The sequence below is a fragment of a genome, unplaced genomic scaffold, assembly GCF_019419815.1.
Source record: "Pyrus x bretschneideri cultivar Hongxiangsu unplaced genomic scaffold, Pyrus_bretschneideri_v1 Contig44, whole genome shotgun sequence".
Taxonomy (NCBI): Eukaryota; Viridiplantae; Streptophyta; class Magnoliopsida; order Rosales; family Rosaceae; genus Pyrus; species Pyrus x bretschneideri.
Window position 1 is genome coordinate 1,394,884 of NW_025999768.1, and position 52,106 is coordinate 1,446,989.

At 38.5% G+C, this 52,106-nt stretch overlaps 8 protein-coding genes and 1 pseudogene across 12 annotated transcripts; 2 read left to right on the forward strand and 7 right to left on the reverse strand.

Moving 5' to 3' along the window:
- Window positions 1-3,290: 3,290 nt before the first annotated feature.
- Window positions 3,291-13,143, reverse strand: LOC103929441 (coatomer subunit beta'-3). The gene is made up of 26 exons (XM_048567267.1): window positions 12,941-13,143; window positions 12,747-12,767; window positions 12,579-12,640; window positions 12,424-12,478; window positions 11,877-11,913; window positions 11,471-11,796; window positions 11,251-11,382; window positions 10,990-11,138; window positions 10,497-10,565; window positions 10,162-10,312; window positions 9,989-10,054; window positions 9,197-9,385; window positions 8,613-8,753; window positions 8,436-8,510; window positions 8,156-8,332; window positions 7,928-8,019; window positions 7,717-7,833; window positions 7,287-7,401; window positions 7,050-7,121; window positions 6,578-6,774; window positions 6,400-6,493; window positions 6,090-6,196; window positions 5,793-5,922; window positions 5,235-5,404; window positions 4,417-4,480; window positions 3,291-3,654 (listed from the first exon to the last, which is right to left on the reverse strand). The coding sequence occupies exons 1-24, from the start codon at window positions 12,941-12,943 to the stop codon at window positions 5,243-5,245; spliced, it is 2,739 nt and encodes a 912-aa protein (XP_048423224.1). The 5' UTR covers window positions 12,944-13,143; the 3' UTR covers window positions 3,291-3,654; window positions 4,417-4,480; window positions 5,235-5,242.
- An 814-nt stretch (window positions 13,144-13,957) lies between these two features.
- On the reverse strand, window positions 13,958-21,793 carry LOC125469554 (annotated as a pseudogene).
- A 1,438-nt stretch (window positions 21,794-23,231) lies between these two features.
- On the reverse strand, window positions 23,232-24,650 carry LOC125469555 (glycine-rich cell wall structural protein-like). The gene has a single exon (XM_048566957.1). The coding sequence runs from the start codon at window positions 24,648-24,650 to the stop codon at window positions 23,232-23,234; it is 1,419 nt and encodes a 472-aa protein (XP_048422914.1).
- Window positions 24,651-26,740: 2,090 nt separating this feature from the next.
- Window positions 26,741-29,214, forward strand: LOC103929439 (trihelix transcription factor ASIL2). The gene is given in 3 exon segments (XM_009338647.3): window positions 26,741-27,604; window positions 27,607-27,875; window positions 28,982-29,214. Coding segments are annotated over 2 exon segments (1,089 nt in total). The 5' UTR covers window positions 26,741-26,779; the 3' UTR covers window positions 27,871-27,875; window positions 28,982-29,214.
- Window positions 29,215-29,334: 120 nt separating this feature from the next.
- Window positions 29,335-33,938, reverse strand: LOC103929457 (ARF guanine-nucleotide exchange factor GNL2-like). The gene is made up of 2 exons (XM_048567394.1): window positions 32,576-33,938; window positions 29,335-32,485 (listed from the first exon to the last, which is right to left on the reverse strand). The coding sequence occupies exons 1-2, from the start codon at window positions 33,640-33,642 to the stop codon at window positions 29,395-29,397; spliced, it is 4,158 nt and encodes a 1,385-aa protein (XP_048423351.1). The 5' UTR covers window positions 33,643-33,938; the 3' UTR covers window positions 29,335-29,394.
- A 1,161-nt stretch (window positions 33,939-35,099) lies between these two features.
- On the forward strand, window positions 35,100-35,934 carry LOC103929437 (multiprotein-bridging factor 1c-like). The gene has a single exon (XM_048567349.1). It carries the CDS (start codon window positions 35,279-35,281, stop codon window positions 35,711-35,713), a length of 435 nt encoding a protein of 144 aa, XP_048423306.1. The 5' UTR covers window positions 35,100-35,278; the 3' UTR covers window positions 35,714-35,934.
- A 305-nt stretch (window positions 35,935-36,239) lies between these two features.
- Window positions 36,240-39,308, reverse strand: LOC103929436 (aldehyde dehydrogenase family 2 member C4). Its single transcript, XM_009338645.3, has 9 exons — window positions 39,148-39,308; window positions 38,746-38,888; window positions 37,878-38,261; window positions 37,701-37,790; window positions 37,400-37,573; window positions 37,155-37,292; window positions 36,887-37,024; window positions 36,708-36,769; window positions 36,240-36,613 (listed from the first exon to the last, which is right to left on the reverse strand). The coding sequence occupies exons 1-9, from the start codon at window positions 39,248-39,250 to the stop codon at window positions 36,340-36,342; spliced, it is 1,506 nt and encodes a 501-aa protein (XP_009336920.2). The 5' UTR covers window positions 39,251-39,308; the 3' UTR covers window positions 36,240-36,339.
- Window positions 39,309-41,950: 2,642 nt separating this feature from the next.
- Window positions 41,951-44,919, reverse strand: LOC103929435 (aldehyde dehydrogenase family 2 member C4). 2 transcript variants are annotated; one of them, XM_018643040.2, is made up of 9 exons: window positions 44,719-44,919; window positions 44,313-44,455; window positions 43,702-44,085; window positions 43,525-43,614; window positions 43,227-43,355; window positions 42,944-43,081; window positions 42,677-42,814; window positions 42,496-42,557; window positions 41,951-42,410 (listed from the first exon to the last, which is right to left on the reverse strand). In XM_018643040.2, the coding sequence occupies exons 1-9, from the start codon at window positions 44,819-44,821 to the stop codon at window positions 42,137-42,139; spliced, it is 1,461 nt and encodes a 486-aa protein (XP_018498556.2). In that variant the 5' UTR covers window positions 44,822-44,919; the 3' UTR covers window positions 41,951-42,136. The 2 variants fall into 2 exon arrangements, with proteins under 2 accessions (XP_018498556.2, XP_018498555.2); XM_018643039.2 differs by having other exon boundaries at window positions 43,227-43,400.
- A 2,307-nt stretch (window positions 44,920-47,226) lies between these two features.
- Window positions 47,227-51,603, reverse strand: LOC103929434 (aldehyde dehydrogenase family 2 member C4-like). 4 transcript variants are annotated; one of them, XM_048567152.1, is made up of 9 exons: window positions 51,434-51,603; window positions 50,653-50,795; window positions 48,902-49,285; window positions 48,725-48,766; window positions 48,427-48,555; window positions 48,180-48,317; window positions 47,913-48,050; window positions 47,732-47,793; window positions 47,227-47,640 (listed from the first exon to the last, which is right to left on the reverse strand). In XM_048567152.1, exons 1-9 carry the CDS (start codon window positions 51,534-51,536, stop codon window positions 47,367-47,369), a joined length of 1,413 nt encoding a protein of 470 aa, XP_048423109.1. In that variant the 5' UTR covers window positions 51,537-51,603; the 3' UTR covers window positions 47,227-47,366. The 4 variants fall into 4 exon arrangements, with proteins under 4 accessions (XP_048423109.1, XP_048423107.1, XP_048423108.1 ...); XM_048567150.1 differs by having other exon boundaries at window positions 48,725-48,814; XM_048567151.1 differs by having other exon boundaries at window positions 48,427-48,600; window positions 51,434-51,602.
- Window positions 51,604-52,106: the final 503 nt, after the last annotated feature.

The window sequence follows — 52,106 nt, forward strand, 5'->3', positions numbered from 1 at the left end:
CGGCCTTGGGGACACGGTTATGATTTTGACGGGACTTTCAATCTGATCGAAGGAGATAGAATACCATGCGCACCAATTAGCTTACATATGTTGGTCTATGTATTTATATATCTAGTTTCCATCATATTTCTTACAATGGCTCGATTGGTGTTTAGAATTTAGATAGATTAAGTAACTCACAAAATTCAAGATACATTAAAGGTGAGAATGTGAATGACAAAGTTTTACATCAATGATCGACCAAATCTTCAAAGACTTATAAAGAGTTGGTTACTTTCTATATTACTAATTTATTTTATAATAAAACTTCAACCTTTTTTATAATATCAGAGCACATGTTAACCTACGTGTGAAGCGAAACGATCACACATACTCCACGTCAAACGTGTTATCTTATGACATGTAGAAATAGCGAACCTTAAAACGTATTAATAAGAACCTTGATATTACTGAGAATGGCAGTTAAACTTGGTTGAGCCAGTTTGCTTTCATTTCATGTGCCATGATGTATATGATAAACCAATATATACCATGGGTGATGCTATTCACACATTTTTTTTTTACTCTTCACATACTCTTTCTTAAAATTTATCATTTGATCGTCTTTGATTCAATAGACAAAAATTATGAAAAAGTGTAAAAGGTAAAGATGCTATACGCATTCCTTTCTTGTTCTAACTTCTTTTTAGTTGTACGCTACAAATCCACAAAAGTCAACAAACTCATTGGATTTTTGGATTTTTTTTCTTCAATATTTTGGGTTATATGGACAACAAGTCAGAAGGGTTTGGTCCGTTGCAGTACAAATGCATGGTTGAAACTGTCATGTAATTTATGATAGCTCCGGTTACACGGAGAACGTTTGCTTGAAACTGAATTCACATGCATTCTTTACCAAAAAATTTTAGGTGCAGCTGACGTATGCGGCAACACACCTTCGAGATTATTTACATTTGATCTCGGCTTGTAATTGTGTTTTTGCATGGGTTAGCCGCACAGCTTAATACTTGGCCCATTTGGTATTTTAAAACTTTTTGCTGTTAAATTTAAGTCAATGTTCAGGGATCTTATAGTAAACGGTTAGGTGTATTCGATAACTCTGGTTAGGGCATTTTTTTTTTCTTCTTCTGAAACTCAGTGTTTTGGGTTCAAACTCACATTCATCTCTTTTAGTGTGGTTTATATTAAGAATACCGCTAGTATTGAAAAAAATACCGTGTACTCTATACATTGGAGCATAATTCCATCAATTTTAAGTTTGTTTTTTGTTTTGTTAAAACCTTGTGCAGCTGTGCCTATTAAGATCAAAGAGTGACATGTAGGCTGTAGCTGCCAACAATTTTAATTTGGAGGTTAATGGACGACCTTGAAAAATAAGCATTACATAGCCCCCATGAGTCATGAGATAGTTTTTTATTTTATTTTTATTATTGTGGAAAAAAGGGATAAAGTTGGTGGTTTTGTTAGGACAGTCTACGATTTAGGTGGTTTGGAAGACTTACACAAGCATTTTAGTCTCTCACTTGTCATTGTCGTGTGTTTCATCAACGCCAAAAATCAAACCTATGATGTGCCACGTGGAATACGGATTTGAAATTCGTCCCCAATTAGTGGACCATTTGTGGTGGCTAGTCATGAGAGAGCTGAGACGAAGGAGAGAGAACGTGAAAGAAATAAAACGGAGTGGTCCTGCTGAGAAACACACAAGTGTCCCGTTCTGGTGCCAATGTGCCATGTGGTGGTCTTTCACCTTATCAACTACAAAGAACTTGGTACCCTTTTGAAAGATAAGATAGGGATAGGTATCCCTTTATGTATAGGACCCCCCCCACTCCCTACGGGGTTCTCTCTGTGGGACTGTGACACCATTCGCACTTTCCGTTCGGATGCAGCATATTTATTGTTACTTTATACAATGTGGGTTGGAGCCTATGGAGCTTTAGCCGTGCGTTTCGAGAAATTTTTCGTTTGTGAAGTAATACCATCACGTAATATTATTATTTTGTGTGTTTTATAATAAACAACCGACAAATTCATTTACTAGAGTCTAGTATTGGTTGCATATTCAAGATAACAATGCGATTGATGAAACTCGTGGTTGACTTGATCGGACACAGGAGAAGCGAGAGCTTTGCTTACTCGTTTAATCTAAGCCTATCTAACCTCAATCGCACCAACATATGCGAGCACAAGTAATGATTTTCACACTCCCATTTGTCGCACCAGCATTCTTCTTTTTCTTCCTCTTTTAAGCCTTCTGGTTGGATAAATCAAAAGACGGCCAACTATCAGAGACGGAAACAATGGCATAAATGTAGAGGAAAAAACCGGACGTGTGAAAATGACTACCCTAATTTTATGTACCTAAGAACCATGGAGAGAAATTAACAGGGGTTGTACTTGGCGTTGTAGGACGTGACCAGAAGCTATTTCCCACCACTAAAACCCTTCAAGAGGAAGTGACCAAAAATAAAGCAGAAAATGGTTGCATTTGCATTTCCATGCCATCAAGTACAATTTACAAGTCATCTTGCAAGAAAGCAACCTCCCAATCTCACTTTTGACTATTTTTATGATCCACCTGCCTCTCTTTTGTGAAATTTATGGAAAGGTCCTCCAATTATTTCCTTTTCACAAACCAGGAAAAATGTCGGCACATGAGAACAAACAATCCTATTGAGTTATATTATTCAAACCCTAGCCTGCGCTTCTATGACCAATTTCAGATAATTGTGTCATAATTTATGAAACTCCGCATATGTGTAAATTTAACTTACGCTGTCGATTCCAAATAAAGAAAAAGCGAACGTGCGTCAGGTAATCAATAGATAATGCTCCGTTTTTCACATCAAATTTCTATAATATGAATCCTAAACGAAACAACCGACCATATTTAGTAAGATAAGACTTGATGATTGTTGTTGTTGTTGTGTCATAATTTATGAAAAATAATTTAATTAAAAAACACTAATTATAATTTCAAGGGATTAATATATAATTAAACCCATATCTATGTTGTTGAACCTAATGCACTTATGTAGCACGAGCCACCCAACCAAATCACAATTAACGAAAATTTAAGATTCCAACAACTAATCAAAATTCAAAAACCATCTACGCATACTTTACCAAGCAAGTTTCTATTATTTTTCGGAATGAGCTTCCGACAAAGCTTTGTTCTTCGCAACTGACGACACGCTAATTAGAAGGTAAACCAAATGACTGGGAGGACCGAAAACAAATCAAGCTAACCAAATTTACAAAACAAATGATGAACATTGAACAGGTCATTAACAAACAAACATCGATTTCATTTTTCTAACGAAGAACAACACATAATCGTACATGTTTTACACATGATAGCGAGAGAGATTTCGTTTAGCTGCAAAATCACAGGTCACACAAAGGAAGCAAACCGGCCACCCGGGGTTTTCCCTTTCCGGCCTCTTTAAGCTCACCTAATAGAAGTTGTGTAATATAAAGCGACCGATTCGATCAAAATCTTTATAGGGTTCAATAATTATGAGAAGCTTTTTCCTTCTTTGCCATCCTTTGCATCTGTGAAAGTGTAAAGTGTCACAAGAATAACTAATCTTAACTGGAACTACAAGTGATGCTTTCCAGGTTGTACATGGGAGAATTTTACAAGTCACCCTGCAACGAAAAGAAAAGGTGAAACGCCTGTAAAAGGCTGCGAGTCTAAAGTTTGCAAGGAGGCATGTAAGAAATTAGCAAATAAATGGGTCCTAAAGATGCTACTAGACGAGTAGAGCTAACAATTGTTGAAGAGATAACATAAGATGGAACCCACGCGATGCTGGAACACCATAACGTTCTAGGGGACACAATTGAAGATGCATTAAAATGTTTAATGCTAGAGCGAACAAGATCTTTTGCACGAATGGCAGATCTTAAGTTGGATTATTAACGATTGAAAGGGCTCAACTAACTTGGGACAAAGTACAGATATGAAGTTTTTCATAGCACCAACCCTCGACCGACTGATAGTTAAATTAATGAAGATGGATAAAGATTGAGTACCCGCCAGTGATTCCCAGTATCCTACTTGATTCTAAATGTCTAAACATATAAACGATTATATATTGAACAATTTGTATACTTGAAGACAACCCAACATAGTATGTTCCAAGCCGTCGTTTATGAAAATTTGAAACTACGCTGATCTTTCAATATGCTAAATTTTCTCTAAGGATGTAGACGACGAGCAAGCTCTGACGAAAGAACTAGCAAGTCATAATTATTTATTTATGTTTAATAAGTAAATCAATTAAACCATTAAGTCTACGAAAACATGTCCCGATCTCGTACTGAAAATGAACTAACTGACCGAGTAAAATAGGCTTGTGACCAGAACATAATAAGAAAATATTTAATAGGGCAAAGACATTATCTTACCTGAAGATTGGTGTATAACAGCTGGAGCTAGCTGTTTAAGAGAGCTACTGGTGCGGCTTAAACACTGCATTTTTAACCAAGAAAAAAGAACCATCAACATCAATTGACTTCTAAATAAAATCAAATATTAGATTGTTACGATGTGCATCTGGAAACTAATAGTCTGCGATATTTGTAACACCACCAAATTCATTATTAGACACAATAATGATACAAAAGGAAGCATGCTTCTTCTTCTCCGCCTTCTTGGGCAGATGTAATTAGGTCAGGACCGAGTCTTGCATATCATTTAGGAACATTAAACCTTACTAATTAAAAACTAAAATATAATTTAGATTCAAACATGCTATTGCTGACCAGGTTTATAAGCAATACATGAGGAATCTTATAAGGTAAGTTTAGAGTCGTGTTTTTCGTTTTTATAAGGATGAACATATGCTCAAAGGATAAGAATTGGAAATGCAAAAAGTTATCTATAAGCAAAAGAAAAATATGTCAGAGACCAATGAGCTCACAGTATCATGGTAAAATGGACAAAACAGATTCATCTTCCTTCAGCTAGAGCTCATATAAGATGAGCAAAAGCATATTTACAAGGCCAAGGAAACTGACCATTCATGAGAGCTCACATAGAAGCTCAGCTGATTGTTACAGTATTCAAAAGAGTAACTAAGCAATTAATGGATACATGATGAAAAGCCAAAAACAAAAGATTGGACACAAAACAACGTCAATATTGAGAAGACAGCAGCAGCAACCATCATAGCAACAATATGATAAAAAACAAATTCAAAATTATAGTGTTTTGAATTAATCACCATAATATTCACACATCCTCCAATTGCCTTTCGGGGGATGAAGTTGCCTCATCATCTTTATCCAACTCTTCTTCCTGGTTTCCATTTACAAGAACAACACCGTTCGTGGAGTCAGCATCCTCCTCAACAGTCTCTCCTTCACCTTGATCTTCTCCATTCTCCTGCACCTCCTGAAACAAATACACGCAAAACCCAAAAAAACCCTTGAAATCATCCCTTCATGGAACAAACATTTAGGGAGATTTAAGTAAAGAAAATTAAGTCTTTATAGTTGACAATGCTTCATCTATAGAATAAAATTCCTTATGTACCCTCTACAGTTGGATCGAATCAATCATCAAGACTCTCGTAACAAAGTTTCAAAATGCAAGAGGCAAGAAACATAAACTTTTAGCCTGCAGTTTTTCAAGTTCAAGAACTTACATGAACTTCTGCACTCAAAAGGTGAGTTAAAAAGTGAACAAAATACATAATAACAACTCAGATGTGACTCCGCTTTTACCATCGATTCAAGAACCTTAGATGGTTTTAAACATCTTCATCAATTGGGCTATTTACCTCATGATCCAGATCTCCATTTTCAACTGGGGCTTCTTCATCAATCTGCATGCTTCTGAACCTTTCCACTAAGTTGGTGGCTGGCTTCTCAGCATAGACTGGGTATTGTTCAGCAGGAGGATGAATGCCTCTGCAAACGACAATAGAGCATTCAGGAGGAGGATGAATCCACAATAATCCAACAAAGCATAAGCGCAAGTTATTGCCAGTCAGTAATTATGGTGATATCTACTGCTGCGCTAAAAACTAGAGTTTTTCATGACCCTGATGTTGAACGGTGAAATGAAGGGTGGATACCTATTTTCTGCTTCTTTAGACTCAAGGGCAAGAGAAACCTGCCAGTCCTCAAACAAATTAGGATACTCTTGCGGATCGGCCAATGATTCTGCAGCTTTTTTATTGACCTGCCATATTGCAAATTAAAAGTACAAAATTAAGAATACTTGGAATAGCCAAATATATGCAAAAATCCCTTGCTTCAATTCAATTGGTGGATAAAGTAGAAGACACAGCAATTTTCCTTTAGTATGACCTCTACATCTCATATGTACATTTTACTTGAAAGAAATGCATTCATGAATTAACAAAAACACTGCAAAAGTCTAACCTTGTTCAGGTCATTTCTCCAAATTGAAACTATCTCTGAAACCTTGCTTGGTAGGTACGATCGTGCCATCAAAGCTGCTTCAGGTATCCGTCCACTGTAACGGAGGATAACGACGCTTTAACAAAGAGGACAACTTGAAGAAATTGAGTGATCATAATAAGGGTAAATAAAAATTAACCTTTCCAGCAACAGCTGTATGCATTCTTCCAATTTACCCAGCATAAATAAACACAGGAACGCAACATTATTCTTTCCTTGCTCTTTGGCAAGGGATGCAAGTTTTGATATTCCTTGAACATCTCCAAGGGAAGAATAGAGAAGCAACAAGCCAGAAAGGTCCATTCCATGTGATAGACAATCTTCAGCCAAATCAAGCTGCATCACCCATTCAAGCATATGAATCAAGATTTTGAATGTAAAAAATAAAATGTCAGACATCATAGATTCATAGATGTTATTCATCAACAAACTAATTACCACAATTGATAACATAGAATATCTAGTTCTTTCAGACAAGATAAGGGTACTTTATGAACTCTTTCAATCACAATGAGTAGATGAGCAACTCAATAATCTCTAGTGTGAGTGAATGTGAGGGTCTCCTGGTTTGTTTATTGGAGTTCGTACAGAAGATATCAGTAAGGAAATACCTTCCCAGTGGACATAGCTAATTCTCCCAGCCGCTTCCACTTGGATTCACTTTGGGCTCCTGTAGCAATTTCCTGTCAGAAAGAAGAAAACAAAATATCTTCAAGCAACCAATAAATAGGTATTAAAAAGAGTTCTCTATATAAAGGAACTACAAACCACAGTTTCTCTTCAAATTATCCAGAGCAAATCTTTTTGACAACTTAATAACAACAATTAACTAAAAAAACAAATCTCACCTTTGCAATCTCAAGTCTACCCAGCTGTATAGCAAGATCAAATTTGTAGTTAGCATCTGTAGCCACTTCCAGTGCATCCTCCAACATACCTCGAGATTCCAAAAATCGAGCCACACTGGATTTACATCAATATATCAGTCAATTTGCAAAGTAAGGATCACCAAAATAACATCTACAATACATATCAGGACAGAACAAAAGGACACACAGGTTATTGAGATAGTAAATCAGAAAAAAAAAAAAAAAAACATAATATACATGTAAATTAGATAATTATATTAGGATTCATTTTATTGAACTAATAATTGTACTTGTATGAGGACCAAAAAGCAACATGAAATGCAGTTAAGAAATGGAGCTGGGTTTTAGGCTATATCTAATATCACTAGATGAAGCACAACAGTTGCCAATACAAAATATGTTTTCCTACCTATTATGTTGCTCTGGAGGAATTGTTGGAAAGATTTGTTTCGCATGCTCCAAATCTCCACGTATAACAAGTGTTTTGTACTCGATCAAGCTGAGAAGCAAGGTGTATCCAATGACACTGCATAGGTAACAATATTAACAAGTTAAAACAAACACTCGAAAGGCATAAGTTGATTACCCTTCAGAACTGCAGCTTGCAAATAACCACTCACTTAAACTCTTTATCAATTAGAAAAAGACGACTTTGATTGGCAAGATATCCCAGCAAGTACATGGGCCGGTCCAGGTGAAACATTGTGGTTACCTGAAAAGTCACCGAGTCAAAACAGAGTCCTAACTCCAATTTTTTTTTAATGCTCGAATTAATGTTCTGAAAACAACAGTGACAATAAAACAGTCCGGTCAGAACATTGATATAAAAAGCCGCAAATTTTGTATACCTCACCACCAACGCAATAGTTAAGTCGCGAAGAAGAGTTATTGTAGACGAAACAGTCCCCGACCCACAATCCAGTTCTGACACGCTCATTTATTTCATAGAGGAGCTCAAAAGCATCCTCTACACCTAGTTCATCAACAGGCCTTCCACTGTCAAAATATGATGAGACTACATCCCTCTGCCAAATAAACCACACTAAGTTAATCATATGAATTATGTACAGAAAGAACTATGCAAATGAAAATGAAGACAGGATAGGAGAGCTTAAATGGGAAAATTACATCGTATTTTAGAATGTAGAATGATGAATCACTTGAGATTGCCACCAAATCGCCGCTATCAGCCCAATAAACATTCTTGAACAGTCAAAGCCACCAAAGGAACGTATAAAATTAGAACCCATGCGGCCAGAATAAAAAGTCTGATAATCAAAATTTCCTAATAATGTTATTGCACACCTTAACATTGACATCAATACGTCTAATCAATCTGCATTCCACCCAGTCATAGAAGCATATGAAGTCATTTGAACGCATTGCCAGTAAGACCCCTCCATAAATATGTTCTACAGAAAATGTTGGTCGAACATTCTTCTTTTCCTGAAATCAGTTATCAACTCAATCAGATTTTTCATACAAGGCAAAGTATCTGTTAAGGGAAATTTCCAGCTCTTTTCATAGACGGTGTATCTGCATGAATTAGCCATTGTTCTAATTCAAACAAAAAAAGCGATGGTTTTTATGCAAAGACTACATCTGCCATCTGACTGATAAGATGAATACAGAATTTCTGATAAGTATTCCACTTCCAAGTTCAAACTTTGCATCATTCACTGACTTTTGTCCAAATTGGTGTTTACAGTTTAACCAATGCATACATATAATGAGCAAGTTGTGAAAGCATTGCCTTGCTTGTGTAAAATTCTAGTGTATAAGTTGTGAAGGAAAATGGGGCTAAAGAGAAGTGTTCTTGCAAAAGTAACATTTGCAATCACTTAAAGGAATCCATTAATGGAAAACAAAGGATTCAAAAGGTTCAAAACCTGGAACGTTTTGCTATAAATTTTTATCCTTGATGTAGTTTCCCTAACAGCAAATTCTCCATCCACTGACCATACAAATTCCAATGCTGAGCCAAAGGATCTATTTCTCCAAGCTAAAGCTGTGTATATTATGTACTCGCCATCTCCACAAACAACGACAAACCTTCCATTGGGGTTGTGCTTCAAACTCTGAAATCAAACACAAAATAAAATCCATTTGTCAAAACAATGTAATTAAAAATAGGCACTTATAAGAATGTATAGTGCAAAGGATTCTGAGAAAAAATAATAATAATAATAAAGGATTAGGGACTTCAAGCAAATTGCTAAAGATATGGTATTGCTTCACAGAGTGATGCCTCGTTAGTCGTGACATGACCACAACTTGATCAATTCAAAATTCAGATAAATAATACTATAAAGGTTGGTTGGACACGAGCAGTCACACCCATACAGAACTTTGAACAAAAACTGAGACTGAGGAGAATGAGTTAGTAGGAACAAGAATCTTGTTTCAAATTGTTTCACATCTTCACCGCTCTCATCTAAATTTTGTTATTTTAAAATAAAATCTGTAATAGTATTGCATCATTGTTATAAGGTTAATGATCCACAGTAACTTGAACTGATGTATCATGTACATTCATGCAAAGAGAACTGTTCTGTCTACCATGGACAAGATAAACATCACAGCACAAAACTTTGAAACACCTTAACAAACGCTAACAAGGAAGGCAAACTAACACAAAAAAAAGATCACTGGGCTAATGTTCCTCAAACAGATAAACTTACTTGAGGATAAAGGTCACAGGTTCCCAACTCCTTCACGGCCAGAGGCAATCTTTCTCCATCTGTAGCCTGAATTTTACAATAATAAAGGTTCATCAATTCAAGCATAAGAACATCTAGTTCTAGGACCATGTCAGGCAGAATGATCAAAGTCTGAGCATGTAGGGAGATTGAACCTCAAAATCTGCTCCAACGCTTTTGATATTCACAGTTTGAATTTCGTTATGCTTTGCCCAAATAATTTTTCCACCGCTATCCATGCTAGCAACTGGTACTTCTCGACCAATTTTTACCATTATGGCTCCTTCATCATAACCAATTACAATCCTGTACGCATATAAGAGATCTTATGAAATCATCACATCAAACTATATTACAGTTCATGAAGCACCCACTCAGATTCCAGCATTCCGTAATAGTGAAGTTCTGGTCTTAATAATATATATTAAAAGCTAACTAATAATAGTCTGGATATATAGAAAACAAATAAAAATAAAGACAACGAGCTTACCGGCGTGAACCTTTCATGTACCCAAAGGCCCAAACACGTTCAAGTCCATAATTCAATGTGTTTTCAAGACTGCAAAGTAAATATGCATGTCAATTTTTTTCCCTTTCCTATGAGAGAACCATTACATCAATAGTTTAAAATATGGAGAGCTGTAAAAGGTAAGACAGAATTTAACAGCCTGCATATAAAAGGAAAAGAAACATAAAATGCAAATTCACCAAACAATCATGATGAAGAGTATGTTTTATTGATTACCTAAAAGAAAAACACCAAAATATATAAGTAGGCAAAGTCTTTCAAGAATGCAATATACTAACATGGTAAAATTCTCATCACACGGTGTAGATGCATTTAGGGCAAGTGAGCAAAACAACTGACCATAACAATCCCAAGGCAAACAAAATGATCCTCGGCAACTAAAATAAACAAATTGACACTAGGACATCCAAAATAGCTCAAACAAACACTTGTACAGTTGAAATTTAAATTTTACCGATAAGTGGTTGAGTGCCATATTCTAACAGTTCCATCCTCTGAACCAGTAATTATAACTGGAAGTTCCGGATGAAAGCAAACTGCAGATACATTGTGAGTATGCCCATCAAGTGTCTGAACACAACTTTTTGTCTGATAATCCCACACCTGTTTGCATAGATTCTGATTACAGTGTTTTCAAGAAAACTATGCATGCATGCACAAACAATGATGGTCAGGGCACACAAGAACACTGAATTTTCAGGAAAATGTTGCATACCTTTGCTGTATGATCATCTGAGCCTGTGATTAAGTATGGTTTATCACCGCCGGTGAAGTAGTCAACACAATTGACCCCTTTCGAGTGAGCATCCAATGTAAAATTTGGGTCAGGAGAGACAAGATTCCAGATCTGGAAACAAGACAATTACTAGTAAGCACAACTGATAATTTTCCAAAATAAACATACATGGATTACTGAGGAATATTTATAAACACACCTTTACAGTGTGATCCAAGGAAGCACTTGCAAAAGTGTTGGTGTCTTTAGGGTTAAAGGTCACTTGCATCACATAGTGTGTATGCCCTTCAAATATCTGAGTACAAATCCAACCTTTTTCCCAATCCCACAGTTTGATGAGCATGTCATCAGATGACGACAAAACATATGGAAGTGTTGGATGGACAGCCACACATCTAATGTAGTCCGAGTGTGCTTCAAAGACTTTAACTTTATCCATTGTATTATAATTGTATACACGAAGAAACATGTCATCAGCTCCAGCCACTACCCACTGCTTACGCACTATAAACTTTGCTGACCGAACTGCAAGCAGTAAATTTATAAATCAAACATGTTTGAATATCAAGAACATTGAGCTTATAGGAAAACTAACGTGCAATTACCTGGCAAATCAGAGACCTCAAAAGACTTTGCCGTGCTCTGTAAGTAAATTAGGAAAATTACAGTCAGCACTAACATAATTACACCCGCAAAAGATTTAATATCAGAGAAGCCAAACATATAAAGTCCCACAGGCAAAGAAACGATCTTTAATTATGGATTGTCCAAAGACATTCAATGATGACTAAGAGCAAATATTTAACAGAATAAGGTAATTTCTACTAAAGGAGGGACCACACGTATGAAACATCGTAACCTATGCCAGTACGAAAATATGACTTTTTCATTCACTAGAAGCTCAATTTGTAAGTTTTAGCAGTCACTCACTCATTGTGTTCTCGACTAATGCAGCCTACGGTTTGGTAGTCAATAAAGAAAAGCTTTCTATGACTATTCAGTAATCATACAAAGAGAAGTAGTTTCCAAGCGCGGCAAATACAGCAGAGAAGCGATAATTTCAAAATGCAACCATATACACGAGATCAAAACCCAGAAGCAAGTAATGAGCTTCCCCAACACGAAAACTAGAATCGGACAAGTGTGACATACCTGTGACTGGTAATTGAAGATGTACACAGTTCCCGAATACAGACTTGCAAGGATCCTGCCACAAAGGTAAACACAGTATAAGCAGAGGCCTCGCGGATTCAAACAAATTCACGATTACAGAAACAGTGAAAAGAGCTTAGTATTGGTAAAATTACCATGGCTCAGATGGATGTAGATCCAAAGACTTAACTCTCTCGGTTCTTTGCACAAATTTCCGCTGCGTAATTCGCAATCACAGTAAGTAGATTATCGAAAACTCCGGAACCAAAGAGCTCAAACTTGAAAGGAATAACACAAACTGAACGAAACTGAGAGAAATCTACCTTGATATCGAGCCTGAGAGGCTGCAAATCCACCATAGAAACAGCAGAAAATGGAGTAAATCAGTAAAAATTTCACCATGGAAAACAGTAAGAAATGCAGAGACGAAGTTAAACTAAGTAAAGTCTTGAAATTGAGAGTGAAATTTCGGTTCACATTTTCAGATCCGAGCTGAAACCAAAATCTGTAACGTTACCATTTTTTAGAGAGCTCGAGGAAGTCGGTGCGGAGCTCCGAAGAGGGAAGATGGAAAGACTCGGCGGTGGAGAGATCGAAACGAATTGAGTTCGGAAGCAGAGCTCGAATGGAGGTGTCAGTCTCTGTGGGCTCGCACGTTCAGTTCGCTCGCGAAGAATAACAGAGTGCGTGCGCGATTCTGTGAGAGAGGGAGAGGGTAAGAGACGGAGAGAGATCGGAAAACTTAATGTAGGCTATGGGCTCGGGCTCGAGTCCAAAAACATGTTTGTGTTTGAATTTGGGCCCAATGTTACGACCATGGTTTGGGTTTGGATTTGGGCCCAATGTTGCGACCATGGGCTTGAGACTGACTATAATATTTATATATATTTAATACAATCATAATCAGACAGTCAAATATAATTCATATAAATATATGTAGAGTAAATTGTAGCAATAATCCCTCAAATTTAATCAAATCAGAGCAATGGTCCCTCAACTAAAAATTCATTACCATTGGTCCCTCAACTCATCAAAATGTGTAGTTATGATCATTTTCTTCAACTTTGTCAGAATTTTGTCAAAATGAGTTATGTTGGAAATACCATTGCTACAATTGGGTTAAAATTGAGGGACTATTTCTCCAGTTAGATTAAAGTTGAAGGACCAATAGTAATGGATTTTTAATTGAGGGATCATAGTTGCACGTTTTGATAAGTTGAGGGACCAGTGGTAATGGATTTTTAGTTGAAAGACCATTACTCCAATTGAATTAAAATTAAGGAACTATTACTACAATTTACCCATATATGTATTTAATATAATCATAATCTCGTTGTCAAGATGTAACATGTCAGTGTAATAGGTGTGTTCTCGTTTTGCACTAAAGTCGTCCTAAACCCATATATGTCGTGTGTAGCTGATCAATCAATATCTATCACATTGCAAATCTTATTCAAATTGTACATCATGCCGTTTCAAATGTGCACTATATCATGGATACATTCACTAAAAGTAAATTTTTTTTACGATTCTATCAATCGTCTGCAAAACCAAGAAACTTGTTGATAACCTTGGCAACTGGTGTGGCATCACCTGGATGGTACGGAACAATGGAATCCAAATTCATATACGCTACGACGCGATGAAGCGTTTGAGGGCGAGCATAGTACGTACAAATGCTTCCTGTCTGCAAGTTCTTCTGCCAACTCACTCTGATGGTTGTCCATCAGATCTTCATTCACCGCCACGATTAAGGGCTTACCGAGCCGCAACATCTCAAATATGCTCCCGGACCCTGAACCCGCAGCAAATTATATGCGCATATAACATCGAGGCCAAGAAAAAATATCAAACATCAAAGAGAATAAAAATGGTTGCAATCAGCAAATTTTTCACTTCGTTTGTACTTTTACGTTATACTGTTTTGACAAAAATCATTTCGGAATTGATGAATTCAAAAACGTTAAGGGAAAAGTAACGAATTTCCTGCAGAATCAAAAGCTCTCGTCTACTAAAATTACAAATTATAGACGAGTGTCATATTTACGACAGGAAAAGAGATGAAACTTATGATGCATTATAGCTACTAAGTCCTCATGACGATGTCCTTCGCATGAAAAATTAGCGCTGCATATCTTTTAGCTGAAGATGGTAAAGCCAAATATGGTTTCAAAAAAACATCGGTATCTCAGCAAGTCTTTCACTATTCAGATGGTAAAATAATGCAGAAAGATAAAAAGATGCCATCGGAATTGTACCTGCGTGACTGATCACAAGAGATGCTGCTTTCAGATGGTCCGCATGTTAGATTGACATAGCCAAGATCCAGATTAAAGCCACAATAAACACAATCAAGAAAACACAAAACTGTTTAGACATGAACAATCATATTCACACTAACCTGATGAACCTCCATTGGAGAATGCCATTGCAGCAGATGTCCAGATTCTGTATGCTGCTACTCTTCTCCTCTCTGGTAGAACTCTTAATGCTCTAACTAAGAATAGGGCTTAGTTCTTTTCTGAGCGTGTGTTCCCGAGAGCAGAGATTACAGCATATATATATATATATATATATATACATATACCTCTCCTAATCCAATGAGGATTTCCTATTACAATCCACTTAGGAAACAACTCATGTTTCCTAGTTTATATCAGTTCTTCTCCATGACAGATTCCTCTATCAACAAGAACTTACATTCATCTTCCTATAAGGCTTTCTTATATTAATCGGACCAAATAGCTGATGCTAGTTCACCAAAATACTCATGTTCATATTCCTACGTTCTCCCACTTGAACATGAGACATTGAACGAGCACAGCCTTTACCAATTATAAGAAGTGATCACATAGCCTTATTCAAGATTTTATCATCATGACCAATGTCCCATTGCATTTCAAAACACAGAAGCCAAGAATCTCAGATTGCTATCCAAAACAATCATTGATTCAAGACTCACATGTATCCAATCTGCAATTATGACTCATGATTAACAATACCAATCCAGAATATGCTCCCACTTTTCAAAAGATTACAATATATATCAATCTTCAATGAAAACAGCATTTCAATAACTGAATAAAATTCATGAAACATACAACTTTTAAAAACAAACAAATTGTTCTTGCAAAGCATCATATGAATTTAACAAGTCTGTCATCAAAACCTCAGCACTCCAAAACGGAAGCCTTAAGTTTCCAAAACAAAGACTCTTATTAAAACATAAAACAATCTAACAAAATATCTCAGTATGCTAGATCATAACAAAATGTAAACACAGTCCCAAACTGAATTACTCACACAGCAGCAACCTTCAATGTTTCTGAAACAGATCAATTACTCCCACTGATCTAAAGTTTCCAACACTCCCATCCGAGATACATGTTTCTGAAATTCTCCAATGGGCAGCGCTTTAGTCAAATGGTCTGCAACCATTAAAACAATGCTGATGTGCTGAACTTCAATCATCTCATTCTTCACTTCCTCTCTTACTTTAAGGAATTTTACATCCATTAACCTTGAGGCAGAAGTTCTTCTATTATTCTTTGCAAAGAACACAGCAGAGTTATTATCACAAAACATCCTTACTGGTTTCTGAACTGATTTCACAATTTTTAAATCAGTCAGAAAATTCTTCAACCACACAGCTTGTTTCATTCCTTTAAAACAAGCTACGAACTCAGCCTCCATAGTGGATGTGGCTATCACAGTTTGCTTAGCACTCTTCCAAGAAACTGCACCATCATATAACATGAAGATGTAACCACCGGTTGATTTTCTATCATCTACATCACCAGCCAAATCAGAGTCGTGTATCCTTCAAGTTCCAAGGATTCGCCTTTTCCATAAACCAACATGAAATTCTTGGTTCTTTGTAAATATCTTAGAACCTTTTTGGCAGATATCCAATGTGCTTCTCCTGGATTTGATTGAAACCTTCCCAGCATTCCAGTTATAAAAGCAAGGTCAGGCCGTGTACATATGGTTGCATACATGAGACTCCCCACCAGAGAAGCATAAGGTTTACCCTGCATTTTCTCTGCCTCCAAGTCAGTCCTCGGACATTGACTCTTGGAGAACTTATCCCCTTTATGAACTGGAACTTGTCCACAACTACAATTCTCCATATTGAACTGTGTAATACTCTATCAATGTACCCTCTTTGTGATAAGCCAAGTAATCTTTTCTGTCTATTCCGTACAATCTCAATCCCTAATACATAGTGTGCCTCTCCTAGATCCTTCATATCAAAGCTTTCACTGAGCATCTTCTTAGTTTTCTGTAATAACTGTGGACAGGAACTTGCTAGAAGAATATCATCAACGTAGAGTACCAGAAAAATGAACTGAGAACCAGAAATTTTCAGATAAATGCAATCGTCCAATTTGTTTTCTTCAAATCCCTGAGAAGAGACGATCTGATCGAACTTTAAATACCATTGCCTAGAGGCCTGTTTTGACCCATAGATGGACTTATTGAGCTGGCAAACCATGTTTTCCTTCCCCCTTTCAACAAATCCAGGTGGTTGTTTCATATAGATGCATTCCTCTAAGTTGCCATTAAGAAAGGCTGTTTTGACATCCATTTGATGCAGCTCTAAGTCAAAATATGCAACCAATGCCATGACAACTCGCATTGAATCTTTAGAAGAAACTGGGGAAAAAGTATCGTTGTAATCAATACCTTCTCGTTGAGTGAAGCCTTTTGCAACTAATCTTGCTTTGTGTCTCTCAATTTTACCAAGAGCATCTCTTTTGGTCTTGTACACCCACTTACAACCTATAGGCTTGATTTGAGGGCTAGATTCCACAAGTGTCCACACATTATTTTTATACATTGAATCTAGTTCCTCTTTCATAGCATTCTGCCATAGAGTTGACTGTGAACTTTCAATGGCCTGAGAGTATGAAATGGGATCATCCAAATCACCAATGTTAAAATCTGCTTCTTGCAAGTAAACATAATCACTCATAGCAGTTGATTTCCTGACTCTTGTAGACTTTCTGGATTCAATTGACACGGGTTGTTCAGAATTTGAAGCAGTTGCAGGTGCAGGAAGTTGATTATCGATTTCCATAGTTTGGTCAGTGAGAGAATCCAAATCTGCAAGTGTTCTTTCTCTTTCATTACTTGACGGCTGACTGAATCAAGGGACCTGAGTGTAGTTGAGGGCTTCTTGGATGTCTTGTAACGGATCCACCTCTTCAAAAATGAAAGTTTCCCGTGATAAATCTGTAACATCTTGATCCTCCAAGAATACTGCATTGTGCGTTTCTTGGATCTGAGTATGATGTTGAGGAATATAGAATCTGTAGCCTTTTGACTTTTCAGGATATCCTATGAAGTAACAAGATTGAGTCCTTGAATCTAATTTTCTTTCATTTGGATTGTAGAACCTTGCTTCTGATTTGCAACCCCAAACGTGAAAGTATTCAAAGTTAGGCGTTCTACCATGCCATAACTCAAAAGGTGTTGAGATAACAGATTTGCTCGGCACTCTGTTCAAAATGTAATTTGCTGTCTTCAATGCTTCCCCCCACAAGAAACTAGGCAATTTGGATCTTGACATCATGCTCCTCACCATACCTATGAGAGTTCTATTCCTTCGTTCTGAGACTCCATTTTGTTGAGGTGTCCCAGGTGTTGTATACTGAGCTACAATGCCGTTTTGCTCTAAATAGATTGCAAATGGTCCCTTCTGTTGTCATGATTCAGTGTACCTGCCAAAGTATTCTCCTCCCCTATCCGATCTAACAATTTTAATAACTTTACCTAACTGTTTTTCAACCTCAGTTTTGTAAACAATAAAACATTTAAGGGCATCAGATTTTTCATTAATCAGAAAAGTATATCCCAGTCTAGAGAAATCATCGATAAAGTTAACAAAATACTTGTTTCCACATATGGTTTTGACTGGAAAAGGACCACAAATGTCAGTGTGTATGATTTCAAGCAATCCTTTGCTTCTTTTGGCATCTAGTTTTCTAAAGTTTGTCATTTTTCCTTTCAAACAATCAACACATTCTGTTACAGTGGCAGAATCTAGTTTGGGAATTAGTTCAGCTTTGCAAAGTTGAAGAATCCTTTCTTTTGAGATGTGCCCTAGCCTCTTATGCCAAAGAATATAAGAGGTGTCAGTTCCTAGCATTCTTTTGAAACCAACATTCAAAATCGAGTGATTACTTGACTCTATTGAACATTCTAAACTCCACAGATTGTCAAAAAGAAGGGCAGTACCTAAAACAGAATCCAGATAGTTCTTTTTAAAGATTTTCAAACACTCATCATCAGCAAAGAAAGCAAAACCGTCTTTGACAATTTTAGAGGCAGAAATTAAGTTTCTTCTCATCTTTGGCACATAGAGCACATCTTTTAATTTTAAAACAAAACCAGAAGTTAACTTTAAATTCACAATCCCTATCGAATGAACTGCAACCCTTGTCCCTTCCCCTACATAAACATTGTATAAAGTATCATCAACTTCCTTTTGTTTTTGAAAACCATTTAAAGAGTTAGTTATATGTACTGAGCATCCAGTGTCAAACCACCAAGAATCAACAGGTACTTCACAAAGGTTTGATTCAATACAGACAAGTACTTGTTCCTTTTCTTTACTCCTCACATAATCTTTGAAAATTTCACAGTTGACTTTTAAATGCCCTTTAGTCTTGCACCAAAAACATTTTAGTTTAGACACATCTTTAGGTCTAGGTTTAAAGTTGATAGATTTTCTAGGGGAGTTATTTACTTTAGCAGACATATTGAATTTGTTAGAATTCTTAGTGAATTTAGAATTCTTACCAGGACCTGAAGAGCTGCCATTATTGAATGTTCTCTTCTCTCGACCAGATTGCACATAATTTGCTTCTTCGATCTCCTTGCCTTTCTCTTGCTTCTGCCGAGTTTCCTCTTTCACACATTGTGCAATCAATTCATCTATGCCCAAGTTCTTGTCCTGAGTGTTGTAAGAGACCTTTAACTGATTATATTTGGTAGGGAGCGCTTGAAGGATCATGAATACAAGCTGCTTTTCACCAATGTTTATGTCCATAGAGTTCAGCTTCTCGGCAGCATCTGACATTTTCATTATATGGTCCCTTATTGAACCAGTACCTTCAATCTTGTATTGAGTCAACACAGACATATACTGGCTTACTTCTGCCTTCTCGGACTCCTTAAATTTCATTTCAATTGCAGCCAAATATTCCACAGCAAGCTCTGGTTTCTTAATTCCCCCTCTGATAGTGTCAGTCATTCCAGCTTCTATGATGGAATTAGCTCTTGACCATCTCTCAAAATCTGACTTCTCAGCTCTGGTGCTTTGATTACTCATAACAGGCTTGGGATTTTCAATTGCTATATCAAACTCATTGAGAGTCAATAGCAAGTTGATATCCCTCCTCCACTTCTTGTAATTACCACCACCAGTAAGGATCAGAATATTTGCTAAGTTTAAGGTCTTCATTGATATTGCAGACATCGATGAACCTGAAATCACCATATGAACTTCAAAGTTCTGATTTCGTTTCACAGTCTATTGCACATCAAAGCTTTATAACCAATATCCATATATACAATCTTAACAACAACCAGCTGATAGGCGCATATAGGATTATTGAATTCAGAATAGATCATAAACTGATCACCATATATTCAGAACCAACCATCACACTGATTTGTTCCATACATCTCAGTTTATCCAGATATAATCATCTTACGAATGACTTCTTTCATTATACATATCATTAAGATGCATTATCTTAAGAAACTAAATCATATGCTAAGAATGACTACTTTCTTGTTCATAAAAAATTATTATACAAATCTCTTATACAAGATTCTTAGATATTCATATTTCTGATCCGAGTTTTGAAGATTACATACCTTTTAAAGAGACAACCATCAACACATAGCAGCGGAAACAATTTTGTACAGGTATTGAACACTCAATAACAAGATTTGATTTACTCGGATTGCAAATAAATGGGTCAGAATGAGAGGGAAGAGTGAGAGTCCTCTTTGACAAAAGAACAAAACTCAGAAAATCCCAAACGGAAAATCGCATCGATTTCGAATACCAACAGTCATCTTAAACTAACCTAATTTTATTAAAACGCACTGTTTTAAGGAAAAGTTGTTTTGAGATTTAAAACCGGTTTCGAAACCTGATCATGGTGATTTTCATTGACCCGTGCTTGATTGATTTTAAGAACTTAAATCTAAGGCTCTGATACCACATGTTAGATTGACATAGCCAAGATCCAGATTAAAGCCACAATAAACACAATCAAGAAAACACAAAACTGTTTAGACATGAACAATCATATTCACACTAACCTGATGAACCTCCATTGGAGAATGCCATTGCAGTAGATGTCCAGATTTTGTATGCTGCTACTCTTCTCCTCTCTGGTAGAACTCTTAATGCTCTAACTAAGAATAGGGCTTAGTTCTTTTCTGAGCGTGTGTTCCCGAGAGCAGAGATTACAACATATATATATACATATACCTCTCCTAATCCAATGAGGATTTCCTATTACAATCCACTTAGGAAACAACTCATGTTTCCTAGTTTATATCAGTTCTTCTCCATGACAGATTCCTCTATCAACAAGAACTTACATTCATCTTCCTATAAGGCTTTCTTATATTAATCGGACCAAATAGCTGATGCTAGTTCACCAAAATACTCATGTTCATATTCCTACACCGCAATGCTCGAAGAAAACGTGAAGTAGTCAACAGCAAGGGGCTCATCTCCTCCATCAGCCTGCATCATAATAACAATGTTGAGGGGGAAAGAAAGAAACCGAAAAGAAGCATCAATCACTTCGAGTCATTTTTCAAAGAAAAAGAGATGCACAAAGTATGTCTAACATAAGAGATTTCTCCATTTCGTTACCACAACATTACTTGAACCAGGCTACGACATTAAGCACGGCATGAATCCTATACGACGAATATTAAGTAACTCCCTGAGTTCCTATAGCTTTGAAGACAAATATCTTCTTTTTCGCAATTGTTCTGAATTCATCGAAAGCACAGACAAACTAATTTCTTTTCTTTTAACCTCTATCTGCATGGGAATCGAATATCAACACTACCGCTTCCCATAAACCCTAATCGAAAATAGCAAACTGATAATGCGTTCTTTAACAACTGATCACATAATTCGATTCAGAATAACTTCCGTGGGAGTATAGAATCCGCGGCCCATTTGAATGAGAAGCCGAGTATACCCTCTCTTTGACAACTCTTGTTCAACCTCATGCGTATCCATCGTTCGAACAAGAGCATCAAAACTAGTAGTTCCAACAGTTACAAAAACTGTCTTCTTAGCATTCACATTAACCTCACTATCTCCCATCTAATTAATCACTCAAGTTTCCGAAAAGCACGAATTGCTTAACCCTACAGCCATTCACAAGCAGTAAGAAACAGTATCACCATAAAACAATTAAGTAACAACTAGGAATTATGAGAACAAACTATTTTCCAGGAAAATAAAATTACATTTGTAACATTGGTAAACTAAAAATTTGTATGAAAGTCCCAACTTTAAACAAAGAGCGTCAAAATAATAGTGAAAATGCACTTCTTAATCATAACTAAATATAAAATTGAAACGGATAACACAAACTGAAAGAAACTGAGAGAAATCTGCCTTGATATCGAGAGAGGCTGCAAATTGACCATGGAAACAGCAGGAAAAATGGAAGAAATTAGGAAAAACTCACAAGAAAAACAGTAAGAAATGCACCTAACATCATAAAAAAAATTAATAAAATTGAAACAGACAACACATACTGAAAGAAACTAAGCTAAATTTACCTTGATATCGAGCCTGAGAAGCTTCAAATTCACCACGGAAACAGCCGAAAAATGAAAGAAATTAGTAAAAACTCACAATAAAAACAGTAAAAACTCATCAGTTTGGGCTTGGGCCTCATCGTGGTCCAACCATCAACCCTAAACCTCATCACCCTTTAATTTATGATAATTTATCCAATTTGTAACATGAACTTTTGATATATTTGAGTCTCGAAGAGTCAAGGGAAATTTACCTTTTGGAATTCTGCCTTTGAGAAACTTCAAGCCTGAATTCAACAATTTCTGTTTTTGATAATAACGGAGAAACTCAGCCATAAACTTACACCTACGTGCATGGATGCCACTTTACTTTTTATCTATACATGCATGCATTGTAGCACCTCAAACTGTTGTCACAAAGTTCTAATACAACTACTGCATGAAAAAATGTACCAAAATGATCAGGAAATTAAGCTAGAAAAAGAATATTGATGGTAACTTTATATTTTGATCAGGATATAATCTCAAGGAGTTGAACCCTCAGTATCAATAAGATCAAGGGAGATTTAACGAAACACTCTCAGTACTGTTCACTTTTAACATTTTTATTATAAAAAGTTACTCTTGATACTATTCACTTACAACACATTTTTGTCATTTTGATTAAAACTCAAAGTTTTCAAGCAATTTTCATTAGTTTTCCTTAAGATCAATGGTAAACACATATTTTGAGTACTTTAAAAATAAATTACATTTTCAATAAATTGAAAATAATTTGGTCCACCATGAATCAAAGATTATTGTTTGTTGATTTGAGACGAAATATATAAATGAGAAGGTAGATACTTTTAATTATTAATTTTGGAAGAAATATTACAAATTGATACATGAGTTGTGCAAGTTAATAGTCAAAGCATTAATAGAATGCATGCAGATAACAGAGTCAAGAGTGACCAATGCCTTGTAGCACCATACAACTTTGAATTCATAAGCGTTTATGCATGTCCATTGTTAATAATGCCTCCACCAATACCACCTCCGCTGCCCCCGCCAAATCCTCCTCCTCCTCCACCTCCAACACCACCAGCGCCACCACCAAATCCTCCACCAACACCACCACCAAATCCACCCCCAACTCCACCACCCCCACCCCCACCAAAACCTCCTCCACCGACAGCACCACCACCACCAATGCCCCCACCTACACCACCGCCAAAGCCCCCACCAGCACCACCTGCACCACCGCCAAAGCCCCCACCACCACCACCACCAATGCCCCCACCACCACCACCGCCAAAGCCCCCACCAGCACCAACACCGCCACCTGCACCACCACCAATACCACCGCCACCAATGCTGCCACCGGGACCACCACCAATGCCGCCACCGGCACCACCACCACCAATGCCTCCACCGGCACCACCACCGCCAATGCCTCCACCTGCACCACCACCAATACTACCACCGGCACCACCACCACCACCAATGCCTCCACCTGCACCACTACCACCGCCAATACCACCACCTGCACCACCACCAATACCACCACCTGCACCACTACCGCCACCAACACCCCCTCCTTTGCCAATGCCGCCACCAACACTGCCTCCTTTGTCAATGCCACCACCAACACCCCCTCCTTTGCCAATGCCGCCACCAACACCCCCACCTTTTCCAATGCCGCTACCAGCGCCCTCTCCTTTGCCAATGCCACCACCAACGCCCCCTCCTTTGCCAATGTCGCCACCGACACCCCCACCTTTTCCAATGCCGCCACCGACACCCCCACCTTTTCCAACGCCGCCACCAACGCCCCCTCCTTTACCAATGCTACCACCAACACCCCCACCTTTTCCAATGCCGCCACCAACGCCCCCTCCTTTGCCAATACCTCCACCACCTTCATGGCCTTTTCCTATTCCTCCTCCAGCACCAATTCCTTTACCAATGCCTCCCCCAATTCCACCTCCACCATGACTACCGCCTTGATGGTGCTTGTTCTCTTTTTTATTCTTATGGTGGCTTCCACCACCACCAATTCCACTACCAGCCCCTCCACCTTTTCCATCACAGTCAGGCTTCCCAAAATCAACTGCATTGGCAGGTTTTCCAGAAGTACCATAACTATAACTATATGATCCCTTCCCTCCAAAACTAAAACCGAACCCTTTGCCCTCTCCTCCAAACCCACCACCGCCATTAATCCCACCCGGAATATTGGGATTTCCTGCAGCCGGCCCATCAAAGAACCGCCCTGGATTTTTCACTAACTTATTTCCGTCATCACTACCCTTCTCCGCATGAGCATGATCATCCATCTTCCTTATTCCCCTCACACACGACTCAGACATTAAGCTCATCGCCGCCGCCACCCACAAAACCACCTTCCCTGCCCCGAATATTGTAATTCCCATCTTCACTTAGCAAAAGAAAAACACCACCCTCACAACCCCAGTAGGATGATGATCGATGATGATGAATCTGATATATTACTCTTTATATAGAGGTAAAAAGCTTATTCGGCAACTACATTGCTACATAATAATTCGAGGATCTCTATTGTTTGATAGTTGGGAGTTGGGATGGTAGACGGCAGTAGTAGTAATGCAGTACGTAATTGCTCCGCCGCTACACTTTACAACACGGCCGGTGAGGGAGTGAGAGTTGAGTGAGTCCAGCTCGACTGCATGCTCCATTACGTGATTGGCTTAACTTTTATTTTTGCATTACGCATGGGACCCCGTGACTGGGTTTTATACCATACTGACCGGCGGACGACTGTCAAACGATAGAGACCTCGTGACTGGGTTTCCTACCTTCTTCTCTCTCCCATAAAAAAATGCTTCTCCCACTCAGTCGTTGTTTTCTTCCTCTCTTTCTCGAGAACCAAATTTCTTTCAATATATGGTTGGGCAGAATAATTTTCTACATGGGAATTAATTCACTATTGACCAACCAATTAAAAGAAGAGAAGGTATGAAAAAACCACATTAATCAAGCCACTTAGTTTGAGGGTTCCACCCCCATTCTCTCGGGTGGAAGACAGATAAAAGGTAAGTAGGGTTTGCCATAGCATTATTCGTCATCGAAGGTGTATCGACTGTCATACGCGTCAGTCTCGACCACTGTATAGCTGAAGCTATAAGTAACGGCATTTCTTGTTAAGATAACAAGATTCAAGCTTGCTTGTCGGACAAGCTTGTTTTCTGCTGCTATATGGTGCTATTTTATTTTCATTATCTATTTAATTATCATTTATCTAAAACGAAAATAGGAAACCTAGAGAATGATAACGAAAATGCTTTGTTTCCTTGTCACGCACAAAAACTGCAAACAATAAATGCATTACCATAATTATTAAAGTAGATTTTTAGTTTATAAGGACTCTATGGCAATATGCTTGCCTTGGAAATTAAAGGAATTTTAATCATATCATTTGAACAAGAAATGATCAACAAATATTTTGGGTTAGTGACAAGTCATATGAAATAATCAAATAAGAAAATGGAGATTTCGTAGTTTCCAATTGGCACAAATTTGTTATAAACTAACGCAAACAAGTCAGAACATACGTAAACTTGAATTTGTTATAAATAATTGGTTGAGGTGAAACAAGAAGATAAAAACAAAACAACAACAACAACAAAGATTTATCTCACTAAGTGAGATTGGTTGTATGAATTATAGAACACCACAACACTCAGTTTTGCGTCATATCTTTTGTTAGCTAGTTTTGCGTCATATCTTTTGTTAGCTCAAATTATTCTATTTATTTCCTTAAAAGTCTCTTTCCGAAACCAAAAAGATAGAAACCAAATGTATATAGTTAATTAGACTAAAGAAATTGAGTAATGAGTCATGTACAATAATTCTTACCCATGTCGTAGATTTTTAACTTATGTGCATAAGAGAGCACACATAAGTGATCATTGAAACAAGAATAAAATTTGAAGATGTCACTTGAGGTCATGAACTCCAACCGTTAGTTGAGATTCATTTCATGTATTTTGATTGTTGATATATATTTTAAGTTTTTGGTTGACAACCCTGTCACAAGATCATAAGACATTAAATATATTTGCAACTGACGATAAGAAGAATGAGCTTGTTAAAAAAACTCGTGCGGCATTGAATTTGCAGAATCGGATCGATCGGTTTGGACGGACTGGATTGGATCTCGATCAGTCCACGGTTCAAGAACTAACAATGGGCCGGGTAATGTCCACCATTGAGTGGCCCATAAATATTTGGGCGCACAAATATTCCCCGTCAATCTGTATTTACAGACCCATTCGGGTAACCCTAAACCTTTCCTTCTTCTAAATTCTAAGCCATCAGCCAAATTAGGGTTTTTCGTTCAGCCCTCCGTGCTCATCCCCCTTCCCTCTAATCTCTCTCAATTCTAAATTTGAATTCTTCGGAAACAAACAATCTACAAAAATTATATAACTTTCCAATTTCCCCACACAAAAATCCTCAATTTATTTGGCATTATTGGGTATTAGGGTTCGAGCTGCTGTGAAGCTACCGATTTTGTGCTCCAATGGACGACATGGAAGACGACCCAAGGTACCATCCGAAATCCTACTCTGCAAGCCACCATAACTCTTCTGGTCGCCGGAAAATCCATACCCGAAACAACCAATATTCTCGTCCGGTTCCCAACCGATACGCGGAGGATGACGACGACGAATTGGACGATTTTGACGAAGGAAATGGCCGGGAAGACCAATACAATGACGAGGAAGACGAGCACAGACATGGGTTTAATCGGAATTTTGACGCGGATGAAGATTTTGAAAGGCACCCAAAGAAGAGGAAGGTGAAGAATTTGGAATCAAGGTACGAATTTGCCCCTCGGGTGAGATTGCCAAACCGGGAACCAGGTTTTCGGGCTGAAGAGGAGTGGACGGAGCACGCGGTTTTTATGCTGTTGGAGGTTTGGGGTGATAGGTTTCTTCAGCTGGGGAGGAAGAGTTTGAGGTCTGATGATTGGAATGAGGTAGCATACAAAGTCTCAGAGGCGTCGAAGATTGAGAGGACCGAGACGCAATGTAAGTCGATGTTGGATATGCTTAAGAGGAAGTATAAGAAGGAGAAGGAGAAAATGGAAGAAATGGGGTTGAACTCTAGCAAATGGGCTTACTTTAAGAAGATGGAAATGTTAATGGCATCTTCGTCGAGGCAGGAAACTGGGCTTGCTTGTGGGGTTGATTCTGGGGAGTATGTGTTTATGAACACAAGGGTTTATTTGGAGCAGTCGAATGGGTTCGATGAGATGAGGGATAGTCCTGGTGAGTCAGAGACAGATGATGATGGTGATGAGAATGGGAATGATGATTTCGATGTGTTTCCACCAAGAATGGCTGGATGCGTGGAGAGGACGGGGATGAAGGGTCTTCGTATAGAGTGTTGGCGGATTCAATTCACAAGTTTGGGGAGATTTATGAGAAGATTGAGAGTAGTAAGAGGCAGCAGATGAGGGAATTGGAGAAGATGAGGAAAAATTTCAACAAGGAATTGGAGTTGCAGAAGAAGCAGATTCTTGAGAGGGCGCAGGTGGAAATTGCGAAAATTCAGGAGGCAGATGACGATGATGAGACAGATGTTTCTGTTGACGATCTCAGTGAATGATGCAGGTGAGGGTGTGTGGGGTATCTCCCTTTTGCTTCAACTTAGTTGGCATATTGAATTGCTTGCTACAATTGCATAACATTTGATATTTTGTTATTTCTTTAGATATAATTTTTGTGAGATTATTGTATTATGATATGCTAAGTTTGCTCTGATTGTATAATTTTGTGTATCTAACATTGTGTTGCTAGCCGACCCCACCTAGTTGGAAAAGGCTTTGTTGTTGTAACATTGTGTTGCTCGCTCCAAAGAATTAACGAATTGGTTTTACTCCTCCGTTGAGTTATGTGAATATATGTTGTTTCATGGCATTTTCTCTGTTGATTGAGTAGCTCTGTTTTGGAAAGCATCTGACTTACTTTGGCCCATTTTTTGTTTTTAATTACTAATGTTAGCATCAAATACATTAAAGGCATGGTCTTAATGTTCTGCCTTCGAAACCCAAAATCCTACAAACTATGGCTGTTGTGGTTATGCAGGGGCTAATGCATTGTGTTCTATGGCTTCAGTTATGTTTGAGATGCGTGATTTTAATGCATTTAAAGGGAAAGTTGTCTTGACCTTTTGCAATTAGAATTGATTGAAGAAGAAATGAAACATTGATTCGATAAATACTAAATGCAGACCAGACATGGGTACAAGGACAAGATACAATTTTGTTGCAGTCATATCGCACATTGTTAGAGATGAGGCTTTAGACTCTCAAACATTAGAACTTGCTAGCCTCATGTTTGAGAGCATTTGAGAACATTGTCAAGGTAAATTCCGTTTGTTTGCCAAAGCCTCGACATGACCAACATTGTTAGAACCGAGGCTTTAGACTGTCTATCATTCTGTTGGCTGTCTAGCTTAGCTAGAAAATCTCCGTAGGCCTGTTGTTGTACTCATGGCTATTCGTTTTCTTTAGCAAATACTACTTGCCTAATGCGCTTCTTCATTGTCCTGTTGTAGCAGAATGATCGAGAATACATTTGTATCATTTCTTTGTGTGTGATTTAGAACAAGATGTTGTTAACATAACTCTTCAAGGTCGAATGCTATGTTGACCGGATTTAAAAAGGCATCTTCTTGTTAATGAAATTTCTAAATTTGTCCTAATTTCTTGCCTCAGGACTTGTGATGATCGAGAAGGACGGGGACATAAATAACTGTTCTCAACTGTTTCGGAGATGAACTTATCCTCCCGGCTCAAGTAAAGAATGCGCTAACATCTTATAAAAACTTTATTATGTAATTTGATGGCACAGGAGATTTTGATTAACCTGCAAGACATTCGTCTGTAATCTGTTACTGTAATATCTACTGTTATCCTTTAGTTTTATGAAATTATTTTTGTTTCGGTAATATGTTGCGAAATTTGATTATAATTAAAATTTTCTGTGAAAAATGTTGTAAGCAAAACTAAGAAAAATCAATGGAAAATACTCACAGGTCCAAAACCGGGCTAGACCGGAGATCCGACAACTCAAACATCGCCGGAGTATTAAGTTTAAGAAGTTTATGGCAGAATTTTCTTCAATTTTTTTACAAACTTTCTTCTGGAAATAGCTCCTCCTTGATTGAAGGAGCTATCCACTGTATCTGAATATGTGTTGTCTCCCAAAGATCATCACCCTCCTTCGGTACTAAAATCTCCTTTTCCTTCATCTCCGTAATCAACTTTCTCAGCAACTCCGGCACAACTTCTGGCAGTTTTGATTCGCCATACGATCCCAAGTCCGCCTTCATACATGTGTCCATCCTTCTCAACACTCCTAACCAAAATGTCCGAAAGCCACTGCATTGCGAAATTGGTATCAGAAACTGCAAGTACACATCTGTCAGGATCTCCAATGCAATCTTTAAGGTCCCTTCCATGCCTCTCATCTCCTTCTCTGCATTCTCTCTTCGCGAGTACTCCAGCATCTTTTCGTGCAGATCATCCACCATCGCGAAGATAAGGAGGTTGAAACAGTTTATACAGTTGGTTGGTGTGAATTCTAGTTCCTCAGCAAGTTGGAAACTTTTTTGAAGAGACAAGACCGCATGGTTTCTTATTTCTTCTCGCCGAGCTAGGCTGGTCTTTCGGAATGCCTCCCCTAGCTTGACAAACAAATTCATGGTAAAATTGTTGGAGCCGAAACCTTTCGAGTCTTCTAAGGAGGAGGTACTCGTGCTGCTCGCGATGCTGTAATTGTTCCCAGGATCTGAGTAATGATTTCTGTACCATTGGATCAACAAATTTACAGAATCCGCTAATAGGTCAAGTATCTTCAAGTTCTTCTCCGACGGGCTGTTTTTTAGGGCAATGAAACCAAAAGCACAGTCAATGAAATAAGCATAATTTGTCCGTGATATATGGGTTCCATCGGACATCACCATGATCAGAGTCTCAACTCCCTGCTCATAGGTGTCAGGGTGTCGCCCGGAGACTGATAACAAGTGGAGAACTGACTTCCATCCGAGTTGGGTTTGCAAATTGGCAGGGTACTCAACGAGAATCTTATTTACAGATTGTGTAATGGACTCGCTGCAAGTGTCGAGAATTTCTTTTTCCAGCTTCCACATTAGATTTATTGACTTGAAAATGAGCTCCTCGGGGACTCTGTCAGGTTGGTATGTGCCAAGGAGCTTCAGACAGACCTTGAAGAGGCCTACAATGGCCTTTTCAGCAAATGGGATTGGGGAGAACATCGGAAACTGAGCAACCGCCAGCAGATAATCATTAAAACTCGACCAAAATGCTTGGAATCTATGGACGTTGGCCAAAGAGATGGCAACTATCAAATCCCAGCAGAACCCAACAGCCTCTTCTTCTTCAACAGGTGTGCTAAACTTCTGCCCTTTCCCTGCAGCTGCATATATTAGCGAACGCCCGAGGTTGATCAAAGAGTCCTCAGGAAATTTTGAACTAGTGCTGAAGATGTTCCCAATTCGGCATTGTTTTATAACCTTCAGGTTCTGTTCAAATTCACTCATGCCAAGAGATACAGCATCTTCCGGACTCTCTAGTGATAGAAAATGTGAGAATCGACTAATCATGCCAGAAGCCTGTCGTCCTCCAAATTTGGGATCATGAGCAGGGAAGATTACACCCGATTCAGATGTAGGTTGAGCATCAGCTGAGGTGGAAGCAGCATCAAATTCGAGAACATTTTGGGGAAGTAGTTTAAGCCTCTTGAGTTTCAACAAACAGTCCATAATGTTCCTCCAACCCCCTCTGATTGACTCTCCAAAGTTGTTTGCGATGGTGAAAACAGCGAGTGTGGCCATCCTTGGCTTCAAATCTTTGCTGAAAGCAAAGAGTGTTTCTTCTGCAGAGGCATAAGGATTAAGCAGCGTGGTGAATCTTGAGAAGGTGGCAATGAGCTCATCGAGTGTGTCCTCCAGTCCGTACTGCGCTATCCTGGCTACCGAGAATAATCCTTCAATGCATTCATGGAGCAACTCCTCTTCTTCAGCTTGCTCGAAAAATGCAGAAATGGTAGCGACTGAAGGGCCAGCAATGCAGGCAAACATGTCTCTTCCTAGCCGACGATCAAAATCACACAGAATGAAGGGCTGCACAGTTTTGGAACGGTTCATCAACTCAATCCATCTGCTTGGGTTCATTAGTACTGTCATACCAGATTGACCAAAAAGCGTGATTGCATTGTTCGATATGGATTGGAAAAGCTCAGACAGATACTCTCTAGGAAGATCCTTCCCTCCATTGATTGCTCTATTATTCCTGATGAACTCTTCTTCCGTCATCTTCTTCTTTACTTGCGGATTGTGCTGGTCAGTATTGAGCATAATGAGAGAGTAGCAAAGAATGAATACAGTATCTTTGTTCACGAAAACATCTGCAGACTGCTGCTCAAAAAAACTCTCTGAAAACGCTTCGAGAATCCTCTGAATCTTCTGGGACTCTCCTGGCAAACGGAAAGTCTCCAGATAGGTTCGGAGAGCACTATCGAGATTCATGCCTGAAAATCCAAAGGCTCCTGTGAAGTCTTTAAGTACTTTGATGTGAAACTCATCAGGATCACCAAGATAATCGCCTATCATCGTCTTGTCAAGCCCAGGAGTGTAACGAAAGAAATAAGCCAAAGTCTTTGGATCTGGAGGGTCAGAGACTAAGTTGGAAAGCTTCAAGTACTCCATTCCCTTCTTTTCGTCGCAATTAAAATGGTGTCCGGCAATCAATATTTTCCTCTTCTGCGCTTTCCTCAGCCTTACAAATTGCACCCAAGCTTCTGAATCATCTTTCGCTTTGTCTTCCCAAAACGGCGTATACTCTCTGATCTCAATCGGGTAGGGTCCGGAAGGGCTTGTATCGTTTTCTCTATCAATACTGTCTGCAATGTTGTGGATCATGATAACTAACCCTTCAAAGGCTTGTATCTGTAAAGTTGTCAATGGGCTTGCGACCGGAAAAGACAGCTTGCAAAGCAACTTCCCTATCTCCTCAAACACATTATGGCAAAGCGGATCACAGTCGTAGTTCACATAGACCTCTACGACGAATGTCAGTTGTCTGCAGAAATTTATAATCCCTTCAAGTGCAACCTCTTGAAGTTGAATTGACACTCCGGGAGCTGAAACTCGAAACAGCACAAACGTGAAGAATGCTTCTAACTGAAGACGAATGAACCTGCAAAAACAAAGCAAAGAATTCCCAAATAGTAGTGTGAAAATTAGAACAGGAAATACAGGCATCTTGAAATGAACCCGAAAACCTCACCTCCGAAGAAAGTGATACATGTTCAAAACTGTACTGCAAATCATGGAAAAAACAAGCGGGCTTGAACGCGTGCCATAGTGAACCAAGTGGTGAAAGAGATCATCTTTCATCATCCTCAACAACTTCGAATGCGACCCGATTCCATCCCCGCTCAAATCGATTGCAGAGTTGATCAGAACGAGAGCGAAAAGCTGCACATCCTCGTTGGCAGTTTGCACAGTAGACCCTTGATCTGTCTCAACAACCTGAACCACATTCAACAAAGAACACAAGAAGTGAAAAATATCAACCGCGCACCGGATCCCATATCCGGAATCCATATTCCCATCGTCTGCATCGGCGTCCTCAGTGTCAGTACTGGCCAAGCTCTCGTCATCCCTGAAATCAATTTCCGGCAACCGCGAAAAAATGATCTGGATCAGCTCGTGCATTGTGTACCTCGCACTTCGCATGAGCAAGTCTCCTCTGTTCACCGATTGCTGAACCACCTGAAAACAGGTGTTCACAATTGTGCACACTGACTGATCGGAGAGCAGAACCGAAGCGCGGTGGTTCATGATTCCGGTCAGGACCTGAAGGATGTTCAGCATCACGGCGTCCTCGTTGACAGAATCGGTCCTTTCGAGCCGGCACGTGGTGATGGATGTGACCATGGTGTTAATAGCTTCTTTCGCCCCCGGAGTCTTCTCATCGAAGACTCCGAGCTTGATAATCGTCAGCGTGGCGGAGAGGGCGACGCGCGTGGCAGCGGCGTGGACGTCCTCGCTTTGGATGACATCCAGGAAGGGGGAGAGGTAGATGGAGGGGTCTATTGTGCGCCATTCCTGCTGTGGGTTGAAGATCAGGGCACGGAGGGATTTTAGGGATTGGAGAAGGGAAGGGTCGATGGTGTCTTCGGGGGCGGCGAAGCAGTGGGACGTCGGGTTGAGGGGACGGCGGATGACGGCGAGGACGGCACCGAGTTCGGTGTTTAGCATGCACGACAATCCCAGCTCTTTCCTCCTGAGTTTTGTTTGCTTGTTCCGGCTCGATTTGCCGTTTTCATCACTGATCGGATCTTTCTCCATGCATGGCAGTCTCGGGGAGGAAGGGAGAGAGAAGAACGAACAAGTTTCAAAAAACTGTTAAGTTAGTTGTGTGGTTCTAGTGCTATGGAAGGACCATTTTGGGTTTCTGGTGTCAACTACCGACAGTGTTACATAAAATGCAAGAGTGAAATAGGAGGGTGTTTTGGTCATTTGAAAAAGTTATACAAAACCCGAATTTCCCGGGAAAACAAGAGGTTAGTTTAATTTGTAATTGGCTTAGTTTTTCGTTAATTTGTGGTTTAGGATTGATAATTGATGGTTTCTACCACATTTATCTCCTCCTTTTCTTCCTTTTCCGTTATGGGGACATTTGAGGATGCAATTTAGCAAAATACAAAGCTACGACAGTGATTAATTAGACCCTAAATATAAGGTTACATGATAGAGGCACCGATAATCGGAAATTTTTACACCAGAATTCAGTGGCGAAGCTAGAAATTCATGTTAGGAGGGGCACACTTTAAACTGAAATTCGCATAATACATATAGAAACGTAGCCTCATTCTTTTGGTCACCTTGTGACCAAGGATACATAATCAATTACTCGTGAATTTCATATTAAGGGTGGAGAATAAAACATTAAAAACATATCTATTTATTGCACGTTCTTATTAAATTCAAATGTGAGTGATCATACGTTCATTTGTAAAAACAGCAAGGCATAAGAGAATTTTGAAAGGTTTTATTCACAAAAAAACTTTTTCTCTTCTTGATTTCATAGATGATATAGAGGGAAATAAGAAACTAACAAACATAACAGTCTGCAAGAAAAGGAAAAAATTGCATATAGACAAGAAACAGAGAATATGATCAACTAATATTCTTATGGGATTGTTAAGTGAAAATTATAGGCTTTGTATTTGTTGGATTGATAACAAATTCAAGTTAATAGTGATATTATAAAATTGATCAATGGTAGACAGATTTTAGAGATTGCAAGAAAAAATAATCAGGGTAGCCCTAAGCCTACTGTGGTCTTAAGATGGCTCTGCCATTGCCGGAATCTATATAAGTATTGCGTTTTTTGTCAGTCGCCTGATCGATATGAGCTCTTATGTTCGTGTTGCAAACAAAGAAAGACATCAAAAAAATCTTAGCCATTGTTATTGTCTGGAACATGATCTACTATATCAAGTGTCATAATATAAATGATTAAATTTACAACATTTGAGGTAATATTCACAGTTTCACACTACAAAAATCTATCCATACGACAGGCCGTTTAATCTCGAATTCTGAAAGGTCCTCCAGTCCAATAAAAAGGATAAAGAAAAGATTATCCCCTACGCGACGAAGTGAGAACCTTCCAGCCAAGCACCAATAGTGTACAGCCACGCTGTCAAACAACGGATCATTACGCAGCGATGGACAACCGGATATGAAAAACCGGGTACACATTAACCGCCCCCGGGAATTTTCATTTTCTATCTAAAAAGAACCTTTGAGAACTTTCCAGATTCTCGCCCCACTACAAATTGCGCACCAAACTTCATCGTCCCCGATCATCTTCTCTTCCAAACCCACAAGCAAAAATCCAGAAAATTCTCTCTCTAAAGTCTCTCTCTCTCTCTCTCTCTCTCTCTCTCTCTCTATAGATATCTCTAGATTTCCAACGATGCCGAGCCGAAACCCAGGAGTCATAGCCCAGGACTGGGAGCCGGTGGTCCTCCAGAAGAAGCCCAATAAGGCCAGCGCCCTCCGCGACCCGAAGGCGGTGAACCAGGCGATGCGGTCGGGCGCGCCGGTCCAGACCATCAAGAAATTCGACGGGGGCTCGAACAAGAAGGCGGCGCCGGTGGTCAGCGTGAAGAAGCTCGAGGAGGCGGCCGAGCCGGCGGCGCTGGAGCGGGTCTCGATGGAGGTGCGACAGGCGATACAGAAGGCGCGGCTGGAGAAGAAGATGAGCCAGGCGGAGCTGGCGAAGCGGATCAACGAGCGGCCTCAGGTGGTGCAGGAGTACGAGAACGGGAAGGCGGTGCCGAACCAGGCGGTGCTGGCGAAGATGGAGAGGGTTCTGGGAGTTAAGCTCCGGGGCAAAGTTGGGAAATAGAAAAAGTCCTGTTAGGGTTGTTTTGTGTCGTGAACATGATGTTGTCTGTTGTATGGGGGCGTGTGTATATGGGGTCTGTTTTGGTTGGTGTCCAGAGTTAAGAACTGGGTGTGGTGATCAAAACTATTAGGAATGTACAAAGATGCAAAGGATATGTAGTAGGCTGAAATCGCCAATGGATTTCATGAAATTAATGGAATTTGACGTTTTCGGTGGCAAAATATTATGGTTTTTATTGTTACTGTTGTAGAATTATCTGAAAGACGGCCAGAGGCTCACTTCAGTGATACCGATATTATTTCTAATTTGATAATTACTACCTACATAATCCATCAGAAGTGGTCTCGGTGGTAGTTGGAGTGAGATTAGAATATTTAAACTCTTCTTTTCTCATTAATATAATCGATGTGGGACATTTCAACAACTGTATGATCTGATCAACACTTTTTGGCAATTTCATATCAACTCAAGAATTTGTATTATCGGATGTAATTAGGGTTTGGGATAGAGGGTGAACAGCTATATGTCAAGCTCAAACTTCTGTATATTTTTCATATGATTACCTGATACAATTGGAAACTTCTCACCCAAAAATAGGTGTATTATTATTGCACAAATACAAGGTCTTAGAGCCAGGGGGAGTTATAAATGGGAGTGACAACAGATTTGCTATGGAGATACTCATAGAGGCCCTGCATACCAAATTCTCTTCCAAATCCACTCATCTTATACCCTCCGTAAGGGCAGTCTCGATCGAATGCAAAGTAGCAGTTGATCCAAATAATGCCCGCACGAATTGACCTTGAGACAGTGTTGGCCACATTCAAGTCCTTGGTTATGATCCCTGCTGCTAGGCCGTATCTGGTGTTGTTGGCTCTCTGTATTGCCTCCTCGATTGTCCTGCAACAGTTTCACACGCCATGATTTTGAGCAATGTTCGTGTTGAAGCCTTGAAGGCGAATCAAACAAAAGAAATCAGACTTGTCCTACTTACTTGAACCTCATCAGCGCCATTACGGGTCCAAATATTTCATCTTGGGCTATGAGCATATCATCCTGAGAAAATCGTCATAAGATTAATGAGACGAGAATGATATAATGAAAAAAACACGAAAATAGTGGTATAGATTTGATGTTCCATTTGCATTGATAGAGTTTAATTTGTGAATGTACCTTGACATCAGTGAATATTGTAGGCTCAATGTAATATCCCTTGTTCCCCAAAGGCTTGCCTCCTGTTAATAAAGTGGCTCCTTCATTCTTCCCATGCTCAATGTAGGTTAGGATTTTATCAAACTGCTTTTTATCAACCTGCAATTTTCAGTGAACTTCACAGATAAGAATTTGTAGGTTGTATTTGGGACAAGCACAGGAATTCGCGAGCATATTGTAGGGCATATATGAATCATAAAACTTCGTTGCTGGCGGTAGAATCAGTTACCTGTGGTCCTTGATGAACATTAGGGTCAAAAGGATCCCCGACTACCCAATCTTTTGCCTTCTCTTGTAACTTCTTCACAAATTCATCATAAATCCCTTCTTGAACATAAATACGGGAACTTGCCACACAAATTTCTCCCTGACAATGCAATGATTAACACGTGCTCAGTGCTGCTACATAAATCTATCCAAGTCATAAGCAAGGTGCTAGTTAAAACTAAATTGAATGGAAATTACGAACTTCACCTTGTTGTAAAGGACTCCTAAGAGAGCAAGATCAGCAGCCATATTTATATCAGCATCTTCAAATATCACAAGGGGTGATTTGCCTCCTAGTTCAAGCGAAACTTGTTTCAGATTGCTCTTTGCTGCAGCCTGCATTACTTCACGCCCTACCTCGGTCGAACCAGTAAAACTGACCTAATTTATCAAGAACAAGCGTCAACATTACAAATGGGACAGCAAGACATTCAAGTATTGTCATCGAATTTCGTAACAATTGTTCACATAAAGTATACAACATATGAACGAAAGAACAAGAATTTACTTTGTCAATGCCCATATGATGGCTGATGGCAGCACCAGCAGTCTTTCCAAATCCAGTTATGACATTGAACACTCCGTCAGGAACACCAGCCTTCATAAGAATTTACAAGAGAAAGTGAACAACGCCGAGCCACATTGGCAATAAACACAAACAACTGCAGAGAATGAATGAGCTTACCAACTTAGCCAGATAAGCAAAGTATAATGCTGATAGAGGTGTTTGCTCAGCAGGTTTGATGACCATGGTGCAACCAGCAGCTAAGGCAGGGCTAACCTTTGCGAAAAGCAGGGTGCTCGGGAAATTCCAGGGAACAATGAGCCCCACAACACCAATGGGCTCAAGCATCGTATATGCTTGAAGGTTGCGCGACATTTTGAGCACCTCTCCATGGATTTTGTCAGCTGCACCTGCATAATAACGTACCATTTCTGCTACCTTCGGTATGTCTCTGGTCTTGCCAAAACTGAACAACTTCCCAGCATCAATGGTATCCAAGGTAGCTAGTTCTTCTACATGTTGGTCAATTAAGTCTGCAAACTTCATCATTATCCTTCCCCTCCCCTAAGCATAATTACATTCAAGGCAGTAAACAAATTAGACCTTTCGTAACACATTGATTGATATGGATTTCAGGGTTAATTCCACACTAAGTTGAATTAGTACTAAATGTCAACAAGCTATAATACTGGCACCGTTGGGAACTGACCCTTCAACATTTTCCATCCTTTTCATATCTGGATTTTGGATTGTATTTTATGATTAACTTTTTGTTGTCATACATAATTTAAGTTTTCGTGTTGTGAAGTACTTGAGTTTGACCTTAAAAATTTTCTTACACTTAGTCAACGGAATAATCTTATCAAATAATACACCGAAGATAGTTATGAAAATTATTATTAGAAAATTAATAAAGACCATTGTTAGTCCACGAATCAAAATGTCTTGCATACGCATCAAGATGTGATTGACAGGTAAGTAAGAATGACCGAGCGATGTTCAAAAAATGAACGTAGCTACACGAGTAGAGTGTTGGAGAGTTACATACAGCGCCAGGCAAGCGAGGCCAAGTTCCATGGTCGAAGGCAGCACGTGCCGCCTTGACAGCCAAGTCAACATCTTCCTTATCTCCTTCTGCAACTCTTGTTATCACCTCCCCTGTTCTTGGATCGATTGTCTCAAATGTTTTACCTTCCAAATTTTTATCGGGGTTCACAAAAAACAAAAAAATTGCAAAAATGAGTCACTTAATCATATTTATATATCTTCATAAATATGGCATTTACAAGCTTAAAAAATAATGGGATCTTGAATTTTGAGAGTTTGCAAATTTGGTTGAGGCAAAAACACAAACAGTACGTAGTCACGGTAAAAAGGGGCAGTAAAGAAACGCTTTTTACTAAACGAAAGCTCGTAGATTGCGAGAAGAAGGGAAACAATAGCGACAAACCTGAAACGGAATCGACGAAACCTCCATTGATAAACAGCTGGGTAAACTTTATTGCTGGAATCTTGACGAAGGAAGCTGAGCTGCCGTTGAAATCACTCCCCATGGTTGCCGTTTCCTCTGCTCTTCTCTGTTTGTTTGTGTGGAAAAAAAATAAATAAAGAGATTTTGTTGTGTTGTGTTGTGTTGTGTTGTTTGATTCGTGTATGGAATCTGGGATTGTACAGTTTTAGTCACTTTTTTTTTTTTTTAAATTTTTCATACATTTTTGTTAATTTTTTAGTATTGATTTTTTTCAATCTATTCGACCTATCAGTCGAAAATTAAGAAGAATACATGAGAAGTAAAAATGATTTTATGGACAGCTAGTATTGGGAGGATGAGAAATTATTTATGTTCAGTCTCCTTAATTGATGATGATACTTATAACTCTATCGATGAGTTTGATTTAATCTATTTATTACACAAATCTCAAAACTTAAATAATCGAACGATAATAAATATAGTAATGAGCATCATCAGTATTTTGGAAGTGCATTTTTGCTCATCACCATTTAGTGTGGTGTATACTCACCATCCTACTTATCATCATTAGATGAGTTTGAATTTTGAGATTTTTGCTCATTCACTACACGAATCTCGAAATTCAAACTCATCTAATGATGATAAATAAGATGATAAGTATATATCACATTAAATAATGATGAAAAAAAATGCTTCCATATTTTGAAGGAAATTTTTTTCAATAAATCTGGAGCACGAGAGTGGTGAGCAAAATTACCCTAGCAGATGAGTATGATTGTTATGGGGTGGGTTCAACTTCGGGGATCTTCCAATTTCCAACAAGGACTGGGCATTTACCCATTCAGACCTCGAAAAATTTCCTTATCGGACCAGATTTTGCTACTCAACTGCTGAGCAAGGCATAGTGGTTTGGGGCTGCATTGGACAGCATCAGTGTGCGCGCCATTAGTTGTTGAAGTTTTGGATGTTGAAATCTGATTTGATTAGGTTAATTGATGTGTACAAGTTTTAAATATAATTCATTTGGACGTGCTTTCAAAATAACTGAAAGAGCTTTTAGAGAAAATATTTTTTGAAAGCACTTTAAGTGTTTTTTCAAAATTTACTTCCATTGTTACTAAGAATTGATTTCAAAAATATTTTTACAAAAAACGTTTTCAATCATTTTAAAAGTACATCCAAACGAGCTTTTAATAGACTAATGCTCTCGTAGTTTGACTGTTCCGCTCGTATTGATAACGAAACTATAATCCAATGTTTCCTTTCAATAAAAACTCGATGTGGGCAACTAGCGTGTAAATTATAATTATTTTTACAAATGAATAATAATAATTTCATGAAATAAATTTACATTTTTTTATAAAAAGAAAAAAGTCATGAACTCAATTAATTGGATAGGTTGTGACCTATTTTTGTTAACTGTCCCATGAATTTGGGCATGATTGGTGGGCTGATAGAGATAGGTTGTGACTAATTAAAATGGATTTGAGTACATTCTTTGTTTGTTATGTCAAAATGTTAGAGGACATGATTAGACATGATGAGTTATGATCATAATATAGTGAGTTATCTAACATATCTTTATACATAAATTACAAGTCTTATTTTACACGTCCCTACCAATCCAATTATATCCCTAAGGCTCAATCTCATCTAACTCACTAAATGGGTCATTTCTCTTTAGTTTATAATTAGTCATGACAATCCATGATATCGTCACTAATATGATGTGTATTATTCTCCACTTATAAGTAATTTTAAGTTCAATTCTCATTATTTGCAAGTGCAATGCTAAATTACTGTGACTTAACTCAATCTTTCACTTTTAATGTAAAATGTTGTCGTATCAAAATAAATATCGATGTCAACACAACAAAAACCTCGAACTTTTCTCACTTTGCTCATATTGTGTTTAATTCCTTTAATATGGCTTTTAGCCTAAAGCACCCGCCCCCTCCTCGCACTCCGCCCACGGAGTATGTTTCTAATCACAAATTCACGAAATTTGGAATGTTGAATTTGATTTGGGTGTTTGTAACTTTGGACAAACGACGAACCTGATGATAAGTCATTCCTTCTTAATCGACCAACCTACTACTATATGCCAAACTCAAACTTCTGTATTTTTTTATCAAAAAAAAAAAACGATATAATTACAAGACACAATTTGGCATCGCATCAAACTTCAATTATTCGAACTGTCTATTTTTCAAGTTGCACTTTATAGATCATTTTTGCAAAATATTAGCCAAATCGGAAATATTTAAAACATCTAATTGAGTTCAAAGAAATTGACGAACATTATGTTTTAAGAAAAATTGAAATTTCATTGTGACAATTAAATAGGCAAATGGTTTTGGATTGGATTGAAGTTTTGCATAAATAATCTGTCAATCGAGACTTACAAAATGGACTGTTCAGATTGTTGAAGTTCGATGTGGAATAGGTCCTACAACTAATGTCACATCCTGGTCCGGGCCCCCACCACATCCTGGGCTCAACTCCACCATAACACGATATTATCCGCTTTGGACCCCGACCACACCCTCACTGTTTTGTTTTTGGAAACTCACATGAGAACTTCCCAATGGGTCACCCATCATGGGTAGCACGATATTGTCCGCTTTAGGCCCCGACCACGCCCTCACAGTTTTGTTTCTGGAAACTTACACAATAACTTCCCAGTGGGTCACCCATCATGGGATTGCTCTCGCGCGCTACTCGCTTAACTTCGAAGTTCCTACAGAACTCGAAGCCAGTGAGCTCCCAAAAAGCCTCGTGCTAAGTAAAGATGAAAATATACATATAAGACTTAGAGAATCCACTCTCCTAGACAATGTGGAATGTTACAACTAATCTCCATTTTTTGGAAAAAATGGGGATCGCTTTAGGGCCTGATGTGTATAGGTACATTATTATTGCACAAATACAAGGCCACAATCTGGCAGCCGTAAGATTATATTGTAACTTAGAGCCAGGGGGAGTTATAAATGGGAGTGACAACAGATTTGGTATGGAGATACTCATAGAGGCCCTGCATACCAGACTCTCTTCCAAATCCACTCATCTTATACCCTCCGCCAGGGCAGTCTAGATCGCATTCAAAGTAGCAGTTGATCCAAATAATGCCCGCACGAATTGACCTTGAGACAGTGTTGGCCACATTCAAGTCATTGGTTATGATCCCTGCTGCTAGGCCGTATCTGGTGTTGTTGGCTCTCTGTATCGCCTCCTCGATTGTCCTGCAACATTTCAACGTGCAAACAACGTTTGTGTTGAAGCCTTGAACGCGAATCAAACAAAAGAAATCAGACTACTTGTACTTACTTGAACTTCATCAAAGCCATTACTGGTCCGAATATTTCATCTTGGGCTATGAGCATGTCATCCTGAGAAAATCGTCACAAGATCAATGAGAAGAGAATGATATAACGAAAAAGAACACGAAAATAACCCTATGGATTAGATGTTCCATTTGCATTGCTAAAGTTGGAGTTTGTGAATGTACCTTGACATCAGTGAATATTGTAGGTTCAATGTAATATCCCTTGTTCCCCACAGGCTTGCCCCCTGTTAATAAAGTGGCTCCTCCATTCTTACCATGCTCAATGTAGGTTAGGATTTTATCAAACTGCTTCTTATCAACCTGCAATTTCCAGTAAACGTCACGGATGCAAATTTGTAGGTTGTATTTGGGCTAAGCTCAGGATTTGCGAGCATATTGTAGGGCATAGATCAATCATAAAACTCCATTGCTGGCGGTAGAGTCAGTTACCTGCGGTCCTTGATGGACATTAGGATCAAAAGGATCCCCGACTACCCAATCTTTTGCCTTCTCTTGTAACTTCTTCACAAATTCATCATAAATCCCTTCTTGAACATAAACACGGGAACTTGCCACACAAATTTCTCCCTGAAATTGCGAATGACTAACACGTGGTCAGTGCTGCTACATAAATCTATCCAAGTCATAAACAAGAAGCTGCTACATAAACCGATCCAAGTCATAAACAAGTCGCTAGTTTAAAATTAAATTGAACGGAAATTATGAACTTCACCTTGTTCAAAAGGATTCCCAAGAGAGCAAGATCAGCAGCCATATTTATATCAGCATCATCAAAAATCACAAGGGGTGATTTGCCTCCTAGTTCAAGTGAAACTTGTTTCAGATTGCTCTTTGCTGCAGCCTGCATTACTTCACGCCCTACGTCAGTGGAACCAGTAAAACTGACCTAATATATCAAGAACAAGCGTCAACATTACAAATCACAACAAGGCATTCAAGTATTGTCATCGAATTTCGTAACAATTTTTCACATAAAGGATTCAAATTTGAACGAAAGAACGAGAATTTACTTTGTCAATGTCCATATGATGGCTGATGGCAGCACCAGCAGTCTTTCCAAATCCAGTTATGACATTGAACACTCCGTCAGGAACACCAGCCTTCATAAGAATTTACAAGAGAGAGTCGACAACGGCGAGCCACATTGGCAATAAACACAAATTAACGCAGAGAATGAATGAGCTTACCAACTTAGCCAGATGAGCATAGTATAATGCAGATAGAGGTGTTTGCTCAGCAGGTTTGGAGACCATGGTGCAACCAGCAGCTAAGGCAGGGCTGACCTTTGTGAAAAGCAGGGCGCTAGGGAAATTCCAGGGGACAATGAGCCCCACAACACCAATGGGTTCAAGCAATGTATACGCTTGAAGGTCGCGCGACATCTTGAGCACCTCTCCATGGATTTTGTCAGCTGCACCTGCATAATAACGTAGCGTTTCTACTACAAGCGGTATGTCCATGGTCTTGCAAGAGCTGAACAACTTCCCGGCATCAATGGTATCCAAGATAGCTAGTTCTTCTAAATGTTGGTCAATTAAGTCTGCAAGCTTCATCATTATCCTCCCCCTCTCCTGAACATTACATTCAAGCCAGTGAACAAATTAGATCTTTCGTAACAAGTTGATCGATACATATTTCAGGGTCAATTGCACACTAATCATTTATTCAAAAAATATTAAGCCAAGTTATGTGCAGAATGACCAAGCGATGTTCAAAAATGAATGTCTTGCATACGTATCAAGATGTTCAAAAAAGAATGTAGCTACAAGAGTAGAGTGTTGGAGAGTTAGTTACATACGGCGCCAGGCAAGCGAGGCCAAGTGCCATGGTCGAAGGCAGCACGCGCCGCCCTGACAGCCAAGTCAACATCTTCCTTATCTCCTTCTGCAACTCTTGTTATCACCTCCCCCGTTCTTGGATCTATTGTCTCAAATGTTTTACCTTCCAAATTTGATCGGGGTTCACAAACCAAAAACAAAAAAATTGCAAAAATGTCAGTGAGTCACTTAATCATATGTATATGTATATATAGCATTTACAAGCTTAAAAAATAATGGGATCTTGAATTTTGCGAGTTTGCAAATTTGGTTGAGGCGGAAACACAAATAGCACGTAGTCAGGGTGAAAACCGGGCAGTAAAGAAACGCTTTTTACTAAATGAAAGCTCGTAGATTGCGAGAAGAAGGGAAACAATGGCGACAAACCTGAAACGGAATCAACGAAACCTCCATTGATGAACAGCTGGGTAAACTTTATTGCTGGAATCTTGACGAAGGAAGCTGAGCCGCCGTTGACATCACTCCCCATGGTTGTCGTTTCATCCGCTCTTCCCTGCGTTTTGCTCTGTTTGTTTGTGTGAAAAAAAAAGAGAGAGATTTTGTTGTGTTGTGTTTGTTTGCTTCGTGTACGGAATCTGGGTGGGAGTATTTGTACATTTTAGTCACACACTTTGTTTTTAACTTTTCATACATTTTTATTAATTTTTTGGTATTGATTTTTCCAATTCATTCGATATGTTAGTTGAAAATTAAAAAGAGTGCCAAAAAATAATTGTGTGGACAGCTAGTACTGGGAGGATGAGAAAATTTTTTTGGCCAGTCTCCTTCAGTGATGATGATACTTATAGGGGTGTGTTATTCATTATCTACATACATTTTTTTACTTCTCATACACCTCTTGTTAATTTCTATCCCTTGATCTTCCTCAATTCATCCGATCTGACGGTTGAAAATTAAAAAGATGTGTGAGAAGTAAAAAAAAGTGTGTGAATATCACACCCCTACTTATAACTCCATCGATTATTGTGGATGAGTTTGATTTAGGAGAGTGTATTCAATTGAGAATTTGATATACTTTAATGGATTTTTATGGAATTTAATTGATTTGTAGAGATTTCATATAAAATTTTGATTCAATTTCCTCGAAATCTCATAGGAATGCTTAAAATACACTACGAAATCTCTCAAATTCCCTCTAATTCCTCAACTTTCTCAAATTCTTTAAAATCAATTTCTAATTGAATACGCCTGAAATGTTATAAACTTCTTTAAAATCTTAATTGAATACACCCGAATTTCTAAAGATTTTAATAAACTATCTTAAAATTCCAATTAAATATACCTTGAATTTCAGATAATCATTTAAAATCCTGATTGAATACCCCTAGATTCATTAAAAGAATTAAAATCCCTCAAAATTCCAATTGAATCCACCCTCCTTAATCTATTTATTACACAAATATCAAAACTTAAATAATCAAACGATAATAAATATAATAATGAGCATCACCACTATTATAGATGGGAAATTTTTCAGTAAGTCCAGAACACTTGAGTGGTGAGCAAAATTAAACTAGCAGATGAGTCTGATGAGTTATGGGGTGGGGTCAGCTTCAGGGATCTTCCAATTTCCAACAAGGACTAGGCATTGGATCCTTTCCTGAGCAGGAGATCAGGATCCTCTTGACCCAATAACACGGATTGTTGAATTTTGATTCAACGGGTACAAATAGAGGATCCTTCTAAAATTATAATAATTGTAGTCGTTGAATCAAAATCTAATGGTCCGTGTTGGTGGACCAAAAGAATCTTGATCTCCTGCTCAGGAGAGAATCTAATTCCGGCATTTACCTATACAGACCTCGAAAAGTTTCCTTATCGGACCGGATTTTGCCGCTGAGCAAGGCAAAGGGACAGCATCAGTGTGCGTGCCATTAGTTAAAGTTTTGGATGATGTTGAAATCTGATATGATTAGGTTAATTGATGTGTACAAGTTTTACTTAATGGACCAATGCTCTCCTATAATTCGATGTTTTCATGCAATAAAAACTTAACGTGGGTTATCTAACATATCTTTATACATGAGTTATAAGTTTTATTTTACACGATCCTACCAATCCAATTTTATCCCTAATGCTCAATCTCATCTAGTCCACTAAATGGGTCATTTCTCTTTAGTTTATAATTATTCATAACAATCCATGACATAGTCACTAATATAATGTGTATTGTTCTCTACTTATAAGTAATTTTCAGTTCAACTCTCGTCATTGACGAGTACGATGGTAAATTACTGTGGCTTAACTCAATCTTTCATTTTTAATGTAAAATATCATCGTATCAAAATAAATATCCATGTTTAACACAACAAAAACCTCGAACTTTTCCCAGTTTACTCATATTGTACTTAATTCCTTTAATATGGCTTTAGCCTAAAGCCCCCCCTCCTAACGCTCCGCCCCCTCAGTATGTGTAGATTAATAACTTTCTGATCACAAATTCACGAATTTTGGAATGTTGAATTTGATTTGGATTTTTGTAACTTTGGACTAACGACCAACCTGATGATAAGTCATTCCTTCTTAATCGACCAACCTACTACTATATGCCAAACTCAAACTTCTGTATTTTTTTTTATCAATAAAAACAACATAATTACAAGACACAATCTGGCGTCACATCAAACTTCAACCATTTGAATCGTTAAATTTTTAAGTTGCACCTCATAGATCATTCTTGCAAAATATTAGCCAAATCGAAAATATTTGAGACATCTAATTGAATTCAAATAAATTGACGACCACTATGTTTGAAGAAAAATTGAAATTTCATCGTGACAATTAAATGGAAAAATGGTTTTGGACTAAATTGAAGTTTTGCATAGGTGATATGTCAATCGAGACTTACAAAATAGACGGCTCAGATTGTTAAAGTTCGATGTGGAATAGGTCCCACAGCTAATCTCCATTTTTTGGAAAAAATGGGGATCTCTTTAGGGCCTGATATATATAGGTATATTATTATTGCACAAATACAAGGTCACAATCTGGCAGCCGTAAGATTATATTGTAACTTAGAGCCAGGGGGAGTTATAAATGGGAGTGACAACAGATTTGGTATGGAGATACTCATAGAGGCCCTGCATACCATTCTCTCTTCCAAATCCACTCATCTTATACCCTCCGAAAGGGCAGTCTCGATCGAATTCAAAGTAGCAGTTGATCCAAATAATGCCCGCACGAATTGATCTTGAGACAGTGTTGGCCACATTCAAGTCATTGGTTATGATCCCTGCTGCTAGGCCGTATCTGGTGTTGTTGGCTCTCTGTATCGCCTCCTCGATTGTCCTGCAACATTTCAACGTGCAATTTTAAACAATATTCGTGTTGAAGCCATGAACGCGACTCAAACAAAAGAAATCAGACTACTTGTACTTACTTGAACTTCATCAGCGCCATTACTGGTCCGAATATTTCATCTTGGGCTATGAGCATGTCATCCTGAGAAAATCGTCATAAGATGAATGAGACGAGAATGTTATAACGAAAAAGAACACGAAAATAACCCTATGGATTAGATGTTCCATTTGCATTGCTAAAGTAGGAGTTTGTGAATGAACCTTGACATCAGTGAATATTGTAGGTTCAATGTAATATCCCTTGTTCCCCACAGGCTTGCCCCCTGTTAATAAAGTGGCTCCTCCATTCTTCCCATGCTCAATGTAGGTTAGGATTTTATCAAACTGCTTCTTATCAACCTGCAATTTTCAGTGAACGTCACAGATGCGAACTTGTAGGTTGTATTTGGGATAAGCTCAGGATTTGCGAGCATATTGTAAGGCATAGATCAATCATAAAACTCCGTTGCTGGCGGTAGAGTCAGTTACCTGTGGTCCTTGATGGACATTAGGATCAAAGGGATCCCCAACTACCCAATCTTTCGCCTTGTCTTGTAACTTCTTCACAAATTCATCGTAAATCCCTTCTTGAACATAAACACGGGAACTTGCCACACAAATTTCTCCCTGACAATGCGAATGACTAACATGTGGTCAGTGCTGCTACATAAATCCATCCAAGTAATAAACAAGGTGCTAGTTTAAAATTAAATTGAACGGAAATTATGAACTTCACCTTGTTCAAAAGGATTCCCAAGAGAGCAAGATCAGCAGCCATATTTATATCAGCATCATCAAAAATCACAAGGGGTGATTTGCCTCCTAGTTCAAGTGAAACTTGTTTCAGATTGCTCTTTGCTGCAGCCTGCATTACTTCACGCCCTACCTCAGTGGAACCAGTAAAACTGACCTAATGTCTCAAGAACAAGCGTCAACATTACAAATCACAACAAGGCATTCAAGTATTGTCATCGAATTTCGTAACAATTTTTCACATAAAGGATTCAAATTTGAACGAAAGAACGAAAATTTACTTTGTCAATGTCCATATGATGGCTGATGGCAGCACCAGCAGTCTTTCCAAATCCGGTTATGACATTGAACACTCCATCAGGAACACCAGCCTTCATAAGAATTTACAAGAGAGAGTCAACAACGGCAAGCCACATTGGCAATAGACGAGAACAAACGCAGAGAGTGACTGAGCTTACCAACTTAGCCAGATGAGCATAGTATAATGCAGATAGAGGTGTTTGCTCAGCAGGTTTGGAGACCATGGTGCAACCAGCAGCTAAGGCAGGGCTGACCTTTGTGAAAAGCAGGGCGCTCGGGAAATTCCAGGGGACAATGAGCCCCACAACACCAATGGGTTCAAGCAATGTATACGCTTGAAGGTCGTGCGACATCTTGAGCACCTCTCCATGGATTTTGTCAGCTGCACCTGCATAATAACGTAGCATTTCTACTACCTGCGGTATGTCCACGGTCTTGCAAGAGCTGAACAACTTCCCGGCATCAACGGTATCCAAGATAGCTAGTTCTTCTAAATGCTGGTCAATTAAGTCTGCAAGCTTCGTCATTATCCTTCCCCTCTCCTGAACATTACATTCAAGCCAGTGAACAAATTAGATCTTTCGTAACACGTTGATCTATACGGATTTCAGGGTCAATTGCACACTAATCATTTAATCAAAAAATATTAAGCCAAGTTATGTGCAGAAAATTTATCCTTTGTTGCTGAGTTATTATGAAAACCAACTTTTTCTTGTTACTTTGTAAAAAAGGAGACTAGCTAGTGGCTTCGCCACCGCAGACAGTTCACTTTTTCAGGAGCCAGAAAAACTTACAGAGGCATTTCAGCCTCTCTTGGCCACCATCATCTGATTCAATAGCCCCATGAATAGACCTAAGGGCATGTTCCAACCACTGGACCACCCCATAATGATTAATATGAATTTAGTTATACTTAAGCTAACGAAATTATATTATCAAATAATACACTGAAGATAACTATAAAAGTTATTATTAAAAAATTGATAACGACCGTTATTATTCTAGTCGTTTCTTTCACCGTTGAAAGAAGTTCAAAGTCCGTATCCCTAACCCAAGAAGCAACTATGATTCTATGAAGATCTTTTAGACTAAAAATTTACTATATTATTTGATAAAAAAGCATTTTATCTTCTATGGTTGCCACCCTTTTGACTACATAAATATATGTTATCAACTATGACTTTTTCTGATAAAAAAGCATTTTATCTTCTATGGTTGCCACCCTTTTGACTACATAAATATATGTTATCAACTATGACTTTTTCAATCACTACGGTGGTTCATTGGCTCGGAACGAATACTAGGTTCGTATTTTCTCTAGCACGTTTTGAGTTTGATTTCAAGCGCTGGTGAATCACTTCCTATTGGATTCAATTCCTGACGTTAGTAAATCACACCTAGTGACCAGTGGGAGGCCGATCACATATTTTAAAACTGTAGGGGCATGGTCTTCGAAAAATTTGAGAATATTTTGCTCACTACTGACATCGATTGTTTCAGATAAATTTAAGTTTCAAAATTTGTTTTAAAAACATTAATTTGTTCTCATCAAACGACAATTAATACATTAGTTAGATGCTTACCACTGCTGACTCGAAAATTTTGAGTTAGGTTGTTGCTTTCATATCTTTTATGACTAGTTGACAATGGACTTTTATGAAACAATTTAATGTGTATCACTACCTCCACAAATAATGCGTATCACTATCCAATAATCACATATATTAAATGAAAATAAAACAGAAAATACTTGACTTCTTATGAGCAAGCAGTCATTCTTTTACGCTTAAATTACAATTCGATATGTTTTGCATACGTATTAAAATGCAATTTACAGGTAAGAAGGAATGACCGAACGGTGTTTAAAATTGAATGTAGCTACTAGAGTAGAGTGTTGGAGAGTACATACAGCGCCGGGCAAGCGAGGCCAAGGGCCATGGTCGAAGGCAGCACGTGCCGCCTTGACAGCCAAGTCAACATCTTCCGTATCTCCTTCTGCAACTCTGGCTATCACCTCCCCTGTTCTTGGATCTATCGTCTCGAATGTTTTACCTTCCGAATATTTACAAACCAAAAAAATGTCGGTGAGTCACTTAATCATATATACAGTGGCGGTTGTAGACGTGTGCAATAAGTGCCCTTGCAAGGATCCTTAATCTTAATAGCCCTTAAAACTTAAAAGATGATATCATCTACATACGTACCAATTTGGTTTGTATAAAAAAAATCTTTGTGTTTTGAAAATTTTTAGATTATGCATGTGAATAAGAGAAATATGAACTATATATGCGTAACAAAAATAACTTTTATGTTTTTAGTTTGGTTTTGCCGTCTTTCCCCCTTTTTTTTTTCTTGATTTTTGTTGATTTGTAATAATACTTTATATAGACATACAAATTAGCTTTGTAGCAAGAGTTTGTAAACAAGGCTTATTTGTTATCTTCGGCACAGGACACGTAAAATCTCAGAGCTGACTCTGCATATATAAATTATGTATATGTATATATCTTCATATATGCCATTAACAAGCTTAACAAGTAGATGGGTTCTTGAATGTTGAGAGTTTGCAAATTTGGTGGAGGCAGAAACAGAAACAGTACGTACGCATGCTGAAAACGGGCAGTAAAGAAACGGTTTTTAGTAAATGAAAGCTCGTAGCTTGCGAGAAGAAGGAAAAAATGGCGAGAAACCTGAAACGGAATCGACGTAATCTCCATTGATGAACAGTTGGGTAAACTTTATTGTGGGAATCTTGACGAAGGAAGCTGAGCTGCCGTTGAAATCGCTCCCCATGGCTGCCGTTTCCTCTGCTCTTCTTTGCTTGTTTGTGTGGAAAAGGATGAGAATTGTTGTGTTTGTTTCGTGTGTGGGAGGGCATATTTATGCTATATTATTGGGAGGATGAGCCAGATTTAATTATGGGATGGGGTTAGTTTTGGGATCTTTCAGTTAACCAGACGGTATCTGCCACCCAATCTATCGTATATGACATAGAATTATTATTTTTCTTTAAAAGGAATCAACTGGTTATTTCGTCACGACAGTGTATCATTTGGAGGTTAGGAAGACTCACATAGGCATTTCAGTCTCCTCAGTCAACCATCGTGCGATTCACGAGCGGCAAAAATCGAATCCAGACGTGTTGTGCGAAATACAAGCCTGAAATTCGTTCTTAATCATTAGATCATTCTGTGATAATTGTGTATGACAGAGAATTCATTATGATTTATGAGGGGGGTTGTTTCGTGAGGTCCAAGTTGACAATGTGTGAAATATAAATTGAGGGGGGGGGGGGGGTGGTGGTGTTTCGTGTGGTCCAAGTTGACAATGTGTGAAATATAAATTTTTAATCTAAACCAAATC

Excerpts from the sequence above, each read along its gene's own strand:
- LOC103929435 (XM_018643039.2), bottom strand. The coding sequence starts at position 44,821 with ATGGGGAGTGATGTCAACGGCGGCTCAGCTTCCTTCGTCAAGATTCCA. Across the intron at positions 43,401-43,524 it reads ATCATATGGACATTGACAAA|GTCAGTTTTACTGGTTCCAC; the intron begins GTAAATTCTCGT and ends TTGATATATTAG. Across the intron at positions 42,815-42,943 it reads ATGTCCATCAAGGACCGCAG|GTTGATAAGAAGCAGTTTGA; the intron begins GTAACTGACTCT and ends TGGAAATTGCAG.
- LOC103929441 (XM_048567267.1), bottom strand. Across the intron at positions 9,386-9,988 it reads CCTGTGACCTTTATCCTCAA|AGTTTGAAGCACAACCCCAA; the intron begins GTAAGTTTATCT and ends GTTTGATTTCAG. Across the intron at positions 5,405-5,792 it reads ATGGAGATCTGGATCATGAG|GAGGTGCAGGAGAATGGAGA; the intron begins GTAAATAGCCCA and ends TATTTGTTTCAG.
- LOC103929436 (XM_009338645.3), bottom strand. The coding sequence starts at position 39,250 with ATGGGGAGTGATTTCAACGGCAGCTCAGCTTCCTTCGTCAAGATTCCA. Across the intron at positions 38,889-39,147 it reads TTTCGTCGATTCCGTTTCAG|GTAAAACATTTGAGACAATC; the intron begins GTTTGTCGCTAT and ends AAAATTTGGAAG. Across the intron at positions 37,791-37,877 it reads TTGCTTATCTGGCTAAGTTG|GCTGGTGTTCCTGACGGAGT; the intron begins GTAAGCTCATTC and ends ATTCTTATGAAG.
- LOC125469555 (XM_048566957.1), bottom strand. The coding sequence starts at position 24,650 with ATGGGAATTACAATATTCGGGGCAGGGAAGGTGGTTTTGTGGGTGGCG.
- LOC103929437 (XM_048567349.1), top strand. The coding sequence starts at position 35,279 with ATGCCGAGCCGAAACCCAGGAGTCATAGCCCAGGACTGGGAGCCGGTG.
- LOC103929434 (XM_009338643.3), bottom strand. The coding sequence starts at position 51,536 with ATGGGGAGCGATTTCAACGGCAGCTCAGCTTCCTTCGTCAAGATTCCC. Across the intron at positions 50,796-51,433 it reads TTACGTCGATTCCGTTTCAG|GTAAAACATTCGAGACGATA; the intron begins GTTTCTCGCCAT and ends AATATTCGGAAG. Across the intron at positions 48,051-48,179 it reads ATGTCCATCAAGGACCACAG|GTTGATAAGAAGCAGTTTGA; the intron begins GTAACTGACTCT and ends TGAAAATTGCAG.
- LOC103929457 (XM_048567394.1), bottom strand. The coding sequence starts at position 33,642 with ATGGAGAAAGATCCGATCAGTGATGAAAACGGCAAATCGAGCCGGAAC. Across the intron at positions 32,486-32,575 it reads ATGTATCACTTTCTTCGGAG|GTTCATTCGTCTTCAGTTAG; the intron begins GTGAGGTTTTCG and ends TTGTTTTTGCAG.